Source organism: Saccopteryx bilineata, chromosome 1, assembly GCF_036850765.1.
Source record: "Saccopteryx bilineata isolate mSacBil1 chromosome 1, mSacBil1_pri_phased_curated, whole genome shotgun sequence".
NCBI lineage: Eukaryota > Metazoa > Chordata > Mammalia > Chiroptera > Emballonuridae > Saccopteryx > Saccopteryx bilineata.
The window spans coordinates 109,639,569-109,711,657 of record NC_089490.1 but is presented as its reverse complement, the minus strand read 5'-3'; the positions used below and the strand labels follow the sequence as shown (position 1 = coordinate 109,711,657).

Below are 72,089 nucleotides of genomic sequence, written 5' to 3'. Positions count from 1 at the left end.
TCATGACAAATGTTCCAGTGTCGATATTGATAAATCACGGTGTTGGTTTACGAAGAATGGTGTTGGATCACGGAACTCAGCTGGAGGCTAAGAATCTGAAAGTTGTATACGAAGAAATTCAAAAGGAAAAGAAAGGTTAAATCATGTAGTTAAGCAATACTCATGATGTTCTAGAAACCACAATACAGGAAATTCTCAAGACACTGTGTAATGTGAAATCTTTGACTTGCAGAAAAGAGGTGAGAGAAAAGTATTTTTAAGATCGAATGGCCATCGTTTTTTTAAAATATTTGGAAAATAGGAAAAAAGATGGCAAACCAAGGGTAAATTTAGTTAATGTAATTTACTTAGTAAATTCTTAAATCTCCACAGGAATTGTTCTCTTTTACCAATGAGAACATTTATAATTTACCTGTGCTAAACACAGATTAAAACACTTGACATATATTAGCACATTTATTTATGGAAATAGCTTTAAAATAGAGATACATAATTATACTCATTTTTTTTTTTTTTTTTTCATTTTTCTGAAGCTGGAAACAGGGAGAGACAGTCAGACAGACTCCCGCATGCGCCCGACCGGGATCCACCCGGCACGCCCACCAGGGGCGACGCTCTGCCCACCAGGGGGCGATGCTCTGCCCATCCTGGGCGTCGCCATGTTGCGACCAGAGCCACTCTAGCGCCTGAGGCAGAGGCCACAGAGCCATCCCCAGCGCCCGGGCCATCTTTGCTCCAATGGAGCCTTGGCTGCAGGAGGGGAAGAGAGAGACAGAGAGGAAAGCGCAGCGGAGGGGTGGAGAAGCAAATGGGCGCTTCTCCTGTGTGCCCTGGCCGGGAATCGAACCCGGGTCCTCCGCACGCTAGGCCGACGCTCTACCGCTGAGCCAACCGGCCAGGGCAGTATACTCATTTCACTAATGAGAAAACCAGGGCAAGCTAAATACTTGACCAAGGTCACTAAGTTTGAAACACAGGCTGTCTTTCTCCAGAGTACACATGCAATATATTTCAAATCAAACTATCCTTCTATGTCTAATGTTTTGTAATTTTGATCTTTTTTCTTTAGCACAGAGTGGTTGGTATCTCCAGCTCTCATTGTGTGTTCTGATACCTGCCTCATTAACCAAGTTATGGAAGGCAAAGTTCAAAAAGTAGAACCAGAGTGATTTCCCATTACTGTTCCATGTACACACACACACACACACACAATCTGTGCTTTACAACTGCCTCAGTCAGTCTAGGTCTACCCTTCAGTGCCTCATTCAGGTGAGACTTAAAACTTCTTTCAATACTTGACTCTCCATTGTTCAGTTTCCTTTAAGTTCTTTGAACTGCAACTGCTCTGTACCCTTATTTATACTAATATTTTAAGTATTATATTTTTACTGTTATCTCATTAAGATATACTGAGAGTTCAATTTATAAGGTTTTGTCTTTGAGGAATAACCTTATTAGTGGGAAATTCAAATATGGGACAGATGGGCAACTAAGAATCTTGAGAGTACACATCTTGATGTATAATTAAGTATCTGGAAATACCATCTACCGCTCACCCTAAATGAAGCAGACTCCCAAGTAAGTCTTCTGGTGTTTATAATATTTATTTTTGAGCATAATAATATTACCACACTGGAACTCTTTGTAAGAGACGGGCTATTCAACAACAACAAAAAAAGACAACAACAAAAAACAAGGAATGGGAAATTATTTTTCAGTTTCCATGAAGGTAAGCTTTCCATCTATTTAATCTGGATTGTGTGCATAGAGCTGCTTTCACTGAACCACAGAGACTGCTAAAACTTAAATTCTTGCATGAGATCGTAAACATGAAAATTCTCACCTACATTTTATGCAAATCCAAGTTGATAGAGCTAATTTATAAATAATCCTTTGTCTACTTAAAGTTTATTCATTTTTATTTAATTTGTTTTTTATTTAAATTAATGGGAGTAACATTGTTTAATAAAATTATGTAGGTTAAGAGTACAATTCTATGATACAGCATCTGTATATTGCATTGTGTTCTTACCACCCAAAGTCAAGTCTCCTTCTGTCACCATATATTTGACCCCCTTAGAAGTTTCCCACCCTCTTTCCCTCTGGTAGCCACCATGCTATTGTTTGTGTATATGAGTTTTTGTTTTTTTCATTTGTTGCTCTCAGTTTCATATCTCACATATAAATGATATCATATGGTTCTTGACTTTTTCCATCTGACTTATTTTACTTAACATGATAATCTCAAAATCAATCCATGTTGTCATAAATGGCAGTACTTCATCTTTTTGTGGTTGAATAGTATTCCATTGTGTGTGTGTGTGTGTACATCTTCTCTATCCAATCACTTATTGAGGGACAACTCAGTTGTTTCCATGTGTTGGCCACGTGAATAATGCTACAATAAACATAGGGTTGCACATATCTTTGTGAATAAATGTTTTCAAATTTTTTGGATTGATATTTGCAAGAGGGGTTGTTGGGTCATATGATAACTCTATTCTTATTTATTTTGAGGAATCCCAGACTGTTTACCTATTGGCTCTACCAGTTTACATTTCCACCAGCAGTGAACAAGAGTTCATTTTCCTCTACAACTCCCCAGCACTTGTTTTACCTGTCTTATTAGTAATAGTCATTCTAACAGCTATGAGGTGATATCTAGTTGTAGGTTTTATTGATATTTCCCTAATATATTAGTTGAAAGCCATTTTTTATGTCTTTTTGGAGGAAGTGTCAGTTCAGGTTCTCTGCCCATTTAATTGGATTGTTAGTTTATTTTTTGTTGTTGAGTTGTATGAGTTCTTTATATATTTTAGATATTAACCCTTTTTCAGAACTATTGTTTGCAAATATCTTATCTTATTCAGAAGCTTTTTAGTTTGATGCAGTCCCATTCATTTATTTTTACTTTTACTTCCATTGCCTTTGGGGTCATATTCATATTTTTAGTTTAAATGATGGACAAAGCTGCACTAGCAAAAATGACCTATTTTTGCTCATTTTTTGCCTCATGTAAATAAAATTACTGCAACTACATAGAAGTATAAGATTTTGCTTTCAGCTTTAGTTCTGAGATGATACAAACTTGTGACAGAAAATGTAGTAGGTAATTACTATTATTACACTTCCTACATCAGGACCACCTTCATTTGGAAGTTATTATAAATTTTCAGAAACATATTTGGTGAAAATTACATCAATCTTTTTTTTTCATCTTATTTCATTGCCACAGAAGTAAAATCCATGAGACATGTTTAATTCAAGAACTCTAGGCTCAAGTCCAAGAGATGATCACCTTGTAGCTCCAATCAAGTAAAGAAATATTAAGTGTTGGTAAAGATACTGATTTTCTTTTTTATTATTATTGATTTTAATGGGGTGACATTGATAAATCAGGGTACATATGTTCAGAGAAAACATCTCCAGGTTATTTTGACATTTGATTATGTTGCATACCCATCACCCAAAGCCAAATTGTCTTCTGTCACCTTCTATCTGGTTTTCTTTGTGCCCCTCCCCTCATCCCCTCCCTCTCCTCCCTCCCCCCTTCCTCGGTAACCACCACACTCTTGTCCATGTCCATGAGTCTCATTTTTATGTCCCACCTATGTATGGAATTATATAGTTCTTAGTTTTTTCTGATTTACTTATTTCACTCAGTATAATGTTATCAAGGTCCATCCATGTTGTTGTAAATGATCCGATGTCTTCATTTCTTATGCCTGAGTAGTATTCTATGGTATATATGTACCACATCTTCTTTATTCAGTCATCTATTGAAGGGTTTTTGGTTGTTTCCATGTCTTGGCCACTATGAACAATGCTGCACTCATAAAACTCAACAACAAACAAACAATCCAGTAAAAAAAAGAGGAAGAGAACATGAACACACACTTCTCCCAGGAAGAAATACAAATGGCCAACAGATATATGAAAAGATGCTCATCTTCATTAGCTATCAGAGAAATGCAAATCGAAACTACAATGAGATACTACCTCACACCTGTTAGATTAGCTATTATCAACAAGACAGGTAATAACAAATGTTGGAGAGGCTGTGGAGAAAAAGGAACCCTCATCCACTGTTGGTGGGAATGAAAAGTAGTACAATCATTATGGAAGGAAGTATGGTGGTTCCTCAAAAAATTAAAAATAGAGCTACCATATGAACTACCAATCCCTCTACTGGGTATATACCCCCAAGACTCAAAAACACTGGTACATAAAACACATGCAGCCCTATATTCATTGCAGCATTGTTCACAGTGGCCAAGACATGGATACTGATTTTCAATTCTTATTCAGCACATTGTTTTATTTGATCTCTGATATGTTACTCAATATCTTTGCAATTAAATTATGGGAGTTGGATACCGCATTGTTGGTGTTACAAGCATGGGAGAAGTTCACAGTTACAATTTTAACTGCCAGTTACAACAAATTCACTCATGGATCTTGACTAGAGACATTACACAAGAACATTTTCCTTTTTTCATGAAAAGTACCAAGAGAACTACTTCCCATCAAAATAAATAAATAAATAAAAGCAAAGTAGCAAGCAATTCTAACTCTGGCTTAGGAACAGCTTAATCAGACTCAAATGAAAGAAACAAAATAATGTGAAAGTTTTTAATGTATTTAGATCTTTCTTGGCACTTGACTTTGCCTAATTTTATTTTATAAAATGACACAGCTACACCGAAAAAAATTATTTGAATAATGGTGATCTAATTGGCAACACACATTTTGAAAAAAAATTTGACATTCTCAGATTGTTTAAGACGGCCATTTTCAAACTTTTCATGCCATGGCACACATAAACTAATTGCTAACATTCTGTGACACATCAAAAAATATATCTTCTTCCAAGCTGACAAAAAATAGGTATAACTTTGATTCATTTGCACCAGATGGCTATTTTTGTGCTGGCTGTTGTCATTTCTTTATTTGATAATCTAAGGAGAAAGCGATCGGTACCACTACCTAAATAGTGATGTTTTGCATTTTAAAAAATTGTTGTGGCACACCAGAGTGCATCTTACTAAACATGGGTGAAAATCACTGCTTAAGTGTAAAGAGAGTTTTATAAAACCAGATGGAGAAACCATACAATCTGTTTCAAAATTTCTTAATTTTATCCCTTAATGCTCATCCCCTAATTAATAAATCAGTCCCATCCTGTGAGGCTTAATCAACTAAAGTGTAAAAGCCTCACTTAAAAGTGTCAAAAAGTTTGTTGGTGGCAGCTGTGACTTGTCAGCCCCCATGTAACTGGAAACAGTTTCTCTGTGGTGAGCTATTAGGTGGGCTGTTAGGTTCTCATTCTTAAATAACACACCAAATGTGACAAATTGGTCATTTCTTGAACTATAAAGCTCTAGTATTTTTACTAAGTATCATTGAAATGGCACGGAGCCTCTTTCTCAGCCTTTATGCAAACATATCTACACTGTAAAGCTCAAAGGTCAGTATGTGTTAAAGAAACCTGGGCATAAAAAAAAAGACAAGGGAAGGAGAAGGATTCTGCAGGAAGAATAAGTGGCATAGTACTCAAACGAGATTATTCAGACCAGTAAAAATCCATCTGTCTAAAGAATTCACTTTTTAAGTTTTGTGCTAACTTATCCAGTGAGGATCAATCAATTTGCACATTTCCAAGATCCAGTATCCTGAAATAAATCTGAAAAAAAAAGTTATATAAAGATTATTGTTTAAATTTTATGTTTTGTAAAGGATTATTGTTCAAATGTTATGTTTGATAAAGAATTTTTTATCAAATTTTACATTTTCTAATTCTTTAGTAGAAATGTGGTCTACAATTTGTTATATTTAATCAGTTTAAAAAGTGAGACCATTTTGGAGGTTTACTATATGCCAGTTTTGTGTTAGATATTTTGTATGTTATTTAATTTTTATAAATTCTGTTATTAATACTATTTTTCTTTAAATTTTATAGTTGAGGGCACATAAGATTTTTTTTACTTTATTCATTTGAGAGAGAGAGAGAGAGAGAGAGAGAGAGAGAGAGAGAAAGGAGAGAGGAACAGGAAGCATCAACTCCCATATGTGTCCTGACCAGCAAGCCCAGGGTTACAAACTGGTTACCTCACCATTCCAGGTCGACGCTTTATGCACTGCACCACCACAGGTCAGGCATATAGAGGAAATATACTCAAAATTAAGTAGTTAACAATGGCTGAGCTGAGCCTCACTAAGCTTTGTTTACCTCTAATAGAACAAAAGGTAGAAAGAGATGTTTTGCATGATTATAAGGAAATATATCATTTGCTTCAGTTATGTTGGTAATTTTTAATATTCGTTTGATTTTATATATAAGTAATCACACATGTATTGGATATACATTTATTATACAATAATTACATATATTTGCATGTGTGTATACCTACGTAAATGCATACACACTTACTAGGTACTGCTTGATTGTTCCTGTGCAGGTAAAACACAGATTTAGCCTAGCCAGGTGGTGGTGCAGTGGATAGAGCATTGAACTGAGATGTGGAAGACCCAGGTTTGAAACCCTGAAGTCATCGGTTTAAGCATGGGCTTATCTGGCTTGAGTGCAGGCTCACCAGCTTGAGCACAGGGTCACTGGCTTGAACCCAAAGGTCGCTGACTTGAAGCCCAAGGTCACTGGCTTGAACCCAAGGTTGCTGGCTTGAGCAAGTGGTTACTCATTCTGCTGTAGCCCCCCAGTCAAGGCACATATGAGAAAGCAATCAATGAACAACTAAGGTGCTGCAACAAAGAATTGATGCTTCTCATCTCTCTTCCTTTCTGTCTATCCCTGTCTGACCCTTTCTCTGACTCTCTCTCTCTGGCTTTATTAAAAAAAAAAAAAGCACAGATTTAGATAACTGAATCAAGTTGTCACCATAATTCTGTATAACCTAAGTGTCATTTTTTTTAACATCTTAGTATGCTTTTGTATGTGAAAGGCAGAAACCTCAGGCCAAACCAAAACATAAGGCTAGTGTTCCAGCAGAAAATTTTATTTTAAAAGTGCCTGGGTACAAGCCAGCTGAAACCAACAAAGGGTGTCAGCTTCAACGGAGGTATAGGGCAGGGGTTATATAGTATAATCAAAGGACCTGGAGCAAAAAGCAGCTAAAATTGCTGCATCTGCTGGTGTAAGACAGTTTCTTGTGTTTGTGGATTGGAGTGGCATCATAGTTCTTCAACATTTGCTTGTACCTTGACTCAGTGGCTACAAAGGGACATTTGGGCCAGGTTACTAAACAAACCAGTTCTTCCTCCTCCAGTCCTGCATTGTTCTCAAGATGGCAGCTGAGTAGCCATTTTATCTATCAATATGTTTTATTTCCTGGTTTCTCTGTTTTCATGTCTTCTGTCTTTGAAAAAGCATACTTTAGTTTTTTAAATATCTGTTTATATACACTAATATCTATTTGTAATTCTTATGATGTTTTCATCTATAAAATAATTGACGTGAAGAAGATATTGTCAGTGGGGGATTGTTCGTAATCAGGGTTTCATGAAAAGGAGCCGCAAAGGAATGATTAGGCAGCAACAATACTGCAAGTGAAGGACCTCAGTCTCTTCAGGATTGAGGTGACTTGGAGAGATCAGCTATGCAATTTATTAAGCAGAAACATGACATCATGCGTGAGAAACTAACAAGCAGAATATAGTGTCCAATTTTATTATTTAGTTTTGCAAAACTGATTAGATTGCTCTTGCCCTTTCTGAGACATAACACCACACCATCTGCTGTCTGATTCCTGACCTGCAGAAAGCTCCTGCAGGACCAACCAAGCATTGCGCCCTTGAGCCTTGTCTGGGCGCAACAGCCTACAGTCATGTATGCTTGGTCTGGACCTTCACTTCCTCAGGATGGGAACAGAAAGTCACTTGGTGCTTTAGCTTTCCTCCAACAGTGGATGGTGCTTTTTAGAATTTTTTTGGATTTGTTTTCAATTAAATTTGATGAGGGAGCAGATTATACCTTGCTCTCTCCTATTCTTTGTGTGTTTATATGTGTGTGAGTGTGTAGATGATATGAGTGGTGGGCGAGGTGAGAAACCTTTGACTAGAGAGATGTAAATGCAAAGTAAGACTTATAATTTAGCTATAGTAATAAAGAATTTTTACTATTCACTATAAGTGAGCATTATTGTGAGATAGGACAAGAGTCTCAAAGTCTGGGTAATTCTTACTAAAGTGCCATTCTTGCTTAATGTTAAAATGTAGCATAGTATTTTTCAGAGACAGCTGTAAACAGAATGAACTTGAGAAGAACTGAAGGAAATAAATGTAGCCAACTGCAAAGAAGAAGTCAACATGTAATTGACTAATGGTATATATAAGCAATGACTAAGCCTATCTACTGGGATACACAGCTTTGTATGTGAACCCCCTGACTCCTTACTTACTGCAGTAAATAGAACATCCTGAGACAACCATTTGGGACAATATAAGTACAGAAGTATGCTGAGACAACCACTTCTGACATTCTTGAACACCTCAAGCAGCAAATCCCTTGAGTTTAGTAACGTTATGTTTACAATGTTCCTGGCAGACATTAAGGGGTAGAATGATGTGAATAAATGTTATCTCTTATTTTGAGATTTATGTCTAGAGAAAAGGGTAGAAAAGTATAGCACAATTTATTAATAACATTGGCATATAAAATGTGCTCTGAGATGGTAGAGTTGGATAGAGTAATTCTACTTCATGATAAGAAATAGAAAATATAAATTATACCTTGAATAAGAAAAACTTTGTCAATGCTAAGAAATTTTATTTTATCCTGCTACCTTCAAATAATTAAACATTTTAATATAAATATTAAGTTTGTAACTTACTAATTTAATATGAATTTTTTCTCGTTAGACCCCTTCTGAGGGTTGGAAATTGACAAAGGATCAAAAATGGCTTGTATTTTGTTTACTTTTTCCCAGGTCTTTAGATGTTGTTGATTTTCATAGTCTTCCCAGTGATTGACATGAGAAGAGAGTGATTGTTATTGTTCTGGAAGACTGTTTATCAACAGGTGGAAGGATCCAAAAGAACACTATTTATCATTGTTATTTACTGGTTGTGACTTTAAAATGATATCCTAAATGTTTTGAAACTGCCGTTCATTAATCTGAATGATTTTTATTCTTCCTCTTAAACACTAGAGAATAGAATCATATTACATTAACATTACAAAAGTCTTATGGACACAAAGTAGAAACAGCTTTAATACAAATGTGAAGCTGATATCTGAATGTGTTCAATATTTTAGGAATAAGTCACTATAGTAAAAATATTTGTAATTAAATTATTAAGATTACTCCACTATTATCATAACAAGCATCAGTACTTGTTTTGAAAATCAGACTAAAGTTGATTCACTTAAGAGATGATGTTTGGTGGTGGGTGCACAATGCAATCAACAGTTCAAATGCTATAGAGATGTTTACCTGAAACCTATGTATTCTTATTAATGTCAACTTACTAAATTACATTTCTAATAAAAAGAAACGATTGTTAGTTACCTACTAAGTGCCAGACACACAAAAGAAACAAAATCCTTATTTGTGATAGTTTAACTCTATCACCATAGTCCAACAATAAGACCACGCTTGTATAAAATAGTTTATCCAAAGGAAAAATAATTTTTTTTAAAAGGAGGATTTGAAAAACTGGGAGGGGCATGATGTATGATCAAATTTCAAATCAGATAGTGAAGGAAAGCCTCACTGTGAAAAAAGAACTGAGCAGACATGAAAGAGCCACTGGGCAGCTGGGGAGAAGCACCAAGGGCTCTGTGGCTTCCACAGCTGAGGCGCAGGATAGGTCTGGCTCCTTCCCTGAAACAGACCTCAGACTGTTACTAGGAATTGTATAGGCCCATCCTAGACATGCTTCCTTATACTAACTCTAACTACACCAAGAATGAACCGCCAAAATTCAATTAAGAAACTAGAAAATTTTTATTTTTATTAGAGTTTGTAAACTGTTGGGCAAATGAGTTTGTAAAATTTGTGTTTTTTGAGTTTGCTCACTTTTATTGTTAAAAATGGTGCTGGTCTGTGAAATTGCTAATTACCTTCCTGCTTGAAAAGGGCCATTGTTATGCTAATGTTGCTGGAGGAGAGGTTTTGAGGCCAAAAGAGTTTTAAAAGGAGAGAAAGAGGAAAGAAGCAAGCCATTTTTGCAGAGTGAGAGCAGAGAGAGAAGGCAGAGTGCTGGAGAGTGAGAAGCCATGATGGCAGAGAGATGAGGGGCTTTTGTGAGCTTCACTGAGACTGGTGGGGCCTTTGATTCTAGAAAAAACTGGAGAAGATTCTCCTGGTTGTGGAACTGGAGAATGTGTGAGTGGCTTTGAGAGCAGTGTGTGTTTATTTTCTCACCGGCCAGTGAAAGTCTTGAATAAAGGAATGACCCACCATTTTTTAGCTCCACTGTTTCTTTACCATCTGCCCAAATCTAATGGGAATCTGCATGTGAATGGCCACAACAGCGATGGCTGAGACTACTGGCCATATATAAAGCAAATCTTTAGTTTGTTCCCAAAACAGATGAATCTATGATTAATGAGAAGTATCTTTACCTCTTGTTAGGTTTGGGTCCAGTTCTTTTTAAACTCAGACTCCCCTCACCCAACCTCCAGCTGAGGCAACTTCTTCATTAAATGATCTGCCTCCTTTAAGCCCCTTCTCTTCCAGCAAGTCCCTTCACCCTAGAGAATCTGGGAAGTGTCCTTGTGGCAAGGCATTCAGGAGGAGCCTGAGGGTTAGAAAAACAGATACAGTCTGTGACCAAGGCCACAAAACAGGATAGGCTTATCTGAGCATGCCCAGATGCACCAACCTCCATGTCAACAGTTGCCTGCAGTAGTCCATATATCAGACACTCCATTCCTGCAGCTGTCCACTAATACCACTAGGGTCTCAGCCCATTTGTCTTGCAGATGCATAAATACGCCTCTTATAAAACTCATCAAGCCTTGTACATCCTTCCTTTGGCTGAACTAATGAGGAGCCACTGAGCCATTTCACCCGCAGGTGTTGTAAAGTACCAAAGGCTACAGAATTAATATTTTAGGAGGCTTGGAGAACATTTTATTAATTTGGGTTAAGGTGTGCAGAGAAATTGTGAGAATAGTCTCTGTACTGTGTGATTGGCATAACCAGGATGGCTCTTGCCATTGTATTGTAAATGAAAAGGGAAGGAAAGCATAGATTCCCTGACATTCCACCACACCTGTGGGGAAAGGAGTGAATGGCTAGACAGGTGCAGGAAGGGAAAAGCCAAAATAAACCTTTTCTTATAACTATGAGCCATTTGCGGGCATTTGTCCCCACGGAAACTACCTCTCTTATGTAAATGCATGTGGTTAATACCTCTGACTCTGGACAGAGAGATGGCAGATGAACACTAGAAAATATAGGAAGGCCTTTTAATATGTAAAAAGATATCTTTCTACCATTGTGTTGACTTGTAAATTTTGTTTTCTCCAAAATGATGTATGGTTTGCAAATTGAATGTGGTCCTATCATGTTAAAGGACATATGACTATAACCAATAGCAGTAAGGGGCTCCTAATTGCAATTTTTGCTTCTGTACTTCCCACTTACAAAACTATAAAAACTAAGTAAAACAAAGGGCCGGCGCGCTCTCTGTCAGATTTCTGTCGGAGTTCCTGCCGCTTGGCCAAGCTAGACAATAAAGCTTTAATGTGTAAACGACGGACCTTGCTCCTGTCTTCCATAATTCGGGTCCCTCCGAATTTAGATTAACACCTAACACCTCTGTGTTCAAGCTTTTTGACAGCAAATATATCCAAGAACTTTCTGATGCTTTCCTAGTGACCAAGTTATCAGTTACAAAAAATAAAAAGGAATGATTGTGGGAAGAGGTGAACTACAATTAACATATTTCTAAACTTTTGTCACTATTTGCTTCACATTAAGCCAAACAGACGAATATCCTTAAAACAACAAAAATAAGTTGCCACAAAGATGGTAAGTTTTGACTCAGGAGTATTGCCTACAAAAGTAGTAAAGGCTGGATTAGGGCAGCCTATCTATACCTGAAATAAAAGAGAAAAGTTTATTTACATGTTAACCCCCTTTGTGCTCCCCAGGATTAGAGACTTCCTCGTACTGCTGATGGAGACTTGGCATGCCTCACGGAAAGCCCAGGCCGTCCATCCTCCGCCCTGATTGAAGATCTCCATAAGAACGTAGGAGCTGCCATCCCAGCACTAAAGGAAATTCCAGATGTAGGAGAGGCTGCACATGAGTAAGAGCTGGGCCAGTGTTCTCTTAATTTCAGGGCTGGAATACAATGAAAACATAAACAAACATTAGCAAAAGTAAGGAATAAGTGGCCTTTCTGATATGAACACCCCATGCCATCTGGAAGCATAAAAGTATTTCCAAATTAATGTCCATACTTTGTGTGCAACATCCATCCATCTGGGTGAGCTTGGGAAGTATACTGTGAAATGCAAGCAATGTCTTTAGTGACTGCCACTACTGAATATGTCCACATGCTAGCAGGGACAGCAGTGCCCTGGGTTCAGATTATAGTGGCCAGCAGAACTGGAGCTCTGTGGCCCCCTGCTCATTAAGGACATGGCATCTTCAGTCAAGCACCAAGTAGAATCCTGAAATAAATCTTCAAAGTCTCCTTTGTCCAATTTCTTCCCTGAAGGCTTATCAATTTAGAAGAACTAATCTTTCCCTTTGTGGACATGATATTAATTCTTCCAACTGTTTCAATAGCTGAGATTTCAAATATGTTTCTTATCTCAAATTTCTATTTTTTCAGAGATCCTTTGGTCCATGATTCTGTAGTCCCAAGAATAACTCCCTTGGTTTTGGAATGGGATTGACCATTCCATTCTTCTGAGTACCCCCTCAAGGGAAATGCCTCTCACCTCCAAACAGGATGCAAAAAACACGTTTCAATCAAAAGGCCATATTGCAGGAAAGAGTAGTTTCTGTCCCATGTTGGGTGATAACTGTTCAGTAAGGAAACAGGGCAAACACTACAAATAGCACACAGAACAACTCAAGGAAGCTCAGGGATATAAGATGCACATATTCCTCAGACTCTGGACATCCTATAGAAAGACATGCTTGACTGGGCACAGCTAAAGCCATTGGAGATAGTGCTGCAGGAATGCGATCCTTATGCATGTTTTTATAGGGAATTTGAGGATATCAAGAAACATCTAACCTGGACTACATCCACCAGCCCAGACAATGGTTATCACTCAAAAAAGTAATAACTAAAAAGAGCCAACAAAGAAAATAACCAAAAAATTTTGTCTCAGATACAAAAAATATGCATTACAAAATATTAGAAAAACACACTAATGGGTCACATTAAAACTTTTACGATGATAAATTAGAGTTTATTATAAATTTCTTCTAACATATTAATTTACATCATTTTGAATATTTTTCAGCTCCAAATGTAACCTTTGACATACCAAAATACTGATTTGGTCCTTGGAAACTCCTAAGGTATGAAAGAAATAATTCACTAATAAATTATTTATACATTAAAATATTTGTTGTTAGAATAAAAATAGTTATAAAAATAGTTTCATCTTCTTCCTCCTCCTCCTTTTTCTGTTCCTCCTCCTACTTCTTCTTCTTTTTATTTTCCAAGTGAGAGGAGAGGAGATAGAGAGATAGACTCCTGCATGTGCCCTGACCGAGATCCACCCAGTGACTCCCATCTGGAGCCGATGCTCTGCCCATCTTAAGCCATGCTCACAACCAAGCTATTTTTAGAGCCTGAGGTGGAAGCTCCACAGAGCCAATCTCAGCACCCAGGCTGATGCTCTTGAACCAATTGAGCCTTGACTGTGAGAGGGGAAAGTGGGGGGGAGGGATGGAGATTACTTGGTCACCTCTTCTGTGTGTCCTGACCATGAATCGAACCTGGGACATCCACACACCAGACCAACACTCTACCACTGAGCCAACTGGCCAGGGTTGAAAATAGTTTAATGTATAAACATATAAGGTATTTAATACCTAATAAGTTTGCAGGAAGTTTATGATATATAGATATATATAGATATATAGATAATATGTGTATATATATAATATGTGCATATATAATGTATGTATATATACATATCTATGACATATATACACATCTATACACACACGATACATATGAGCTCACAGGCCAGAGGCCATTAATTACAGTACATTGAAGATTAAACTTTACTGGAAATGATGTCTGGGTTCTGATATGGCCGTGGCTCTTTAATTATACTTCCTCATCATCAGTTCAATGCACTCTGGGTGGATAAAAGGACTGCAAAGTACAAAATATTTCCAACCACAAACTTATTGCTGCTTCAAATAACATTTAACACCTACACCACCAGCCTTGATATGACCATCTGATTTTGCGGAGGAGGTGAATGGCTTTTGGGCAAGAAAACAGTATGTTTGATAGAAAGAACAGAAGCTATAGCAAAGCAGATTACCTGGTCAAGATGAAGCTTAAAAAGGAGAAAGACCAAAAGTGAGAATGTACACCCTGGCTGTGGGTGATCGTTATCTCTTTAACCATCATTATCTGTGTCATTATCACTCGGACAAACATGACCACAGGAAATGACACTAAATTCAAAATCATGACAGCTTTTACCCACTAAGAGTGAGATAAAAAAGAGAGAAAAACTAGTCAAACACAAAGGAAAACAACAGGAGGTTCTGAGAGCACTGACTAAACTGTAATAAGGGAGCTGCCTTTACATGAGGGTCTTTTTTTACCTGCAATTTCCCTCAGACATGCTCTGCAGCCTGACATCTCACAGCCTTGGCCTCATTTGTACAGGTTCTCCCCACCTCAAATAATTGAGAGGCGGGTTTCTTCATTTCATTCAGGACTTACTCAAATGTCACCCCCCCACTACTTTTCTGATTACACTTTCTCAATGTGTACCTACATCATTCCATATGATCTACAATATTCCTGAAAACAGATTAAAAAAAAGTCAAAGTTCCTCTATGAGACTGACAACTAAAATTCAAAATCTAAAATGACAAGTATTTCAAGTGTATTGCTAATTGTGAACATCATATTGTGCATTCTTATTTGTTATTTGTAGCTTTATGGTGAATGAATTGTTTACTATATAATGCTGAGATTTACCAGGATAATAGACAATGTTAATCAGATAATTAGATTTTAATAAGTATAATGAACAGAATAGTGACATATAATCATCAGAGGGCTTGATTCTCATATCAACAAGAATACTCGATAACTAAAAAGATTAAAACTAGAAGAGATTATAAGTTATTGATATTGCGGGGAGAATTCTGGTAAAAGAATCTTATTTGTCTGGTAATCATTGTTACTCAAGATTCCAAAATCTTATTTATATAATCAAAACAATTCAAATATTTCAGATGCTGTCCATATCAGTTTAGCATCAAAGTTTCTCTGGTTTTCCCTTTAAACCTGAAAATGGTTTTGTCCTTTACCTGCTTTTTTAGCATGTACAGTAATGTACATAATTCTCAGATAATTCAGTTTTTTAGTCACATTCAAGTCACAAAAATGTGACATTTCAGCAACTCAAATTTCCAATTATTAAATATTATGAAAATTTACTATTTTTCTCTTTGCTGCTTCAACTAAGCTCAGACTAGGGAAAGAGCACAGATTAAAGGGTGTGTTTAACTTCTCTCTTTTTCTCAGGATAGAGTCTCAGGAAGTTTTTGAAGAAAACCCCTTGAACCCTGTACGTGCACCTCCTATGACTGGAGCAACTAACCTCCCTGCTCTGTTGTCTAGTTTTGATTCTTCCCTGGAACCGAAGCACTGTGCAACTAGTAGAGAGTAGAAGGCAGGAAAGATAAGAGTGACAGCACGGATTTAGCAGGGCAGAATCTGCTCCTTGCCTCAGCCAGTGTCCCACATCTCCAAACATTCCTAGTCTTGTGCCCACATCACTTTAATTTCTGCTCCATGATTACACGCCTTCTTCTCCTTTGGACTCTCATCTCCCTCAGCCTCTTTTTTATACAAATACTTGTGACTACATTTCAAGCCCATCTGGAAAATCCAACCTACTCTCCTTATTTCAAGATTCTTACTTTTGTCACTTCAGCAAAATTCTTTTTGCCATAGGAGATACTATTTCTAGTTTCTAGTTATTGTGACCTGGATATTTTGGGGGCCATTATTCAGCTGACTACAGATGCTGCCAGGTTGCTCCCTGCCCTCTGGGAACCCCTTTTAGCCCACAAGAAGCACTCAGTTAATGGCAGTATTTCACATATGCGGTGTGTTCTTAGTGCAGCTTTTCTTCCTCTGTTCCCATAGGTGCAGTGGGCATGGTCCTGGTACTTTTTATTCCTAACAACTCCCACAACCATCCTCCAGCCTTCGTTGCTATATTCTGTGGTCCTAGAAGCTCAATTCTAATAACTGCATCCCTCAGGCTTCCTTGCCCTCTGGCTTCTGGCTGGTGTCAGCCATTGGAAGAGATCAGAAGGTGAGAGGAGAAAGCAGACTGTTGAATCCTCCACGACTGGCAGTGACAAGAATCTTTATGAGTTTTTGGCATCTTCTGACACTCAACAATGGATCACACTGTGATCATCATCCTGATGTCCTACACAATGTTGCCTAGGGTACATGCAGCTTAAAAATGTATTTGATTTATTTTATTTATTAGTAAAAAAGAAATGAGTTCTAATAAAGTTTTCTGTGGTATCTTTTTAGACTATTGGCTGCTAAAAAATATTTTTTCTGCATAATTACAAAATAAATTTAAAAAAACCAACTCTGTTTTGATATGGTTCATGTTACATTTTTTTTTCAGAAAGAATACTAGAATGTTTTCTACATTTAATCCGGTGGTTATTTTTAGTTTAAGGGTCACGCATTTGGTCAACACCCTAGGTAAGCAAAGGTGTTGCTGACATATTCATTCACTGTACACTCCTCCACACAGTATATTTCTAACTACAGTGTTGCCAGCACATGAAATGGCATTTAGCACCTAAGCCACTGTTGATATTGTTGCAATAATTCTTGGGAACTTAAGGGTGGGGGGTGTTATGAGAAAGAGGAATTAAATTTCTGATGAAAAAATAAGATCTTACTGCAGAACATACTAGAAGCTGTATAACTGGTCAAGAAGCAATAGGCTTAGCTTAAAGGAAGAGAGTTAAATAAAAACAGACAAACTTAGATAGGGGAGCACTACCACTTTAACTGTCACATTAGTGTCATTTATTGGTCATCACAATTAACAGAAACACATAACAATGTGAAATAACATGAGGCTAGAGAAATCTTGATGTAATGAGAATGAGAAATAAGATGAAGATAAAAAAATAATTACCAATGCAAGTCATTCATATGACTATGTAAATTTCATAGTCCTAAATATGTTATTTCTTGGAGATTTTTTTCTCAGTCAGGTGCTTTTCTTTCTTATTCTACTTTTCCAACTGAGTGAAAGAGAGACAGAGAGACAGACTCCCGCATGCCCCCCAACTGGAAATCCACCCAGCAACCCCTGTCTGGGGCTGATGTTCTGCCTATCTTGGGCCATGCTCACAACTGAGCTATTTTTAGTGCCTGAGAGGAAGATGCCTCAGTGTGCAGAGAATGTGCAGGGCTGATGCACTCTAACTAGTTGAGCCATAGCTGCAGGAAGGGTAGAGAGAGAGAGAAAGAAGTGGGAGGGAGAGGGGTGGAGAAGTCGATGGTCGCTTCTACTGTGTGCCCTGACTAGGAATCAACCCAGGACATCTACACGTCAGCTGACCCTCTACCACTGAGCAAACCAGCCAGGACTCTCAGTCAGGTGCTTTTAAGCACATATTTTAAATACAGAAACAGCGAGTAAATAAATGCATATATGAACCCCTGTTACACTGCCAAGATATACAAAACAAAATATTTTTTACTAATAAACTTCTTTAAAAATATATAATAGGAAAAAAATCTTCAGAAAACATATTCAGGCACTCATATTAGAGACACAGATAAAAAAAATTTTAAAATAAAATTAAAAAAAATTTAAAAAGAGACACAGAAAGCTAGACCATAGTGAAAATAATTCCTGAAATAATAAGTAAATACACCATGATTTGCAAACCTGTTGAAAAAAGCAATTCATTCTTATCATTTCATAGCAAAAACTCTATACTTAAGCAGCCATTTTAGGAAAAAATATAATTTAAAACTAATGAATTATTTTACAAATAATACTAAGGGTTTTTTAAATCTATGGTTATCATAAAGCACAGCCTGTGTGTGATATACAAGAGAAGCAACTGTGTCAGGAAATAAAGAGACATCAAGACAGCACTGGTTTGGGGATTGCCCATATGTATAGTATGGACCAAGAGGACACCTGTCAGAGAAAGACAAATACTATATGATTGAACTTACTTGTGGAATCTAATGAAAAAAATAAATAAACAAAATAGAAACACACTCATAGATACAGAAAACAGACTGGCAGAGGTGGGTTGTTGGGGATCCGGGTGGAAAAGGATTAAAAGAAATCTTATAGACACAGGCAACAGTATGATGATTACCAGAGGGAAAGGGGGTGAGGGAGGTAGAAAACAGTGCATGGAATATAAATAGTGATGCAAGGAGACATGTCTTTGGGTGATGAACACACAGTATACAGAAGATGTATTATAGAATTGTACCCCTGGAACCTATATAATTCTATTAACCAATGTCACTCCAATAAATTCGATAAAAAATTAAATAAATTAATAAAAGAAAAAGTGAGCGAGGTAGAATAAGACATTTCTTTTGTGGTTCTTTGAAGATACCATACCAAAGCTCAACAATACCAATACTTACGGATTGTATGGAACATGGAGATCCATCAAATACCTCAAATGCTAGCCATTTTTAGTGGTTTTACAGTAAAATGTGCTCCATTGTCAGACTGCAGATGGTCAGCAAAGATGATATAGGTAAATGTTATGGGTCAAAATGGTTTATCCAGGGTTGGGTAATTATATTTTAATAATAACACTATTGCTTAAAAAAAAGTGTTGACAGCAATGAGCCACCCACTGATAACTCCAAAAGGAGGTCAAATGTCCATTGTAGTTAGTCTGCCAGGAATGGGTGGGACAGTGCCATGTGCACTGTGGTCTCCTCCACCAGAAAGGAAAACAACAGGATTGACTCAGAAAGAGGTCACCAGTCTGTCATGCAGTGTAGTCTCTAAATCAGAGAGAATCTTATATGTTGTGTCAACTGATGATGGCACTATACTGTCACATTCAATATGATGCTGGATTCGGGTCACAATGGTAGCAAGCAGACAGTGCAAACTAAATCAACAACTCAATCTTGATCATTCTACTCAGAGAATGTGGACATCTACATGAGAGACACAGACAGTTAAATTAGTAGCTATAAATTTTTTCTAGTTTTTGGCCCAGAGGAGGAGTATCTTACATCTGCCAAAGTAGGTCTCCAAATCTACACATAGGTAGGACACTGGCAACAATGTAAAAGTCAACAATAAACATATATTTATATATTTATCCAGAAGAATATTGGCTAAAGCTACAAGAATGGCTTTGAGTTCTGCCGACTAAATGTAGTGACTATGTGAATTTTTGGTTCTCAATACCTTGCAGTCACCAAAGCAGTCAGAGCTGCATTAGATTTCAAATAGCCAAGTTGTAATTGAACCAGATCTAAGTATTCGGAGGACCTCTGTGACTCAAGAGACCTACTGAACCTCTCACTTTTCTTCAGGTGATGGAGTTAAGGATAAAATTTCTGCAAAAGAGTCTGACTGGTGGTGGCGCAGTGGATAGAGCACTGACCTGGGACACTGTGGTGTCAGGTACAAAACTCAAGGTCGCCACCTTGAGTGCAGGGTCATCAGTTTGAACACTATGTCGCTGGCTTGAGCCCAAGCTAACTGGCTCAGCTGGAGCTCCCTGGTCAAAGCACATATGAGAAACAATCAATGAACAACTAAAGTATAGCAACTACGGGTTGATGCTTCTCATCTCTCTTCCTTCCTGTTTCTATCTCACACTTAAAAAACAATTCTGCAAAAGAGACAAGTGCCACTTTTTCAGGTAAAGACAAGACACTGCTAGAAACAAGCCATCTCTGCTCTTGAATGTAACTATTCCATTTGACCAAGAAAGCTTGTTGTGTCTTTCTCACAGTTATTGTTGATTCCAAGTTGTATCACCCCAAAATGAAAATGCCAGGCAAAGGAGTCCCAAAGGCCCCATTATTCATGTTCTGTTTTGACAAGAAAACTTGATTAAAGTCAATTAGCAGCTGTTTTTCAAAAGAATCGTAAAAGGTAATCATGTTAAGAGGACTAATTTATAGCCATAAGGGACACCTTCAAATGGAGGTTTTCTTCCTTTGGTAAAAGACTCGTTCAGTAAAATCATCAGTTGTAGAAAGTTGTATTCTCGAGGGATATTAGGGTCATGTGGCCACAAAGGTAGAAAACATGCTACAGCTTGCCAGACTATTACCAAAAAACACTCTAAGTACTCTGATTTATAGGTTAACTGATCAAATAGAGTGCCCAATATTTTCTCCAACACCCGGTAAGATTCTAAGCTTCCTTGTTGGAGGTGGGAGTAAAGGTGAAAAGACAACAGTGCTTCTTTGACTTATGGAGAAATTAAGTGTTGTGAATTGGCCCATGTAAGTCCCAAGAAACTTTACTTGGAGAGCAAATTCCTGAAATCTGTAAGTGTTAATCACTGCCCCTCCCCTCCTTGCTAGCTGAGGTATATCATTCTTGTTAGCCAGGCCTGATGAAACCAAGGCTTCTGACTTTGCAACGAACAGAGCATTATCTATATAGAGAATGCTTTGGACATTACTAGATAGAGACATTTTCTATAAATCTTGACATCCCCCCCACACACACACACACACGCACACACACTAGTGGCCGATGTCATAGAGTTTGTCCATCTAGCACTGCCGCTCATGGGTCTCTTTTGATCCCAGAAATCCTCTGGCACAGATGGGATGGAGAAATCCAAGTGTGTAATACCTCAATTCCTACTATACATTCAAATGTAGAAGCAACATTAGTGCATTGAATTGGCCCATAGGTCTCCACTTACACGATTGTGTAAACTTTACTTTTCTACTATGAAGACTGCCAAACTCCATCAGTTAAATCTGGGATGTTCTCACAAACTGGGCATATCAGGACAACATTCTAACCAACTAAGCTACCTGGCTAGGACTGATGTTTTTTTATACATGCAGCAGTCTACAATGAGTAAGTGTTTACTGTAGTTATGCTGAGATATATAAACTTTGTGTTATATTTGTATTCTTTCTATTTTTTATTTTTATCTGGTTTTGGTTGTAGTATGGATAGAAAACAATTTGCTTATGTTAATATTGAAAATTTGGCAGAAAATGCTTCCAATTGGCATTATTCAACAAAAACAAAAAAAAAGAAATGGAAGAGTGGACATAAAAATCAGTTAAAAATCTAAAGGCATAATGTTAAATGTTTCTGTAGAGCATATTTTAGTAAGTCAAACTACATTTCTGTCAAAGCTAAGGGACCTGAGATATGGCTGAGGAGTGGTTGGCAGAATTCTGGTACTCTGGATTTGATGTACCATTAGCAGAGCTAATGTGGTGGTTAGAGATACACTCTTGAGCACAAAAATATTTTAATTAGTGTGAACTAAGTAAAACCAAAAAATCGTGTGTCAAAAAAATCATCAAAAGAGTAAGGATGAAGTTTAACCATTCTATATGAAACTTTGGACAATCCCCTTCTCTCTATCCCTAGCTTTCTTGAGGAGTGATCAGTAAAACACCTATCTGGCTATCGCCTACCGCACTGGCTTATGAAACAGATTGCTCTCCCTCACCTCTGACTTATTGACTCACAGCTTCTGTGTTGGGGCATCTGAATTTTGGGTAGGCACCACAGGGAATTCTGAAGAGCAATTAAGATTGAGAAGCTGCCTGACCAGGAGGTGGCACAGTGGATAGAGCATCGGACTGGGATGCGGAGGACCCAGGTTCAAGACCCCAAGGTCCCCGGCTTGAGTGCGGACTCATCTGGTTTGGGCAAAGCTCACCAGCTTGGACCCAAGGTCGCTGGCTTGAGCAAGGGGTTACTCGGTCTACTGAAGGCCCACGGTCAAGGCACATATGAGAAAGCAATCCATGAACAACTAAGGTGTCACAACGAAAAACTAATGATTGATGCTTCTCATCTCTCTCTGTTCCTGTCTGTCTGTCCCTATCTATTCCTCTCTCTGACTCTCAGTAAAAAAAAAAAAGATTGAGAAGCACTCTTCTACTTCTATAAACTTTCACCTGTGTTCAATTAATTTTGACATCATTTTTTAACATAAGACCATTTAGTTGACACAGATGAAGTACCTTCTTATTTTCAAAGAGACATTTATTTTTATAAATCTGGAAACCCTAATTACTGTATTAAAAGAAGGGCAAACTTAAATGAAATCAGCTTCCCTCCAATTACCAAAAGGAAAATGTTCTTCCTGAAATACTTTCCCTAAAGCCAGGCTTCATGTGAATTTTCACGCTCTATTAACACAACCTCTCTGGAAAAAAAGATCACCAGGTCAATATATATATATATTTTGTATTTGGGGTTTTTTCCACTTTATTGAATTATAATTGATATATAACATTGTGTAAATTTAAGTATAAAACATAATTTAATACTATATGTATAGATTGCAAAATGATCACCACAAATAAATGAACATCCATCACCACACACCAATACAAATTATGTTCCTTATGATGAGGACTTTTAAGACCTACTCTTTTTTTTTTTTTTTTTTTTTGCATTTTTCCAAAGCTGGAAACGGGGAGATAGTCAGACAGACTCCCGCATGTGCCTGATCGAGATCCACCCGGCATGCCCACCAGGGGGCGATGCTCTGCCCCTCTGGGGCGTCACTCTATTGCATCCAGAGCCATCCTAGCGCCTGAGGCAGAGGCCACAGAGCCATCCTCAGCGCCCGGGCCATCTTTACTCCAATGGAGCCTTGGCTGCGGAAGGGGAAGAGAGAGACAGAGAGGAAGGAGAGGGGGAGGGGTGGAGAAGCAGATGGGCGCTTCTTCTGTGTGCCCTGGCCAGAGATCAAACCCAGGACTCCTGCACGCCAGGCCGACGCTCTACCACTGAGCCAACCGTCCAGGGCAAGACCTACTCTTTTAGCAACTTTCTATTATATAATACAGTATTGTTTACTAGATTCATTATGTTGTACATTACATCCCCAGAATTTATCTTATAACTGAATATTTGTACCTTTTGACCACCTTCACCCGCTTCCTCACCACCACACCCTACTTCTGGCAACAAATCTGGTCTCTGTTTCTATAAGGTTTTTGTTTTGTTTTTTAAGATTCCACATATACGTGAGTTTATACAGTATTTGTCTTACTCTGTCTGATTTACACCACTGAGCATAATGTCCTCAAGTTTTATCCATGTCATCCCAATTCACAGGGTTTTCTTTTTCTTTAAGGCTAATATTACATTGTATACATAGTGAGCACCTTTGTCCTGTTCCTGATCTTAAAAGAAAAGCTTTCACACTTTCACTATTAAACATGATATTAGATGTGGGCTTGCTATATACAAACTTTATTATAGTTGAAATTTGTTCCTTCTATACTTAATCTATAAAAAACTTTTATCATGAACCAATGCCGAATTTTGTTCAGTGCCTTTTCTGCATCCATTGAGATGATCAGAGGATTTTTTCTTTAATTCTATTAATGTAATGTTTCGCATTTTTTGTGGTCAGAATGTAAGCATTCCTCTTACCCTTCTCAAGTAGTATTTCTTGTCCTCTATAGTCCAAGAAGGTGCTTCATCTTTACACATGTTATAAGATTTTCACAGTGGTGTCTTGCCTATGAATAGTTGCTAGTTCGTCTTCGTTGAGGTGAACTAAAGTCAGGAATGACCTATGTTTCCATATTGATGACACCACTCTTCCAAGATTTTATTTTAAAAGTGTCTAAATTTTAGTCATGCTTCTTTGCCAGCTATCAGAAGAAGATGTAAATATTCTCTAGAACAACTCATTTCATCCCAGACTCAATAAATTTTCATAAATAAGTTAGTGAGGAAAATAGGAAGCTCAGAGCCAGAAACAAACACACTAAAAAAACCCACAGGTAAACAAGTAATTTGAGAAAGAACCAGTAGGAACAAAAATGACATAATACACATTCACATGACTACTTTACTGCTATAATCAGACACATTATATATAAATTAACTATATTAATTATATTTAAATGAATATGACAAATTTGGAAATGTGTTTAAAAAACAAGAAACTTTTTAAAGTGATCAAGTATATTTGAAATCATATTAAATAGAATTTCTTACAATATATACATATAGCCCCGACCAGGTGATGGCGCAGTGGATAGAGCGTTGTACTGGGATGCGGAGGACCCAGGTTTGAGACCCTGAAATCTCCAGGGTCGTAGGCTCATCTGGTTTGAGCAAAGCTCACCAACTTGGACCCAAGGTTGCTGGCTTGAGCAAGGGGTTACTTGGTCTGCTGTAGGCCACGGTCAAGACACATATGAGAAAGCAATCAATGAACAACTAAGGTGGCGCAATGAAAAACTAATGATTGATGCTTCTTATCTCCCTCCATTCCTGTCTGTCTGTCCCTATCTATCCCGCTCTTTGACTCTCTCTCTCTGTCTCTGGGGGGAAAAAAAAAATACACACACACACACACACACACACACACACACACATTTCATAAGGCAGGGGTCAGGAACCTATGGCTCGCGAGCCAGATGTGGCTCTTTTGATAGCTGCATCTGGCTTGCAGACAAATCTTTAATTAAAAAAATAATGTTAAAAATATAAAACATTCTCATGTATTACAATCCATTCATTTCCTACCACTCATGTTCATAGTTGCGGGTGGCTGAAACCAATCACAGCTGTCCTTCAGGACAACCCCAAATTTTTATTGGATGATGCGTAATTTACACAGGTTGTTGTATGGCTGTCACGAAATTACATTTTAAAATATGTGGCGTTCATGGCTCTCTCAGCCAAAAAGGTTCCCGACCCCTGTCATAAGGTATCTGGTTTTCCTTGACTGGCTTATTTCACTTAGCATAATCCTCTCCAGATCCATCTATGCTGTCACAAAAGGTAAGATTTCCTTCTTTTTTACAGCCAAGTAGTATTCTAGTCAATATATGTACACAACTTTTTTATCAATCCATCTACTGATGGGTACTTGAGCTGCTTCCACACCTTAGCTATTGTAAATAATGCTGCAGTGAACATAGGAGTGCGCATATTCTTTTGAATTGTGTTTTGGGTTTCTTTAGATATATCCCAGAAGTGGAATCGCTGGATCATAAGACAGTTCAAACAGATTTATAGATACAGGGAATAGACTGACAGCTATTAGAGGAGAAAGGATAGGGGACCTGGGTGAAAAAGGTGAAGAGATGAAGAAAAAAACAAAAAATAATAGAACAGACAATAGTATAGAGATTATGAAAGGAAAATGGGGTTGGGAAGAGGTAGGAGACAGTGTAGTGGGGAGAAATGGTGATGGAAAGGGTGGTAAACATACAATACACTATACAGATGATGTATTATAAAATTGTACACCTGAAACCTTTATAATTTTATTAACCAATGTCACCTCAATAAATTCAATTAAAAATTAAATATTAAATATATTCACATCTATTTAGACAGAGATAGAGAATTAATTAATTGGAAGACATTTTTTAATCTTCTCTTTAAAACACAGTACATAAAGACAGAAAGAAATTGTTTTAAAAAATTAAACTCAAAGCAACGTATATAAATATCTAAAGGCAGCATTTCACATTTTAGAAAGAGTGAAGACATAAATGTGTATATGTGTTCTCTGTATAATTCATTATAAAGACTTTCTAGTTTAGTGATAATGAAACATCTACCTACAGATCTGTGAAGTCTAATTAATTAATTAAGATTTAAAAAAAGCATACATTATTGTAAAAAAACAAAGAGCACCAAGAACATACTAAATAAATGGTAATTACTGTTAGTAAATATCTATTTTTTTGGTCTGGTTGATGTATCAGAGCTTTGTTAAAATTTCTCCAAATGACTGAGTTTTGTTTATTGCTCATTCTGCATATATGCTATCTATCCTCACTATATATTAACATTATACTAAATAATTATATTAATATTTTATTACATTATTATTGAATTGAAACTTTTATTATTATTAATAAACCTACCTTAAATACCACATTTTATATTAACCCATATTTTATCAGATATTAAGACCTATGATTGTTTTAATTTCATATATTTGCATTATACTACATATTTTAATTTTTTATTTCCACCATTTCATACCCTTGTCTATTAGATATCACTTTGGTAAATAACATATAACATTTAAATTAAAAAAAGAAACTTGCATGATAATTTTTATCTTTTTTACTGGAGCATTTAGAAGGTTCACATTTACTGTTGATATATTTTATTTTTAGTCAGTATAATAAGTTTGTACTTTTTATTTGTATCACCTATTCTTGGATTCTCCTCCCTCCTTTCTTGATTCTTTTGGATTTATTTATTTTGTTCAACTTATGTTTTTCTGTAAAATTTATGCAGTTTTACTGTCTACCCTTTAGCATTTACTCTAGGATTTAATGCATGTGTATTAAAATTATTAGTGTCTTAAATTGATCAATATCACTTCCCTCTTTAAAAATAATGAGACCCAAGAACACTCTATGATCTCCCAGTCAAATTACATACTTTTGGCCTGACCAGGCGGTAACGCAGTGGACAGAGCGTTGAACTAGGATGAAGAGGACCCAGGTTCGAAACCCCGAGGTCACCGGCTTGACCGCGGGTACATCTGGTTTGGGCAAGGCTCACCAGCTTGAGCCCAAGGTCGCTGGCTTGAGCAAGGGGTCACTCGGTCTGTTGTTGCCCCCTGGTCAAGGCACATATGAGAAGGCAATGATGAACAGCTAAGGTGCTGCACTGAGGAATTGGTGCTTCTCGTCTCTCTCCCTTCTTATCTGTCTGTCCCTGTCTATCCGTCTTTCTGTCTCTGTCACAAAAAGAAAAAAAAATTACATACTTTTGTTTTGAAGTTTATTTCTATTGATCAAAGGTGAAGGCAGGGACTTTTGTGGTCACTGTAGTGTATATATATCTCAGAGCCCAGAGTAGAGGGAAGATAAAATTGCACATATGCATATTTTCATCCCTAATGATAATAAATTACTTTCATCAAAAATAGTAATGTAAAAATAGAAAACCACATATGTAAAGTAAAATTTACTGTTATTACTTAAATGTTATTACATTAGAATCATAAAATATTAAGTTAGACACATATTAGACTACAAGTACATGCATAACAAGTTTTTTCCCTATGAAATATTATATATAAAATTATATTATGCAATAACTTGTACCTGTCTCCTACTTAATACATTATGAAAAATTATACTGAAACTTGCAGAACTCTCTCATCTATATTTAATGATTATATAAGTTTTATTTTAAGAATCTATTATAATTTTTTCATCTAATTTATTGATAATTAAATGTCATCTTAATTATTGATAATTTTACTTTTCTAAAGAAAACATTGATTGGTCATTTGAACAATTAGGAAAAGGTATAAATAATTATGTTAACAGTGGTTATATTAAGGGAACAGGGTTGTATGTCATTTTTATTTTCAATAGGATATGTTCTAATATTGCTTTAATTATTTAAAATGGGCATGGATAATTTAAACCACAAAAATATACCTAAGAATTACTATTTGTTACAATCTTATTTAAAAGTATCATTTATTTACATTAAAATGTTTCGGTCTTCATTATTTATTGTTTTAAAAAAAACAAGATAGAGAAGAAATAATGGTTAATATAATTTTAAAGTATAACTTTGGAAATAAAAAAGTGTTTCATTATACATAGAAGACTAACATATTTAATCCATAGGTAATAAGTTAGATTGCCTTTTATTTTCTTAAGTGGAAAAAGTAGATTACATATTAAACTCAGAGTTAACATCCTGTCTGATGTTGTAATATTAAGAGATCTGCTTCCTTGATCCTGTCTCATTCTGGCCCTCTGTTCACTACCTGATCCATGCAATCAAGTTTAAACTATGGAACCAAAGACGCCCGCACTGTCCAGCTCCCATCTCTACCTTCATCCTTTGCCAGAGGAACTTCATGAACTAAACACAGGTAAAATCAGATACTGCTATTATTACTAAGTAATCCCTTTATTTGATGAGAAAATAATATTATAAATGACAATGTTCATGGCCAGATGCTTTTAGGAGCTGAAAATATTTTATTTTTATGAACAAATTAAAGATTTCCATTCATAAATTAAAGAAGATTTAAACTTCAGACAATCATCTTTTGGTGTGCAAATACTTACAATGGGCTTAGATTTAACATTTTTTGAAAAAATGTCATTGACATGGTGGCTGTGACTTCTGCTTCACTTTCACTGGAAGAGTACATGCACTAAATTGCCATGAGAATTTTCTACCTAATGAGAATTAGATTATTTTTTGTATGCTCCTTTAATTAAGATTAAATTCAACTATGCAAGAAGTGAAAATGGGCATTTAAAATAATTTTTCTTGCTTCTGCAACCAATGTTACATCTGATGCTACTGGCCATTGTATTTTGACAATGACTATTTCACTCTGCTATTATTAGTACAACAGAAACAACTTATTGATGGTTATTGTTTCAAACACCATGCTATTGACTTTACATACGTTAACTTAAACTTCACAGTATATCTAACGAATGAATGTGATTGTTATTCCTATTTTATAAATGAAGAAATAAGAATTTTTTTTAAATTGCTACATTTTATAAAGCAGCTACATGATTGACCCAATTTTAAAGTTTTCTTATATGTATAAAACAGGACAATTTTTGTTTATTTCTAGCATAGTTTTAATAGTATATTTGTGTATCTTGTATATATATAAATATTAATTATAGCTATTGCATACATTTATCTAATATATTTTCTAGAGTTTAGTGAGGAAAGTATAACATATTCAGAAGTCAGAATACAATGTTCTTCAGACATTCAGAAGAAAAGAATAACTAGGATTTTGAAGATAAAAGGTAAAAACCATTTAAAACTCTGTATTTCATTTTTTGTTTTTTGCTTAAATATTTTAATCATAACAACAAATACTTCTGGACTAATCTCTGAATCAAAATCCACCTCTTATAGCAATACTATTTATTGATAACTGGTCATACTGACCTAAAGTATAAGAACAAATAAGAATGAACAATGAACCACTGATGGACACAGTGGCTTAGCATGATATGTCATATAGCCATATAACAAAGACTGTTTCCATATAATTTCCCTAGTTTGATATTTTAATCTTACAAAAGATGTTTCTTTAATACCTTCATATTTCTAAAAACAACATGGAGCTTGTGAGATATTGCATGGTAAATTGACTTTTATCAACAGTATCACAGAATATTTGTCTGAGCCAATAACTACGGTATTTCCCCATGTATAAGACGCACCTTAATTTGGGGACCCGAAATTTGGAAAAAAAAATGTGTTGCATGTATTGCATAAAGTTATTGAACTCAAGTTTTATTCATCATAAAATTCATACAACTCCTCATCACTCTCAAAACTCCCATCCATTAGCTTGTCCTCATCTGTGTCTGCTAATGAATCACTGTCTTCAACAATGAGTGCAAAAACAAGCATGAAAGAGAGGGAAATGCAAGTAAAAAATCTACACGCACCCAGTTTTTAAACCCTAAATTTTTTGAAAAAAAAAGTGCGTCTTATACATAAGGAAATATGGTAATATAGGAGCTTTATTTTTACATAATTCTGCAACAGGATGGAAGAAATCATTTTTTAAAAATTTGTGTAGGGTGATAAATTCTTAGTAAGATTTCTGAGGTGCTCTTGTGTAGTATTTAAAAGATTTCTTTATAGAACCACTTGTTAGTTCACAAGCAACCCATTCAAATATAAAAATATTTATATCTTCCTTGATTGTAGCCAGATCTGCAAAATAATTGTCAGCGTTCCCCTCACAGGCTAGGATAAAGTGTTTTCCCACAATGTGTTGCTCCCATAAGCTTAGATTTCGGTCCAATTCAAGTGGGTTGAATATTCCTGACCAAAATTTTTTCTTATTCTAACTCCTGAATTTTGTTTCCACTGACTGTTTTTAATAGTCCATTTTTCTCTCTTTGTGGACAGAGTCTCCATGGTGTCTTGCTGCAGTGATATTTGCCCTCCTTTATTTAATTTTTCTGGCTGTAGCTGCATTTATGATAGCTAAGGGTAAGTATTTTTTATAGTTATGTAATTAATTTGTTCTAAATTACTAGAATATAGTTTTTAAAAGCATTCCAAATTTATCTAAGGATTTCCTCAAGCTATTTTATTCTCATTTGTTATTTAAATTATATAAGAATAATTTTACGCCTGACCTGTGGTGGCGCAGTGGATAAAGCGTCGACCTGGAAATGCTGAGGTCGCTGGTTTGAAACCCTGGGCTTGCCTGGTCAAGGGACATATGGGAGTTGATGCTTCCAGCTCCTCCCCCCTGTCTCTCTCTCCTCTCTCTCTTTCTCTCTCCCTCTCTCTCCTCTCTAAAATGAATAAATAAAAATAAAAAATAAAAAAATAAAAATAAATTAAAAAAGAATTTTACCAATTACATTTAAAATTTTTCAATAATAGTATTGGCCCATATGATCTTATCAAAGAAATCAGTGGATGGCTGGATGTTTTGATTTAAAAAAAGAAAAAAAATTATAGCAACATTCTATATTTTATCATATTTGTTATTGACATTAGATACACCAACTCTGAGATGTAAATAAAACATGAAAATATTTATAGAATGTATTGGTGGGACAATTAAAAATTAACTGTTAGGATACCAAATTAAATGATTTTAAAGAGAGAATTTAATCAAGGAAAGAAAAACTAGAAAGATTAGTGGGCATGTATTCATCAAAAATGAAACAAAGTGATCAAGATATAAGACTGAGTCTATACAACTGAACTCAGTATGTCTTATTATTATTTAAAAATAATAAATCCATTATTTTAAAAGAATAAGTCCATTAAATACTTAATACTAGGCAAACCAGAAGTGGAAGAAAATGTCTTCAAATATAGAAAGTAAGATAAATAAGATTTTTTTTTAATTTATTCATTTTAGAGACGAGAAGAGGGAAAGGGGAGAAGAGCAGGAAGCATCAACTTCTATAGGTGCCTTGACCAGGAAAGCCTAGGGTTTCAAACCAGTGACCTCAGCATTTCAGGTCAACACTTTATCTTCTGCGCCACCACAGATCAGGCAATAATTAAGATTTATAAGGCAGAGAAAACAAGTACTCAAAACACAGAATATAAATTTATACAAAAGACCTAAGTCTAAAGCAATTTTAATCTAAAGTGAATTATTTTAGAATATTGAATTTTTAATAAACAAAATAACCTGTTTAAATTTATGATTTTCTGCAAAGACACATAGGATGATAGAGACTCAAAACAATGTAGAGAAATTGAATAAAATAACTATATTCTGTAGAAAAATAAACTAATCAAAAATGTACATTCAAGTAGATATTTGACATAATTTTTAAGGGTGAACTTTAAAATATTTTAATAACAAAAATTGACCCACTAGATAAACTGATTAGTAGCTAGCAAAAGATGGAAGATTCTCACCTAAATCAATAAGATGACCATAGCATTATTCCAAATTATCTACATTCTCAGGAAAACATTTTAAGTCAATATCCCTAACAATCATAGAAGCAGAAATCCTTCATAAAAAAGGTAACATAATATACTACTGTACAAAAAGAATACTACATGATGACCAAATTCTGGTTAAAATCAGGCATGGGTTTGGACATTTATCAAGAGATTTGTCAATATAGAACAAAAAATAACTAAAACTAAAAGAAAACATGTATTAACTTGATTAAGAGTATTTATGAGAAACTTCAGGAAATATATTTCGCAGTGAAAAATTAGAATCATTTTCAACAGAATCAGGAAGACAAGGGTGATTAATGTAACTCTTATTATTCGACATTTCTTTGGATGTCTTAGCTAAAGAAAAACAATAATGCAAGAAAATCTATTAAGGGACATAGCATAAATATTAAAAGCTAAACACTGAAATAATCCACAGATGGTATGCTTTTTATCCAGACATTACAAGAAAATACACTGGAAAAAAAAAAAACTTTAAGGAAGCCGGATACAAAGTTAAGAGAGTTTTATAATATTCCAGTGAGTTCTGTGTGAACAAGCAATATCTAGGTCAATATTTTAAGCCTCTTATTGACTTTTCTTCTTAGAGTGCTTAAAAAAATGCCTAGCACACATTTCCAAACAAACCATAACTTCTCAACCCTGATCCTTCTAACATCAAGAAAAAAAAAATCAAATACTTTAATATTATTGTCTTTCTTGGCCCTTGATGTCTAGTGAAATAAACCTCGGAGTCATCTGTGACCTCAACTTAGTGAATTACTACACTTTTCTATATTTGCTTTACAACCCATCTAAAACAAGACAATAAACAAACCCGTTCTCTCTTTTGCTATTTCTCTTTCTCTTTCTCTAGAGTCTACTCTAGAAGCCTAAAAGTGATCTAATTATATTCATCTTTGACCTCTTCAAATCAATTTTTAGAGTAACCTCTTCAAAATATAAAATTTATAAACTCACCCATTCTTTTACTGTTAGCTTCTTAATACTCTAAATTTGATATATTTAAAATTTCTTAGCATGGTTTATAAGGTCTTTCCTTACTTGGTCCATGGCTCTCTACCTTAGCTAGTACTACATAACTTTCTCATTCTCTATGCCTATCACAGTTGTTGTCTTTTAGTTCATGGAATGACTGACTGACTCATGGTTATAGTCACCATATAACAGCATATAAATGGATAATTTTAAGAATGAGAGAAGCTGGTATTAATAATTATTCTGGGACAACAAGCACAAATCTGGACTTTTTGGACAGATTAGTATAAACTGTAACTTCGTTTCTGATTTTTTCCTGTTACACAGCATAAGTGTAGACTATTTCTTTTTCCTGAGGCATCCTTCCCTCTACTTTTGTAGGTAACTATATGCTAGAGTAATCAGTAAATACAGAGTAATTAATATTATCTTGTGATTAGACCAAATTTCTCTATTACAATATCTTATGTACTATTCATTTATAGCATCTTTCAGTCTCATCTGCATAATGACTTGTGTGGTTATTTACTCAATATTGTCTCTTCCACTAGGTTATTGGCTTCATTAGAACAGATCTCTGTTCTGTATTTGCTCTACATTTTAACCTTTCCTTTTGAACATTATATTAACACATTATAGATCCTTACTCAATATTTTTGATTAAACAAGTATATACACCTAATAATATTTATGGCTTTTATGAAAGAGATTATAATACTTTATTAAAAGGCAACAAAGAGCAATAATGAATTGAGTATATATTAAATGTGCCTTTGTGGGAAGAACAATATTGTGAATATGATACTACTCTAAATTCACGTAAGGTTTACTTGATACCAACATAAGTGTATTTTATAAGTAAGTTTATTATAAAGTATACATAAAAGTAAAAATTTATAAGATTTACAAAATATATATGAAAATACATTAGCAAGAGAGGTAGATATCTAGCCTTTCCAGGTCTCAAAATAGTCTATAAGGCTACAAATAACTTTATATTATAGTACTAGTATAATAGCAATAAAAATAAGATAAATCAGCCTAGTAATAAAAATTATAAGCATGTGTGTACCTATGGTGTATATATTTAGTATATAATATAGTAGTCTCCTTAAAATGACAGATAAATAACAAAAAGTTTGGATTAAAATGTGAGAAATAGGTACTCATATACCTTTGATGTATGAAATTATTAAACTTATTTCTTAAAATACATATATATACACATACAAGTAAATTTACACAAATAAATAAAAAATACATACAATAATCTGCTCATGTGGAAACAAATATTTATATGAAAGCAAGCAATAATCTGTTACTATGGAAGATAGTAGAAATAAAGAGAATTTACACACAAGCACATAATAATTTGAAAACAACCAAAAAGTGAAGTGATTAACAGTAATTTTCTTTGCTGAAAGAAGTGATAGTAGAAGGACCATGACTGGGAGTTTTTTTCACCATATATATACATGTATATGCATATATTTGTATTTATGTTTTTGCTAGAAGAAACAAATAAATTTATGTATTAGTTGTTTAAAAAAGAAAATAATTAAAAGAGGAAAGAATTATAGTCAAGAAATAAAGTGGCACAGTGGATAGAGCGTTGGACTGGGATGCGGAAGGACCCAGGTTGGAGACCCCGAGATCGTCAGATTAAGCGCGGGCTTATCTGGTTTGAGCAAAGCTCACCAGCTTGTACCTAAGGTCGCTGGCTCAAGCAAAGGGTTACTCAGTCTGCTATAGCCCCACGGTCAAGGCACATATGAGAAAGCAATCAATGAACAACGAAGGTGTCACAACGAAAAACTAATGATTGATGCTTCTCATCTCTCTCTGTTTCTGTCTGTCTGTCCCTATTTATCCCTCTCTCTGACTCTCTTTCTCTGTCTCTGTAAAAAAATATAAAGAAAGAAAGAAAGAAAGAAAGAAAGAAAGAAAGAAAGAAAGAAAGAGAGAGAGAGAGAGAGAGAGAGAGAGAGAAAGAAAGAAAGAAAGAAAGAAAGAAAGAAAGAAAGAAAGAAAGAAAGAAAGAAAGAAAGAAAGAAAGAAAGAAATTGACCAATGACGGCATGAATTAGTGGAACAGCAAATTGATGTTTATCTCTCTGTGTGTGTCTTTCTTCCTCTTTCTTCCTGTCTCTAAAAATCAATGAATAGGGAAACCAATTAAAAAAAGAAGAAAAAAGAAATAAAGAAGCTATATTTGAATATGACAGACATAGGCAGTAATATCAAAATAGAATATAGGCCCTGGCTAGTTGGCTCAGTAGTAGAGCATCAGCCCAGCATGTGGATGTTCTGAGTTCAGTTCCTGGTCAGGGCACACAGGAGAAGTGACCATCACTTCTCCACTCTTCCCTCTTTCCCTCTCTATCTCTTTCTTCCCCTCCTGCAGCCAAGGCTCCACTGTGCAAGTTGGCCCAGGCTCCATGGCCTCTACCTCAGGTGCTAAAATAGCTCCGGTCACAACAGAGAAATGGCCCCAAATGGGCAAAGCATATGTCTCTCTGCCTCCCTGCTTCTCACTTAAGAAAAAATAATAATAATAAATAAAATATAGCTTAGGATTCTAATGGATACTCCTCTATAATGTTGTGCAGTTACAGCCGATTTTAAAATTATTGTTAAATAAATAGACTTTTATTTTGAGGACCAAGTTGTTCTGTAGTGACTGCACATATTATTTTGATTAACACATCTTGATAAAGTCATCAAAACACACTAATATAATTTAAGTGTAGAATACTCACTTATGAATAAAATAAACTGGTGAAATATCCCAATATACTATTAGCAAATTTTATCTTAATAAAAAAGAGAGAACAGAGAAGTAGTTGAGTTAAACCAACAGAAGTATTTCCCTGTGTCAAATAAGCAAATCTTATCTGTGCATTATCAATTAGAGGAGAGCTCTTCCTGGATATTATAGCCATAGCACAAATGAACCAGGGGTGAATAAACAAGTGACAGAAAAAAAAGGGGAAGTTCTGTAAACAAACAAGAACATTTTGAGGTAATAGTTTTAGTCAAGCATGGCTTACTTATTTAATGATACCTTAGGACTTAGATCGATTATCTGGCTTCTCATTTTATTTTTTTTTTATTTTTTTTATAATTTTATTTTTTTAATGGGGCGACATCAATAAATCAGGTTACATATATTCAAAGATCAACAAGTCCAGGTTATCTTGTCTTTCAATTATGTTGTATACCCATCACCCAAAGTCAGATTGTCCTCTGTCACCTTCTATCTAGTTTTCATTGTGCCCCTCCCCCTCCCCCTTTCCCTCTCCCTTTCCTCCCTCCCCCCATAACCACCACACTCTTATCAATGTCTCTTAGTTTCACTTTTATGTCCCACCTACGTATGGAATAATGCAGTTCCTGTTTTTTTCTGATTTACTTATTTCACTTCGTATAATGTTTGGCTTCTCATTTTAAGGACAGGACACTCTGGACATCATAGGGTTGCCAAGAGTAGGAATCAACTCAATGGCTGTGACACACACATTTTCCATGAAATAGAAAAGTAGTAAGTTCATATTAAACTAACATCAAATCAGTGACTGGCAGCATCCACTGTAGAATAATATGTTTAAAATATGGAATAACTCAGTTTATAGAACAAATATGGAAGACTGCAAGTTTGAGGGGATAGAAAGTTAGTGATAACACTTTCTTTTGGTTTCATTGAATTATCATAAGAAAAATACTCAACTTTTGTATTTTAAGTGAGGGAGTGATGCAGCAATATTTATTTTATTCCCATGAGTCCAGTAACACATTTAGGACTCAAGTGAGAGTAATATGGTCCAGAGAACTTAAAGTCGTGGTGAGAGGTTTCTGCACTTAACCAAATTGAAATCCTTTGTTCAACAACTAATTACATGACTTTGTAATTAACTGGACTGGGATCAAATCTTGATAAAGCAGGCAGGCAGACAAATTTTCTCTACAATTTGTGTGAAGTTTCCAAAATACCTTAGAAGTAACCGTAGACCATTTAGATGAAAATAAATTCAAGCTAAGAACATTCCATTCACTCTTTATCTGAAAATTCAGGTTATGCCGTCTGGAGTGCCAGATTCTTCCAAATAAAACAGAGCACATCCATGTGAAATGGTGTGGGTTAAAGGTTTCATATTTGAAGATAGTTAGAAATAGAACTGTTAAGAAAATTTGTATAATTTTGCAATGTTTTCATTTTAATGAGTTTGAATTTTAGCATATAAACTATTGATAGTTGCTGAAGATGGTTGAAAGGGTAGCATTATTCAAGCTGTGCATTGAAGCTGTTAACTCGAGTCATTTAGAGGAGAATGTTGACAAGTAAAAACTAGAGATAAAAAGTTTATAGATTATAATAGCTCAATACAAAAATAATAAAAACTGGCCCTGGCCGGTTGGCTCAGTGGTAGAGCATTGGCCTGGTGTGCAGGAGTCCAGGGTTTGATTCCTGGCCAGGGCACACAGGAGAAGCGCCCATCTGCTTCTCCACCCCTCCTTCTCCCCTTCCTCTCTGTCTCTCTCTTCCCCTCCCACAGCCAAGGCTCCATTGGAGCAAAGATGGCCCGGGCACTGAGGATGGCTCTGTGGCCTCTGCCTCAGGAGCTAGGATGGCTCTGGTTGCAACAGAGCGACACCCCAGATGGGCAGATCATTGCCCCCTGGTGGGCATGCCAGGTGGATCCTGGTCGGGCACATGTGGGAGTCTGTCTGACTGCCTCCCCGTTTACAACTTCAGAAAAATACAAATAATAATAATAATAATAATAATAAAAACCTGAATAGGAGGAAAGTTATAGTATTGTGAAGAAGAAAACAGATATAAGCATCATAGTTATAAAATAAACACTTTGTAATTGATTGGATGTGTGCTATTTCAAAGGTATTTGTGTCAAAGGTAACTTAGGTCATTATTTTCTGACTTTCCAGATTTACTAATTGCTTAGAATGCCATCAGTCAGATGTGAAAACTTAAAATTATTAAAGCACTAGTTATGAATTCAGGCTGTGGAATAATAGAGTGTTGAACTGAGATGCAGAGTACCCAGGTTCAAAACCCCAAGGTCACTGGCTTGAACATGGGATCATAGACATTCCCTCATGGTCATTGGCTTGAGCCCAAAGGTCACTGGCTTTAAGCCCAAGGTCGTTGGCTTGAGCCCAAGGTCTCTGGCTTGAGCAACATGTCCCTGGCTTGGCTATAGCCCCTGGTCAAGGCACATATGAGAAAGCAATCAACAAACAACTAAAGTGCCACAATGAAGAATTGATGCTTCTCATCTCTCTCTCTTTCTGTCTGTTTATCTTTATCTGTCCCTCTCTCTCACACACACACACACATACACACAAAATGAAATAAAATATCTATAATCAGTAAAAGTTAAATACTTTAAGATGTTACAAGCAAATGAAAATTTATAATTCATTTCTCAATTAATACAAAGGAATGAATAAATTGCATTTAAGGAATTTTATATATTTTAGATATTAACCCCTTATCAAAACTGTTGTTTCAAATATCATCCACCATTTAGTTGGCTGCCTGTCCATTTTGTTGTCAGTTTCTTTGCTGTGCATAAGCTTTTTAGTTTGATATAGTCCCATTCATTTATGTTTGCCATTACTTTCCTTGCCTTTGGGGTCAAATTCACAAATTGTTCTCTATGGCCAAGGTCCATGAGCTTAGTACCGGTTTTCTTCTATGTAATTTATTGTTTCATGTCTTGTATTTAAGCCTTTGATTTATTTTGAATTAATTTTTGTACAGGGGGATAAACTGTAGTCAGGTTTCATTCTTTTGTAATTCCACTTTTCCCAGCACCATTTATTGAAGAGGCTTTCTTTTCTCCATTGTATGTTTTGGGCTCCTTTGCCCATATATATGTGGTTTTATTTCTGGGCTCTTGATTCTGTTCCATGATGAATGTCTGTTTTTCTGCCAATACCATGCTGTTTTGATTATCATGGTTCTGTAGTATAATTTGAAGTCAGGCAGTGTGATACTTCTGGCTTCATTCTTTTTCCTCAGGCTTGCTTTGGCAACTCAGAGTTTTTTATGGTTCCATATAAACCTGGTAATTTTTTGTTCTATTTCTTTAAAAAATGACATTGGGGTTTTGATAAGGATTGCATTTAATTTGTATATTGCTTTGTGTAATATGGCCTTTTAACTACATGGATTCTTTCAATCCATCACTTTATATTTGTTCTTCCTTGCACCCTTCTCCCCTCCCCATCCCACTCCCCCACATCGCCTTCTCTCTAGTAGCCACTATACTTTTATTTATATTCATGAGTTTCAGTTTTATATCCAACCTGTATGTGAAATCATACAGTTCTTAGCTTTTTCTGATTTACTTATTTCACTCAGTGTAATGTTCTCAATGTCCATCCATGTTGTCATAAATGTCACTATGTCATCATTTCTTATGGCTGAGTAGTATTCCATTGTATATATGTACCACATCTTCTTTATCCAATTCTCTATTGAGGAACACTTTGGTTGTTTTCATGTCTTGGCCACTATGAATAAAGCTGCAATGAACATAGGGGTGCATATGTCTTTACATGTTAAGGTTTGTTTTTTGTTGTTGTTGTTTTTTTTACTTTGGGTGATCGGTATACAACATAATCAACAGTTCAAATGCTACAGAAATTTTTACCTGAACACTATGTACTCTTATTGATCAATGTCACCATGTTAAAGTTAATTTTATAAATTAATTTTTTTTACAAAAAGAATTTTAGCTTGAGCAGGTGGTGGTGCAGTGGCTAGATCATCAGCTTGGGACACAGAGGAGCCAGGTTCCAAACCCCAAGGTCACCAATTTGAGAATGGGCTCATCTGTCTTGAGCACAGGCTCATCAGCTTGAGCGCAGGGTCACTGGCTTGAGCATGGGATCATAGACATGACCCCATTGTTGCTGGCTTGAGTTCAAGGACACTGGCTTGAGCAAGGTGTCACTTGCTCTGCTGTAGCCCCCCATTCAAGGCACATATGAGAAATCAACCAATGAACAACTAAGATGCCACAATGAAGAATTGATGCTTCTCATCTCTCTCCCTTCCTATCTGTCTGTCCCTCTCTCTGTCCCCCTCTCTGTTTCTCTGTCTCTGTCACACAAAAAATGAAATGTTAGATTTTTATTTTATTGGCAGTCCCAAATGTTTGAAAGAGTTAATAGTCTTAAATATATTTTCTTCTACAAATTTTATGACTTTCAGTTCAGTATCTAGAAGAGACTCTGAAGGTACAAGAAAGCAGTAAGCAAAACGACACTGTGTTGAATACTGCTATAGCAAAACAGAGGTATGTATTGAATTGAAATGGAAATCTTATGTCACCTGTATGCTGTTTAAACGTATATATATATATATATATACATATATGAATAGACATGAGATCACTGCTAGATAACTATGGTGTAATCATCAGAAAAATTCTTATGTATCAGAACTTCTCTTGAAGTTATGGACAATTATTGAAAACAATAACATAAAAATTATAATATACTGAATAATCATGGGTGATAGGTTATCTTTATGCATGTATTCTTCAAAACATTATTTTAATTAAAGTATAGTTCACATGCAATATTATATAAGTTTCCAGCGTACAACATAGTGATTCCACATTTATATACCTTATGATGTGATCACTGTAATTTCTGTAACCATCGGTCACCATACAAAGTCATTTATAATATTATTGACTACATTCCAGTGCTGCACATTACATCCCCACGGCTTATTTATTTTATCACTGGAAGTTTGTACCTCTTATTCCTCTTCTTTTTTTTCGCCCATTCCTCACACACAAAACCATTCGTTTGTTTTTATCTATGTCTCTTTCTGTTTTCTTTTGTGTTTGTTTAGGATTTTTTTTAGATTCTACATGTAAGTTAAATTATGTAGTCTTTTGTTTGTCATGGTTACTGGTCCTTCTTTGAAGAAAATTGATATATTATTTCAGCTGAAAATGAAATCTTGGCAGCAAGAAAATTCTTCTGAAAGACTGAGCTCCAGTTTTTGCTATTTATCAAGACAAATAGCAAAAGAGAATTAGAAGCACATGGCACAGTATTTATTCTGGTATTTTCTTACACAGAAGGTAATTATAAATAGAAATTTTTAACATCTTGTGTTCATTCAATCATGTAAAGCTCAACACATTATAATTAGAGATCTCTTAATCAAATGTAAAATATCAAACTATGGATTTAAAATGATTGTCTAATTTTTAAATTGTAAATATATTATACTTACATATTGATGTAAATACTAATATGTAAAATTTTCAGACCTTGGTAAATAAATGAGGGGGAAAATCACATAGGACATACAAACTTAAAAGAATCTGGTCACAACTAGTACCTAAGATAGTTAATGTTTATTGATTGCTTCTAATATTCCTAGCACCAATACTCCAGTTATCACATATATTAAGGCATGTGCTGCCCCAATATCTTATGAGACAGTACTATCATCATTGCTATTATAAATAATAAAGAAACTAAGCCCCAAAAAGGCTGAGAAATTTTTCTAAGGTTGTATATAGATAGTAAGAATTAGAACCAAGATTTAAGCCAAGATAGTCTTTACCTAGAAACCATGAGCATAAGCATTATGCTACGCTGACCCCAGAACAATAAATTTTATCAAACCCAGTTGTAAGAATATTGCTTCTTTGGAAACAGTCAGCACTGCTTATCCAACCAGATTTATATTTTTTTCCACCTCAATGTATTTTTCAGGGAACAAATAATGAGAAAATACTCTCAAAAATCAAATTTCATAATATCTCTTCATAAGGAGTGACTATTTTTATACTAATTGTTCTTTGGAATATGTATTGTAGAAAAGAGATTAATAGAATTGATGCTTTCTCCCTACTAATAGACTCTAGCAAGCATAAAGAATACAAGTTTTCTTAATTGTTTAGTTCTCCTCTAGTTTGAGGTTGTTGCCTCTATATTGTTTCTCTTTTTTCATTGCATCCAAGTTCTGTTGTTTCCTTCAATAAAGATTTCAAACTGTATCAGTGATGGTAAGTTTATGGCATATGCAGACCATTTTCATGTAGTGCTGTCTCAGAAGCCACTCCTCAGAATCACAACATTCTTCCCTACTGAGGCTGGACTCCACTTTGAATCGTTTCAACAAAGCACATCTGAAGGTCTTCCCCAGTTGCATTGCTTTCTATATACTTGTATTATGCTTCAAATTGAACCTACATATAAAATCAGCAGTGAACACTTTCAGAAAGAGCAAGTAAAAATATAAAATATGCTAAAATATAAAGTTAAAAATAAGATATACTCACACTATTTGTTTAAAGAAATAGAACTAAAAATGAGTACCAAATACCTGCCATATATATATATATATATATATATATATCTCATATATATTTTTTTTTCTTTTTTTTTTCTTTTTTTTTTTTACAGAGACAGAGAGAGTCAGAGAGACGGACAGATAGGAACAGATAGACAGGAAGGGAGAGAGATGAGAAGCATCAGTTCTTTATTGCGACATCTTAGTTGTTCGTTGATTGTTTGTTTATTGAATGCTTTCTCATATGTGCCTTGACAGCAGGCTACAGCAGAGTGAGTGACCCCTTGCTCAAGCCAGCAACCTTGGGCTTCAAGCCAGCAACCTTTGGGGTCAAACCAGTGACCATGGGGTCATGTCTATGATTCCAGCCTCAAGTCAGTGACCCTCTGCTCAAGCTAGTGAGCCCGCACTCAAGCCAGCGACCTCAGGGTTTCAAACCTGGGTCTTCTGCGCCCCAGTCTATCACTCCATCCACTGCACCACCGCCTAGTCAGGCCTGCTATATATTCTTTTTAACTTAAATTTATTGGGGTAACATTGGTTAATAATATTATAATAATTTACTTTTCTAGTAACCCAGTATTCTATAAAAGGGTAGTTGGCCACCTTTCCTTCGTGTGTGTTTAGAAAAGATCTTATATGCTAAATGTATGTTCCCTGAAATAAGGAAAAGATGTTGGCTTCTCAGGAATAAAGCAGTTAGCTATGACAAAAATAAAGTATCTGTTTCTCTTCAGAGTCTGTTGACAACAGAGCTCCTGAATCTTATAACACTTGGGATAGTCAGAATAGTCTTTATCCCCAAAATAACTTTCACCATTAATTGACAAACTTGCATGCTTATGTTAACATTGTAAGCAACTTCCTTTAAAAAAATTTCATGGGGCTGTATACCAAAGTAAAAAGCTAAACTCTGAAAAGTCGTTGCTTTTTTGTTTAGAATAACAATCTAGAAAGGAAACTATTTAGAGAAGAAAAATAAAATAAAAATAAAATGAAATAAAATAAAAAGTATAGTAGGGTTGAAAGAGCCCAAATAGCAGGTTAATTGTTCTGTCACTTTTATGTCATTTCTGCAGTAGTAAAACATAATGTTTTACTCTTTGTATATAGTTTTAGACCAAGTTTTAGGGAATGAAAAAAAAAAAATGGTGCTTACTGCACCAGAATGTGTAAACACCATTTTTTTTTTTTTTTTTTTTTTTAGTGAGAGGAGGGGAGGCAGAGACAGACTCCTGTATGCATCAGGACTGGAATCTACCTGGCAAACCCACTAGGGGACAATGCTCTGCCCATCTGGGGCCCTTGCTCCATTGCAACAGGAGACATATTTTAGAGCCTGAGGTGGAGGCCATGGAGCCATCTTCAGTGCTGGGGGCCAACTCGCTCCAATCAAGCCATGGCTACAGGAGGGGAGGAAAAGAGAGAGAGTGAGAGAGAGAAAAGTGAGAGGGGGAGGGATTGATACGCAGATGGGCACTTCTCCTGTGTGCTCTGACCAAGAATCGAACCCAGGACATCCACATGTCTGCCAACGCTCTAATACTGAGCCAACTGGCCAGGGCCTGTAGATGGCATTGAAGCTTATAAAACTATGAGAAAAACTCCAGCTTGTCATTAGTGCTATTTTAGTAATTCTAAAGCTTTTGCCTTAGCTGGGCAGCTCAGTTGGTTAGAGCATTATCCTCATACACAAAGGCTGTGAGGTTTGATCCCTGGTCAGGGCACATACAAGAATCAACCAACAAATGCATAAATAAGTAAAACAACAAACTGATGTCTCTCTCTCTCTAAAATCAATAACTAAAAATAATAATTCTAAAGCCTTTGATACAGTTAAACTAACATAATTTCTAATTATCTTTCATCTTTAAAAGATACTATGTAAGAAAACAACTTAAAGAAAGGAAAAGTCAACAACTGAGATTTTAAAGCAAAGTTTTTTGGACCACATTTGCACCTGTGAATCTAAGTCATTGTCTCAGAGTCACCACAGTATAGAATTAGTTGGATTTTTTAAAATAGTAATCAGGTTGAAAATTGATTTTCAAAACTTTATGGAACAATCTGATGTCTTGTGTAGTCGCAGATGGCCTCATCACGTTGACCAGCCTTCCCTTAATGCTTTCCAGTACTTTTTCACTAGCTCACCCCAACTCTTAAAAACTCTTCCATCTTGCCCTGGCCGGTTGGCTCAGCGGTAGAGCGTCGGCCTAGCGTGCGGAGGACCCGGGTTCGATTCCCGGCCAGGGCACACAGGAGAAGCGCCCATTTGCTTCTCCACCCCTCCGCCGCGCCTTCCTCTCTGTCTCTCTCTTCCCCTCCCGCAGCCAAGGCTCCATTGGAGCAAAAATGGCCCGGGCGCTGGGGATGGCTCTGTGGCCTCTGCCTCAGGCGCTAGAGTGGCTCTGGTCGCAACATGGCGACGCCCAGGATGGGCAGAGCATCGCCCCCTGGTGGGCAGAGCGTCGCCCCATGGTGGGCGTGCCGGGTGAATCCCCGTCGGGCGCATGCGAAGTCTGTCTGTCTCTCCCTGTTTCCAGCTTCAGAAAAGAAAAAAAAAAACTCTTCCATCTTGTTTTTCCAAAGCTGAATTCAGTATCTCTCCCTTATTCCAATCATTTTGAATAAAGTGTTCTTGGCCTATTCTATTTAATTCCATCCAGTTAACATTTGAGAGAACTGGGTCAAGACTATCCACTCATTCTTTGCACCATTCTTGCAACTTTTTCTATAAATTTGAAATTATTTTTTATTTTGTTTTTAAAAAGTACAAACCCCTCCTCTACTGAATTTACTCATTAGTTTAAAAACTAATAAAGAATTAAATATTTCTCCAGCAAACTGCTTCCTGTATTTTCTGTGTAAACTACGGCATAGATTAACCTAATAATTGATGAGGCAAAGTTAACTGCTTATAGAATTATTTCACAAATAAATGAAAAGAGAATGCTCAAATTAAAATATCACTATTTTGCCCTGTGTAATGAGTTGATGGATGTCGTTAATGATCTCCAATTTCTGTTAAAATTATAAAAATGAAGTGCTACATATTAAATATCTTTGAACACAAATATACAACCCTTATTATGAAAGAATAGGGTTTTATTGCTCCTAAGTAAATCCAATCTGTATTTTATCAAGCAGCCATTTTACTATCAATATATAAGAAATAATAAAACAAAGAACATGTCCAACAACAACACAGCAGTGCCACCAGCAAAGCCAGCACCTGCAGAACAACACCCTACAAACCAACAACAGGGTTCCCTCAGCAACATAAACAGCAATCACAACAAAGGGATGTGTCAACTAGTCCAGTGGTCCCCAATCCCCAGGCTGTGGATCAGTACCGGTCCGTGGGCCATTTGATACCGGTCCGCAGAGAAAGAATAAATAACTTACATTATTTCCATTTTATTTATATTTAAGTCTGAACGATGTTTTATTTTTTAAAAATGACCAGATTCCCTCTGTTACATCTGTCTAAGACTCACTCCTAATGCTTGTCTCAGTCACGTGATACATTTATCCGTCCCACCCTAAAGGCCGGTCTGTGAAAATATTTTCTGACATTAAATCAGTCCATGGCCCAAAAAAGGTTAGGGACCACTGAATTAGTCCCATTAGTGATCCTTATTTAATCTGCTTAAGGAATATAAAACAATCAGGGAAATGTGAACACTGGCAAAATAACATACTATTAAGAAATTATTTTGACATAGAGATTGTTATAAAAATGCATTTTCCTTTCCGTGAACACTGGGAAGTTTACAGAAGAAATCATACGATATCTGGGATTTCAAAATCATCTGGATTGGAGAAATGATATTTGTTAAATCTGGGTGATGGGTACAGGGCAATTCATTAAACTATTGTTTCTACACTACATACTGTTTAAAAAATTTCTATAACATAATGTTAAAGAATATAAAAACACTTTTCTCTCCATGATTCACTAGATATGGAGAACATGATTAAAGAGCTGTCCTATTGAGCTAGTTGTGGTAAGAAATAAGATCATGTCATGAAACTAAACAATAAATGTAGGAGAGAAAAAAAGACATTTGTGTATAAGAAAAAAAAATTAGAAAATAGAAACAAACATCCCAGAGCATGTTGACGGTCCACTGGTGGTAATGTTCTCCTAAAGCAGATTACTACGGTGAAGACAAGCAAATAATTTATCCTTAGGCAGAACATTTTAAGGAAAAAAAGAGGTAACAAAGAGATCCAACTGAAAGTGAAATATATAAAATACAAAGTAATATTTAATGAATATTTTCCAAGTGTCCAGCATTTTTCATGTGTTAATATATTTAATCCCTATGATGTTATCCCCATTTGTCAGGTGGACCCCCTAAACTGCAGACAGCATACAAATTTTGCCCAAAATTGAACAGCTAGTAATGGGAGGACCTAGGATTTGAACATAGGCAGCCTGGTTTTGGAACCAACACACACAAACTCAGCTATGCCAGTCAGTGGCCCTCACTGAAGAGGTTGGGCCCAGCTGTCAGATCCTTCAGGATTAAACACTTTTCTTTGACCCAGTGTGATTACTATGCCAGAGCCATGGATCAGGGTGTCTAATTACATGTACATGCTCTATGTTAAGTCACAGAGCACTCAATGGTCTTTTATTTTTCTTTTTTTTTAATATATAGACAGAGAGTCAGAGAGAGAGCCAGACAGGGACAGACAGACAGGAACGGAGAGATGAGAAGCATCAATCATTAGTTTTTCGTTGCGCATTGTGACACCTTAGTTGTTGATTGATTGCTTTCTCACATGTGCCTTGACCACGGGCCTTCAGCAGACCGAGTAACCCCTTGCTTGAGCCAGCAACTTTGGGTCCAAGCTGGTGAGCTTTTTGCTCAAACCAGATGAGCCTACACTCAAGCTGGCGACCTCGGGGTCTCAAACCTGGGTCCTTCCACATCCCAGTCTGAGGCTCTATCCACTGCGCCACCACCTGGTCAGACAATGGTCATTTTCTAAAATGGATAGATGATGCATAAGAAACACATACAGTATTCCATTTACATATCTGGTTTCATAATTTTAGTGGAAACAAATTAATTCATTTAAAATTACAATAATTCCAGAAGGGAAGACAGATGGTAGGTCAACCATCAACATCAGAACCCACAGTCACACAACCAAACAGACATGTGGTAGAATTGAATTGGTCTCAACCTCAGGAAGCAGATCATAATTTAGAGTCGTTCACCTGAACAAAGCAATTCTGTCATCTGCATAGTGGTGGGGCTTCTTAGAACTCATATTCCTGGAGAGAAATTATATAGGTCACTATTTTTAGTTCCAAGATTGCCTGTCATAGAATAAATGTTCTCACTTTGAATTATTATCTGTCTCTTATTCCCTTTCTATGTTTGTTTGTTTATTGGCCCAGTAGAAGTTTACTCTAGTCCCATGATACTGAATCAATATTTGGATCTTTCTTGTTAAATCATGCGAAAATACTTAAGTGCCTAGCTATAACAAAAACAAGAATAACAGGAAAAACTTGGGATGATGGCTAGTCCTTCTAATCAGGCCTTTTAGAATTTTCCTGAGCTTCTTGAATAAATTAGCAATAAGTAGGTGAGTGCCAAAGACTCATTTTCAAAATTTTGAAGGCTTGAGTAGGTGGATGAACTGAAAAAGATTTCAGGGCCCAAAGACCACAAATGCAATCTTCAACCCACCCATTGTTATCCTTCATCAGATCAGATTTACACAATTCAAATGTAAGGAAAGGATACTATAATCAAATATTAAAGTAGTAAAACCCTCTTAATTTAGACCCCCAATGGGCTGACTTTTCATCAAATTTCAACTCATTATTATGTTAAACTGATGTTGTATGCTAGATTATTTTGGTTCTATGCTAGGATGTTTGTAGTTCTGTGATATGTGTTCCACATATATAAATTATTAGGTCAGTAAATGTTCTTATTTTTCACATATATTGTAAAGCCAGTAGCCATGGCCACCATCACAGCCAACTGGCCATGCAGGTTCACATTGGATTCAGACAGTCAGTAAGGAAACCACAGAGTCAAAAACTGGTGGGCCATCATCTTTAATCCTAGCTTGCACCCGGCAGGCAAGTAAAAACACACACTGGATTCCAAAACCCACTCATTCAGTGCTCACAAAGCTACTGACTTATCCGAGTTTCCTAGAATCAAAGGTTTCTAGCTCACCAGACTTATTCATCTCTGTTCCCCATCTCCTTCCTTCTCCCTGCACAAACTCTGCACAAACTGGCCTCTCACTCAGCACTCCACCATCTTGGCTGCTTCTCCTGGTCTCCTCCACGTGGCCTTTTTCTGCTCTCCTCTCTAATGTTAATCTCAGGAACCGAGAGAGAAAGCTCCTGGTCTGCCCCACTTTATAGTGTAGAAATCAAAACCTTTAATCCAATATACAAAATAGGGAAGTCTCTAATACAAAGTCACTTATCTGAGGCATGATGGGATTGCACCACCCCACATCAAAAAGGGTGGAAAAGGCTTAGTCCTAAAACCAAGCCCCACACTACAAGGATTCTGCCTGCCCACAGCCAACCCCCAACAAACATTAATATCACTTGGGCGATGGCTTCCACGTGGGCAGCGCCATCTTTAACAAAGAGAGCATAATATATTTTATCTGCCCAACATATATGTTTGTACTTAATAGTCTTATCAATCAAATTTCTTTTTCATTGAGATTTAAATGAAATTACTTACTTTGGATAAATTCAAGAGTGTGAATTTCTATTATTTGCTTCTTAGTTTATATATGGAAAATTGTTAAAGGAGAGATTCCTTCTAAAAAGATATCTATTTATTTAACAAATATTTATTGTGTGCCAAAATGCAAATACCTGACACATAGTAGGAACAAATTAAAGATTCAAGTGACACAATTATTGACTGAATAAGAAATAGGCATGGCTCTTGGCTTCACTATATTCTTTCTAATAAAAGAAATTACAAAATCTAAGTAAAAAGGCAACTAAAACATAAAAGTTCTAATTCACGTTATAAATGAAACAAAAACAGTTTAAGATTCAGAGCAATTTTTAACTGGGTGATCAGAGATTGCACTATTTAAGCTAAGACTAAGTAGAAGAATGAGTTGGACATAAAACCTAAAGTAGGAACAATTCTGCCGAACACACCAGCATGTACAGTTCCCAAACAGAAAATTGCTTAGTGAAGTTCCAGAAACAGATACAGGACCAGTGTGGGTCCAAACGAGCTGGTGAGAGGGCAGCCGACAGGTTTGCACAGGTTGGAGAGATAAGGAGAGGACTACTGTATATATGTCATCTCTTTAATAGACCTGGCATTATAAACATTACCTATGTATGGTTTTTAAAACCTGGACACTGATGCTTTATGGATTGCAGTGATAGTCCATCCACAAAACTTCATCTCTTATGGAAGCAAACACTCTCAGGTATGTAAAAACTGAAATAAAACATAAAGCATTTTGCTTTTCCCTTTTTATAAATTTTTATTTGGTCTTTCTGCCCCTCCCCGCTTTTCTTTTTTTTTTTTTTTCATCTTAGGTAACTCAAAACAAATGAGAAATCAGATCTATGTTTTATTATTTTCTTTTCATTATGCTTCTCTTTTTTTCTTGGAAATGCATCACTGTTAATTTTTTGAACAAAAGGATTTCCACATGTCTGAGATAAACATGTTAGCATTTTATATAGATTCTGAGACACTACTAGAAAGTCAAAAACCAATTAAAAATATGTAATGCATCTCCCCCCTTTACAAGATAAAAATAAGTTGGCAATCGATGAAGATGATCTCTCATATTTCCAACTAATTGTAAAATTCTGTTGTCTTTGTTTACAGAAAGGTGACACACTCCCTATTAGCTATAAATGAGAACATGGTCATTGCAACTCATTACAAAGCTGCATTGAGTTATTAAATAGATCTGGCCTGCCACCTTTTGGCCAGCAGTGTAATGAACATACTTGTTTAAAAAACCTCTATGCGATAGAGTGGAGAGAAGAGTCCATTCTGGGGGCTGCCTTGAAAATTAGCTCATCAAAAGCTTCCAGGGAGATCAAAATAGCATCAGAGTTATTGTGAACAAAAGACAGGTAGCTGTTTTCTTAAATAGGTGCAAGAAGCTAGGCTAGCAGAAATCTGATGCACAGACTGGGATTGTCTTAGATTCCACAGCACTGCAAAAATTGATGAAGAAGGAACTATGGATGTGGTAAGAATTATTCCAGGTCTGTACTTAGTATGGAAAAGGAAACAAATTCAGAAGGGAAGTTCCTGTTTCCAGAATGGGGACCAATGAGCATTCAGTTGAGTTCTTCACAACCCTGGCTACAAAAATCATTTGAAGGTATTGTAAAAAGTGAAGATGCTCAGACCTGCCCCCAAGTCCTACCCAGGAGTGATGGTGAAGTGGGGGCCTTGTCTCAGTGGTTTTTAAAAGCAGGCCACTGGTGCTCGCTTCGGCAGCACATATACTAAAAGCAGGCCACTGATGCTAATGTGCAGCCAGTATTAGAGATAGCACACAGCTTACCACCACTCAGTAGGATAGATGGTGACTTTAAGTGGATGTAGTTATAAAGACCCAGGTTATCTTGTTCAAGAATAAACAAATAGCCTGACCAGGAGGTGGTGCAATGAATAGAGCATAGGACTGGGACGCGGAGGACCCAGGTTCAAAACCCTAAGGTCACTGGCTTGAGCGTGGGCTCATACCGCTTGAACAGAGGCTTACCAGCTTGAGTGAGTGGTCACTGGCTTGAGCATGGGATCATAGATGTTACCATATGGTGGCTGGTTTGGCCCAAAGGTCGCCAGCTTGAAGCTCAAAGCCACTGGCTTGAAGCCTAAAGTTGCTTGCTTAAACCCAAGGTCTCTGGCTTGAGTAAGAGGTCACTCACTCTGCTGTAATCCCCTGATCAAGGCACATGTGAGAAAGCAATCAATGAACAACTAAGGTGCTGCAATGAAGAACTCATGCTTCTCATCTCTCTTCCTTCTTGTCTATCTGCCCTTATCTGTCCCTCTCTCTGACTCTGTCTCTGTCAAGAATAAATAAATAAATAAACAAAAAAACCGGCCTGGCCTGTGATGGTGCAGTGGATAAAACACTGTCCTGGAATGTTGAGGTCATCAGTTTAAAACCCTGGGCTTGTCTGGTCAAGGCACACAACATACAACAAGCAATCGATGAACAACTAAAGTGAAGCAACTATTACTTGATACTTCTTGTTCTCCCTCTTTCTCTCACTGTAAAATCAATAAATAAAATCTTTTATAAAAAATACTTTTTTTAAAAAAAGATAAACAAAATCGCCTACGTTACAACAGTCATATGCAGATTACAACACACCAATATCATCCAAGTTTAAAAAGAACAATTTGAAGATTAAAAGAAACCCAAGATCACTTAAAATTTTTTCCTTGGATAAGCCCCAATAAATCTGCTCTCCAAAAGAATATCTGAACTGAGTCTCCTCGTTTTCATTCCTCATTAGGCCTAAATACATTGTACTGTAGACCTATTGTTACACTTATTGTGAATTTCATTGCTTGGCAAGTATAATACTTTACCTAGTGGCTCTCAAGATTCCATCTGCAGCCTGACCTGTGGTGGTGCAGTGGATAAAGCATTGACCTGGAAATGCTGAGGTCGCCGGTTCGAAACCCTGAGCTTGCCTGGTCAAGGCACATATGGGAGTTGATGCTTCCAGCTCCTCCCCCACTTCTCTCTCTCTCTGTCTCTCCCACTCCTCTCTAAAATAAATAAATAAATAAGTAAATAAATAAATAAATAGATTCCATCTGCATACATAAACTTTGTTTGGAATGCTGTTTTCTGTATTTACCCTCAAAAATTCACATTAACTTTGGAGTGGTGAGTAGGATGAGAACCACACCCACCTGCTGGGGAACAGAGGGTAGAGGTAGCCTGGGCCTCAGGAGAGAGCCATTATATCAAACCCGAATGGAATAAATATGTTGTTCAAGCTACTGTTATTTTACAGTTACTTGTTCTTATACCTAATTCTCAGACAAGTGCTATTCCTGGAGAGAGCTCAGTGGGCAGATTAGCCAGGGCAGGGCATTACAAACAAAGCAATGTAAAGAGGGGGCCTGAGGTGTAACATTGCCGAGTGTATTTGTAACTAGCAAGCAGAAATAATTCAGTTATACGACAGGGGACGATTATAAAATGAAACTGAATTATTTTACAGCTTCAGTCTTCTATCTGATCAAAGCTTCACGTGGAACTCCTAAAGGCCCTACTCTGTTTTGACCACAGTGAAGTTTGCAGTTAGATCAGGGCTTGAATCTAACTATACATAGCTCAGTATTAGCTAGTTCATCTTGGAAAAATTAACCTTACTTCTAGGGAACCTTACTTTTGGCAGCCAAATTAAATCAAAATATTCACCCTAGAGATTATTTTTCAGGATTCAGTGAGACATCAAAAATCTTGCACAGTAATTTATACATAATTGGCCGATAAAGCTTTGTTCTTTTTCCCGCCTTTTAATTCACCTTCTTGCTCACTTGAGGATTAGAAGCGTGGCTTCTTAAGGGATCTTTTGTGTGGGAGTTGGAAAGTTGACTAAAAGGCAAAGAGAAAAAACGCCTAATATGCCACCAGAACTAGTCACCCCGCACTGTGCTGCTCTCAGGAGGAAAAAGCGCTCCAGCGGCAGAGCAGTTGGGCTACAGACATCTGAGCCCAGGGCGTCCCAGCAACTCTTTCTCACCTCTAGGTTTCACCTGCCAGTGTGGAAAAGGAGACCAGCGGTACCCCCGTTGACGATAAGTAACATCTACTGCCATCAAGAAAATGAATCTTCAGCCCTGGCCGGTTGGCTCAACGGTAGAGCGTCGGCCTGGCTTGCGGGGGACCCGGGTTCGATTCCCGGCCAGGGCACATAGGAGAAGCGCCCATTTGCTTCTCCACTCCCCCCCTTCCTCTCTGTCTCTCTCTTCCCCTCCCGCAGCCAAGGCTCCATTGGAGCAAAGATGGCCCGGGCACTGAGGATGGCTCCTAGGCCTCTGCCCCAGGCGCTAGAGTGGCTCTGGTCGTGGCAGAGCGACGCCCCGAGGGGCAGAGCATCACCCCCTGGTGGGCAGAGCATCGCCCCTGGTGGGCGTGCTGGGTGGATCCCGGTCGGGCGCATGCGGGAGTCTGTCTGACTGTCTCTCCCCGTTACCGGCTTCAGAAAAATGCAAAAAAAAAAAAAAAAATCTTCAGAGTTTAATGGCGGGAAGGCGCCCCCTGGGCTGTGTTCCCCTCCATTTTGTCTGCGAGCTGTCCTTAGAGACACCCAGCTCAGCGTGTTCTACTCCATTTTCCCTGAGTCTTGCTATTTTCTGCACTTGCTAGTTAATATCCTGCCGTGTTCCCATGACCTAAAAATAAAAACATGGATTCTTCCTGCCAGCCAGCCTGATTGCCACTTTAGTTTTAAATAAAATGTACAAATATTGATCGACTTACAACCTATGCAACTTATGACCATTAGACTTTACGACCACACTCGCTAGCCATGACTGCTCAGCGTCTGGCAGCGCAAGCGTTGCCCAGCTGGGTGTTCAACAGTGTGGACCAGCTCCCGGCAGCACTACCATCTCCTTGTACACCATTTCAACTGTTATCCCAGACTCAGTATAGCAATTTGTGTTTTGTGTTTGATTTTTCATCAAACCCCTCCCAAGATGTCTACCAAGAGGAAATTGTCTTTGCAAATATTAAACCAGTTGTACTGGTAATGCAGTGTTTTACTTAAACCTGACAAATGTAAAAATAAGAAACAAAATGGTGTAGAGATGATACAAATGGCATAAAATGAACAAAGAAAATTATGATATATAACAATAATGAAAGAAAATTGATAAAATATGACTTAAAGATTTTTATAACATCATTTCACAGTACTGTACATATAGCCTACTCAACTTACAACCAAATTGTGTTACGACCAGCCTGTTGGAACCAATCGTGGTCATAAGTCAAGCACTAGCTGTATTCCTAATATGCAATAAATTAGTGGTTTGCAAAGGATTTATTTAACAGTCGCATCAGCCTATGTCACAATTATTATATCTGCCAAAAAAGAGAACTCAGGATTACATTTATACAAAAAAATAAACTGGCCTATGTCACAGCTAGATAAGATGCAGAGCTGGGATTTGAACCGTTTCGTGCTTCCAGATCCTCTCTGGCATGCCCCAACGGCTTCCCAAAGTTCCTCTAATGGCCCTTTCATGAGTTGTGCTTCCATGGAAAACTTATAGTTCTTAACTGAATTAACTAGTCCTTGCACTGAGATTTTTGGTCCTATCATAAGCTACTGTTCTTTAACTATATTTTAAGCATCATTTATATGTCAGGCACTGTTCTGACTAGGTTGTGTAAATCAGTGAACACCACAAAGTTTCTGTCTTTGGGGAGCTTATAAATCCAGAGAGAAGATGAACAAGCTTTAATGTTATAAGGTGACCAGTGCTAATCAAAAAAAGACAAAAGCAGAGCAAGGTAGGAACGAGTGGGGAAGCTGCGAGGGAGGAAGATGCTGAAATATTAAATAGAGTGCTCAGGGTGGGCTGGAGATGGCAACTGAGCCACGACGTAAAGGAGGCCAGACGCTAGCCAATGTTAGCACCTGAATTCTGACTTATTTTTTGGATACCAAGCATAAGCAATCATCATGCTTTTTTGAAATATGTGAGCAGTGTCACAGCCTACTAGAAGTGTAAAAATACACAATGTTTCAACAATCCATCCAAGAGCTAAGAGTCACTTTATGCAAGTCTTAAGTACTGAACAGCTCTAATCAAAGGTCACGGGATTTTGAATAAACACACTGCTGTTGAAAATAGAACTGTCAGAACAGATGGTCCACAATGTTGAATACACACCAGGAAAACGACTTAAGTCTTCTGTTCCTCAGAGCTGAAATACACACACACCTGCCCAATAGCATGTCGAAATGTCTTTGACTACTTCCTGCTTTTGAACTTTCACAATAATCTGTTTGTATGGATTTACAAAGTACCAAAGTGGCCATCCATAACTGCAAGAATAAAAGAAAAAAAAATTTTTTTTTTTTTTTTGAAACAGTCCTATAGTTCAAAGGGGAATTAGACTGGGGTTACCACGGTTTCTCACAGCTTTTAATACAGAGACTCTGCTAAGTGTTTGGGGGTTATTTTTAAGCCTATATCAAAATAGCCGAGAAAAACAAGCTCTGTAGCCCTGAGTCATTCATGAGACAATACACCACCAGCTGAGTTGACCATATTGCACACCCAGCACTGTAACAGCCAGGTAAACAAAGTGGTGGGGGGGGGGGGGGGGCGCAGACAAGAGCTCCCCAGGCTGCACTGAAGTGACCACATGGACTAAGAGCCGCTCAAGGATAAAATAGGCCAGTTCCTAAAAATAATTGGTTTCATGCAGCAAAAATGAAACAAAACAAAAATGAAGGTGAAGGCTTGGAGCTCGTTCAGATCTGAGTAAAATTATATCTGAAAGAAAACAGCTAGAAATAGTTCATTACAGTCTTACATAAAAACTGGCTGAAACCAATTTGTCAACGAGTTGATTTTCTGGAAATGATGCATTTGTTTATTGTAACAGCTGACTTGGTGCTGTATCCATGGATCAGTGTGCAATATGCCCCAGTCCCCACACAAAACCTCAAAATTATGCCATTCCTATTATATATTTGGTGGTTAATAACACAAATACAACAGAGAATTATATGCTTACTAAGTGTAACATTTTCACAACTGACAATATTGTAACCAAAGACGCACTACAATGGCCAGAGGCTTATTTACATGCTGGGGAGCACTGTTTGCACTGGCTTGAAGCCCCCCCCAGAGTTGTGCCAGGCAGTACAGCCGTCTGCCTAGTTACCACCACTCCTTAGTTAACCACCACGTTTTGTTTCATTGCAATCTTAACCCAATTTCACAATGTAATCTATAAACTTTTTTTTTTTAGATTTTATTTATTGATGTGGGGAAAGTGAGGAGAGGAGCAAGAAGCATCAACTCATAGTTGCTTCTTGTATGTGCCTTGACTGAGCAAGCCCAAGGTTTTAAAATGGCGACCTCAGCATTCCAGGTCGACACTTTTTTCTGCTCAGCCACCCTAGGTCAGACAAGTCTATAAACTTTTTAAATGTTTAAAATGCACTAAGCTTTATAGGAAGAAAACAATTTTGCACTGGGGGTAAATGGCAAAGTCTGCCATTGAAGTGGCATTCTTTTCCTGCTTTCCATCCCCACAGGGTTAGCAGCCGTACTGGGCAGGCTGTATCTGGATGGCACGGCTCCCTTTCTCCCTCAATGGTGGGAAAAAGCTTCCAGTTTATACTAAGTACAAGGAGAGTGACTACATATTTTTGCCCACTGGGGAACTAGTAATAGTGAAATAAGCATAAATAAACCAATCAGGACAATAGGCGTAAATGAAGATGCTTCTTGGCAAAACTCGATGTATACTTACCCTACAAATAGATCTACCAAAAGATATGGTAAAAGCTAAGGACTCCCTCATCTCCAACAGTGATGCCATACTGGATTCCAAGAAGAAAACAGGATCCTGACACGTCATCCAAGTTTGAGTCCCAGAAAAACTGATTCCCAGAAAAACATATCATGGTTCCAGTCAAGCTTCCATGCAACATGGGGCCCAGATCAGTGAAGTCACTTCCTAAACTGCCTTTACTCAGACTTGACTCATAATGGTCAAAGGGTTCCAATAAGCTTTAAAGTTTGAAGAGCAGGAAACACAAGAGTGGCTCTGAGATCCTGATGCTCAGGAAAGAGCATCATGTTCAAATCAAGGCTCTGAGTATCTAGCTATCTTTACCTCTGAACTTAGCTAAGACATTTGAACTTTATGGATTTAAAAAACCAGAGGGTGGTCTGATATGGTATGCAATGTCCCACCCAAGGACAAACTTTTTCCTACAGAAAAGTCTATAGATAGGTCAGACTCATACGCAAAGGCCTCCTAGGGAGACAGTATCTAAATTTGTACCACTCTAGTTTAGTGATGACCCCAGTCCCTTGCACTATGGGGACTGCTCCTCGTGTACAGAGGACTATCTGCCTTTTACTTAAAACATCCGTCTATCTCATTTCTAGGCAGTGTCTACTAGCTTCAAAATATAATTCACATCTTAATTCAAATATCAGCTTTAGCAGAAAGATCTATTTTTTGTCCGTGTCCATTTTCAGTACTTTGATGTCAATAGCAAAATCCCTTAGAGCTTTTTCCGTGTGGTGCTTGTTGGGATTGGGCATCTTCCTCCCCTCAATCCTGATGGAACTTTCTCAGTCAGTACACTAGGCATGGTTTAGTGGTGGGTGGGATCCTGTCATGGACCCTTTATTATAACTTTCTTTATGGTGACTCTAATACCTGTCATGGACCCTTTATAATAACCTACTTCCTTTATGGTGACTAATATATTCCATAAAACTATGAAGGTAGACACCACTTGGGGATACGGATGCAAGAAATTATTAGAGGGTCAAAGACTGGTTTTAGTTCTAAAAGCAGTTTCTACTGTCTTTCATTGTCTACTAACTTCCACCACCCACATATTGGTCCCTGACTGAAGAACTCACATGGTCAGAAGACATCCCGCTTGTGTGACCTCAGGGCTTACCTAGGTGCCTCTTCTGCTTTGGCCTCAAACTGACCAAGATGTGGAGAGAATATATTCGGTTGGGCCTTGGGAGTAAAAACAGCTGTACACAGGGAAATGCTTCTCCAACTTCGGTGTGCAGCAGAATCATGAGATGAGCCATGCAGGCGCCTACACTGATTCTCTGATTCTGAGTGGGCGAAATCTGGGACAAGGCTTAGGTATCTGCAGTTTTAATAAGCACATCCTCAATTCCACCCCCTATAGTCTGCTGTGGGCGGTCTCCTCCCTCAGCTTTGAAAATCACATAAAGCAGTGACAAAGCATTTCTCTTCAGGGAAGAAAATTACACACATACCATCAACGCACTTGACACACTACCCCTCCACATTCACCTTTGGACGGTAACTCCTGGTCAGTAAACATGTATACATGTGACCACATGTGAGCAAACACTGCGAACAGCCACCCCACTCAGCACTGTCTGCTCAGAGGTTCCATCTGCCATCCACTCTAACACATACTAAATGAAGGCAGCAGTTCTGAACTCGTGGCGGGTTTTTAAGATTGCAATTCCTTTATTTCCATGGCCTGACGCCATAAATTTCATTACACATTACACAAGAACCTGCAGCTTGACAAGATCGAGAGGTTCCCCCCCACAGGAAGGACCCTTTCCATTAGCAGAGATGAACTGAAATGTCATGTCTGAGTGCAAGTCCTGCTCCCCACCCCACCCAGAACCCCTAAAGTGAAAATAATCAGAATCAACAGAATCCCCAAATTACTAAAAGTCATCCCTTCAAACTTTTCTAACTAGCAGCTGCAGTAAATGAAAACCCAAGGAGGGAAGCAGCTGGCCGTCAGTTAGCATATCTGTGCGTGTGAGACTGCAGGGACAGTGGGAGGGAGGACACCCCGAGTCTGTAACTGGAAACGGCTGAGGCTCACTGAAGTCCAAGGTAGGTGTGGGATGAGGGGCACCAGAGAGCAGGTTAGGCAGAGATGTGCAATACTTCATCAGTTCCAGTTAATTCGATCAAAACTACCTTTATAACCACAACATCCTTCACAGTTGGCCTATTTTCCAAAAGAGCTCCATCTAAATGTTCTGTCCGGTGTCTACCATCACCACTGGGGTGGCACTGTGATGTGTATGTGTGACATTATGACCAGGGTGAGGGGAGGAGGTGTGAAGAGGAGGAGGAGAGGTGTGATGATAGGAGAGATGGGCACAATGTTTTAATTACAATATGTCTCTTTTGGTCCCCAGTAATGGTCCACTGCCATTAGTCCTAAAACATTCCGACCCCCTTCCCCTATCTGTGCAAATGTCAAAGAGGGAATCTCTGCCCAGAGAGGAAAGCAGGAAGTAGATGCTGGTCCGCAATCAGCTCTGGCCCCAACGTGCCTGCTTCCTGACTCTTCCATTAAAAACAAGACAAAACACACACAAATTAATTCACAGCAATGCTGTGAAATTCTATCATCTCCATCCTCGAGCAAAGCTAATCCAACAGCTCTGTCCTGATATGCTTTCTCCCTGGGCTGAGGAAGCAACAAAAAGTATCAATTGAGCAGGTGAAAATATGATGACGATGTGTATGGTGAAGTGTTTCCAGATGTCTTCACTTTCTGTCTCCTCCATGGTGGGAGCCCCCCTTCTCTTCCCCAAGTCTGACACACGCCCCTCCCCCTACCCCCTAGTCCAGGTGCTCCCATCTGCTGGGCTCCACCACTCACTTCCCATACACACTCTCATCACTGTAGGCCACATACAGAAAATAGTCTTCCTCATGGTTGTCCTAGGGAAAGAGATAAGAGAACAGATTAGAAAACACAATCTTATCGCCAGGACTCAGCCTCACCTAACCTTGTGAAGTAGACATGGAAGTTAGCATAGACCCCATTAAAAGAAGGAACAAAGAACATGCAGAATTGGCTGGAATTCAACTCTGAGTTCACAGAAAACCTACCTGGAAAATATCACGCAAATACTACCAGAGATGCAAATATGCCTAGGGCTCTGGTCGGCAAACTGCAGCTCTTTGGCCCCTTGAGTGTGGCTCTGCCACATAATACCACGTGCGGGCGCTACCTTGATAAGGAATGTACCTACCTATATAGTTTAAAAAACTTGGCTCTCAAAAGAAATTTCAATCATTGTACTGTTGATATTTGGCTCTGCTGACTAATGAGTTTGCCGACCACTGGCCTAGGGCATAGTCCTTACCTTTAAAGCTCACTCTAGCAACCCAACTTGCCCACCTAAAGATAGATACAACACAACATACATATTGAAATATACACTAATAAGTAATAAATGCTATGGGATAAAAATTAGTTTAGAAGCTTATTTAACTCACAAATGGAGTACAAGGAGACAGCCTCTTGTGTGAAATCCTTTAAGGACTAACAGTCACACTCTTAGATGACATAGCATGATAAGGTCCTTTACTATAGTTTTCTCAGATTAGGTTCTGACAGTTTACCAATGAAACCAAATAAAGTCACATTAATTATTCTCTCCAGCTGAGTTTATCTGTTAGGACAATTTAAAGATTTTGCCTCAATTTTAAATTTCAGTTTATTTGAAATTTTCACAATCAGAAACTACTTCCTGCTGTTTCAATAAAGACAATTCCCTGTTAAAATCCTCTAGCAAGGCAGGACTAAAAAGAGAATTCAAAAAGACTGACTCTAGAAGCTAGCTGCTCCACCCCCGGAGGACAAGAGGGATCTAATCTCCCAGAGCCTCACACTGCAGTGGGTAAGAGGATCCTGACAGACAACACCTCCTGCTCCACTTCCCAGGTGTGTTATCAAACTGCACTGGAACAAAAGCTGGAGAACACCAGACCTGTCGGCATTGTTGTGACCAGGACCATTACCTCATACAGCTGGCCCATGGTTGCGCTAGTGGGAGGGATAGTGTTGTTGACAAAGAAGAATAAGGCGTCCTCTGGTCTCAGGTGGATCCTCTTCCGGATTAAGAAGTAGAACTGGCCAACTGGATAAAGGAAGGTTATAAAAAAGAAAGACAAGAGGGTAGAACACAAGGGTTTAGGTGAAGGGTAAGACCCAGAAAAAAATTCTGCTACGCCAGTTCCCTGTCCGGTACCACGTTTGCCATCTGAGCAGACTCCAGTGCTGTTCTACACTGGAGTAGAAATAAAGTGCAACTCAAAGAAGTCTCATATTCCCTGACATGCCAGTTTTATTCTTCAGAAAATAGGAACTTCCTATACTTTATTCAATTTCAGACTAAATGTTGGCATATCCACTGAAAGCCTGAGGATGACTTTGAGGAAACACCACGTATATCCATACTGAAACATTCACTATTGTCTAAGTCTAATTTCAAAACACTTCTGTCCTAAGACAAAGTAGTCATGGGAAGAAGTATTCAGGACTCCAGTAATCTCAGCACCATCACTAATCCCAATGTTGGGACAATTAGTGGAGGTCAATGCTTTCCCTTTTACAGAGCACACTGAAAAAGTTCTACAAGGCTAATATTTAAACCTAATAACTCTGGAGCAAACACATCTACAAAATCTTTCCAGTGTCTTCTGGATGCAATGACTATTCCACAAAGGATCAAGGTGAAGAATGAATATACCCTCAATGCAATTCCAAACAGCATCTATAAAACATATTAACAGCCTGACCAGGCGGTGGCGCAGTGAATAGAGCGTCAGATTGGCATGCCGAGGACCCAGGTTCGAGACCTCAAGGTCACCAGCTTGAGCGCGGGCTCATCTGGCTTGAGCAAAAAGCTCACCAGCTTGGACTCAAGGTCGCTGGCTCGAGCAAGGGGTTACTCAGTCTGCTGAAGGCCCGTGGTCAAGGCACATATGAGAAAGCAATCAATGAACTAAGGTGTCTCAACAAAAAACTGATGATTGATGCTTCTCATCTCTCTCTGTTCCTGTCTGTCCCTATCTATCCCTCTCTCTCTCTCTGTCCCTGTAATAAATAAATAAATAAACATATTAACAACAACAACAACAAAAATGTCGCTTGAGGAGACAAGGTATTCATTTGAGAATCTCTAAAATGTGATCCTTGCAAGAAACTCGTCTGATTCTCCTTTGGTAATAAATTGACATCCCAGGAACAAAGCTGATACTAAGTGGTTCAAATAATGGACATCTGATCTTCTCTTTCAGTGTTTTGCCCTTTGCTGTGTCTAAATCACACGAGGCACTAGGATGAGAAATACTTAAAGAAACTGGTGGTGAGGACATATATACAGTATCACCATTTTTTAATCACCTAACTCCCTGGAGAATCCCACTCACTTTCTTCAACCCTACTTTCTCAGCCCCACAGTCTCATGCGTGCAGGAAGAACTGGGAATGCTTTGCCGTGGAAGGAAGGGTCAAGGGAAGGAAGAGCATTACCAGTGAGGTCAGAGGGCACTAGGTACTTCCTCTTGTCCAGATCAGGCACCCTGGCCTTAGGAGCCTTCTCCACGATCACCTAGAAGGAGAAGCAGAGAGTGGGAAATGAAAACTACAGAAACCAATCTAGTATTTTCCACTCTACGTCCTACAGTTCCTCCATCTAAAGTGAGTTTGACGAGTCCCACCAACATTTTTGAAATTTCTTAGTCTCTCTTATAAATGTATAGAGAAATGAACTTCCTTAGTAAAGCTGCAATAAAAAGGGGATGGAGAGGACATGTGACGGAAAGTAAAAAGAACCTTGATGTTAAGCAATTACAAGTTACCTGTAAGTATATTATAGAATATATGCTTTCTAGTATTGACTTAAAGCATTAAGATTGCCTGGCTTTCTCACATTGTCCAGAGAAACTACTAGTTTTCTTTATTATGAATGCCATTTATTAAAGCTATAAATATTTTTTGAGAATGACCACAAAAAGAAATTCAAGACATTATTATATTAAGTAAAAAAAGTAAGTAGTAAAATAGTTCTTAGAGTATAATATTCTGTAACATACCAATATAATAACCCACTTATCAATATTGATTATGTTAGAATTTCAAGAGACTTTCAATGTCTATATTTGTAATACTTGAAGGTTTAAAAAGATATTTGATTTCTGTAATAAAAAAAGAAAATGTAAAAATTAAACACTTTATGCATTTAAATGTATAAAATTAATTTATATATTTAAAATTTAATATTGAAATAACATTTAAATTTAAATTATATAAATTTTTTTTAATTTTTTTTAAATTTATTCATTTTAGAGAGGAGAGAGAGAGAGAAGAGAGAGAGAGACAGAGAGAGATAAGGGGGGGAGAAGCTGGAAGCATCAACTCCCATATGTGCCTTGACTAGGCAAGCCCAGGGTTTCGAACCAGCGACCTCAGCATTTCCAGGTCAACGCTTTATCCACTGCGCCACCACAGGTCAGGCTAAATTATATAAATTTTATAGAAATATATTTAGTATCTATAAATTTAAAAATTATGTTTATTATATTATATATACATTTTAAATATTTAGAATCTATTATAAAACCATGAGCTTTAGATTTTTTTAGTTGAGAAAATTTCATCATCCTAGATAGAGGATCCAGGAAATATAAGAAAGTTAAAGCAGAAATAAACACTGGACAAGTATCCCTAGCAGCTGTGTGATCTTGAACACATTACTTAACCTCTCTAAGCTTCAGCATGCAATGAGTAAAAGGAAGGTAGTAACTTTCCAGCACCTCCTTTATAAAGTTATGATATTGATACAGTGAACTTGGGTAATCCATAAAACTTTATGTGAAAATGCTTTGTAAATTATACAGTAGTATTTAAATATAAAGATTGGCTTGGAGGAGTCTGAAGCTTTTGAATTTAAAGAGACCGATTAAAATAGTGAAAAACTCCCTGACTAGGTGGTGGCTCAGTGGATAGTGTCACACTGGGATGCGGAGGACCCAGGCTCAGAAACCTTGAGGTCGCCAGCTTGAGCGCAGGCTCATCTGGTTTGAGCAAGGCTCACCACCTTGAGCCCAAGGTCGCTGGCTTGAGCAAGGGGTCATTCGGTCTGCTGTAGCCCCCTAGTCAAGGCACATATGAGAAAGCAATCAATGAACAACTAACTAAGGAGCCGTGTCAAAAAATTGATGCTTCTCACCTCTCTCCCTTCCTGTCTGTCTGTCCCTCTCTCTATCTCTGTCACAAACAAAGTGAAAAACCTAGTTTTTTTTCTGATTTACTTATTTCACTTAGCATAAGTAAACCAGAAGAGGTTAAGTGCTTCACCCCAGTAAATTTAATTTCTAATTTAAAAAAAAATAGTGAAAAATTTATCGCATGTACACAAGGAAAAAGAATCCTGTACCATTAAGACCAGAGAAACATGATAACACTTAAAATTAAAATAAAAACTAGAGTCGTGATTATGTGAATCAGAAATTAAAAAAGAAAATGTAGGAAGAGCTTCAGGGAGAGATCAATGAAGGCTCAACAATGAGGAGGGACAGGAGACAGCATGTTAATAAAATCCAAACAGAAACAGGACACAGAGCTCTGAAACCTGGCAGCTCCAGCTCTGATCAGTAAGAGAAGGAAATCACAAGGGAGCAGGAAAAGAGCAATAAAGCCAACTGCAAAGAAGACATCAGCATGGAAGTTAAGGGTTGGCAGAGGAAAAGGAAGGGGAGGGGTCAAGTTTCGGTTTAACAGAATACATTCAAGTTTCCAGGAATCCAACTCTATACTACTCGCTGACAGTGAGCCCTGAGCCCAGAGGCAGATTAAGGTTGGATGAGGCCCCGGGCGCGCAGAGAAAATATTGGGCCCCTTAAAAAGAGAGACAGGAAAAATAAAAATACTGTTAACCATATTTAAATAAATAAAAAATATTATGTACAATACTATTGATGTTAAAATTGCACATAATAAACCAAACTTGGTGTCATTAGAATAAAAGTGTCAAGTTGGAGTTTTGCAGGGCCTTCAGAAGTCAGGGCCCAGGGCATGCACCCCATGCCCCTGCCGTTATATCCTCGTGTCTGCCTGGGCCAGAGGCTTTTCCTGTTTGGTTCTGTTTTTCTCATCTGTGAAATGAAATGTGGCTAAATATTCCTTGGCGCTGTTTGTCAATTTAAAAGAATAGACAACCTGTGCCTAACAGTTTCCTGCAATGTTGCAGGTTTTCATATACACTGTAGCTATGATGATCATTTTAAGAAGTCTTGAAACTCTCCTCTCTGGAGGTAAAGCTTACCTCCTCAGGTGTGGCAGCTCTAGAATTAATGTTGGGGATAAGTTTGAGGTATGTGAGCAGTCTGGGTACAGTACTGCTTTAACACTAATGGTCCAGCTGTTACAGACTTTGGAAATCATTTACTCTAACCCCTTTCTTTTGCGAACAGAACATTTAAGTGAAGTAAGAAAAAGGATTCTGCCCCAAACTGGAACCATATCTCAGAACTCAGCAGAGCTCTTTTTCCTGCGTCACAAATAGAATGTCACAGGCTGAGTACCTGAGGAGCAGCTGAGAAGCTTCTCATCAGTTAAACATAACTGGAGGTATCATGAGATCTGAGTGATGGTCCTAATGGCTTATAAATTATACAATTTTGTAAAACATTTAACACCAGACTACAAACAGGAAAATAAGGAGACTTAGCTAAAATATTCTAGGTGAATACATGTAAATTATTGAAATGGAAAGGGCCTGGTTTTAAGGAAACATGGGAATTTGAACTATACTGCTCACAAAAATTAGGGGATATTTCAAAATGAATATGAAGTGATAATAAAAGCATTTGATTTTTTTATTAAACAAGAACATCAGAGAAGCAAACAATAAGTCAAAGAAAGTTGTTTGATTATGCAAATGAGATGCAAAACCAACTTTTATTTCATTGGTGAAAATGCACTATACAAAAGGCTGAAAATATTGGAGTGTCTGCACTTTCCCTGATCCCCTAATTTTTGTGAACAGTGTAGATTTAGGTACGTTTTAGAGTTTGTAACTTACATAGTGCTTCTGGAACAGAGCTTCGTACTACTCTGAACTCTTGAGGGAAGTAACAGTTCATTTCTCTTCCTATTTCCAGCACCTCACAGTGTGAGGTACACAATACACACTTAATTCTAATAGAACTGTATTAGAAATTGAGAAACATTACAGCCTGAAGGGCTGGACAGCAGAACTGCAATCCCCACTCAGCCACAAACTATCCACGTGAAAGAAACCTTTAGGGAGTTACTTCATTCCCTGTGCTCCATAACTTTCATCTGTAGAAAAGGAATAATGGTGTAAGGGTGACTATAAATAGAGTGAAAGACTCTAGACAGAACACTGGTAATATGCTCAAGTACAAGGTAAACTATCAATAAAAGTTAACTGTCACTTTTAAATGTTATTATAAGAGAGTAGAAGATCTCTAGAATTGGGAGAAACTTTCAAAGCAGTCATCTAAGGCCCAGATACCAACCAAGTTATTAATGAAGGATCCTTTTTGTGTGCAATTCCCAGAAAATGAACAGCCCTCGTGTCTCCTCCTCCTAAAGGAAAAGAACTCCTCAAAGCCCCTGGCCTAAGGCCCAGATTACTCTGGTAGCTGTGAGACCATGACAGATAAGGATGAGAGAGAAGGCCCAAGAGTGTCACAGGGTCAAGAAAGCACGTCAGATCACCTCTATTTCTTTACCTGTAAATTATATGAAACATTATTTTAATGTCCCTGCCTGAAGATAAACAGTACAATCTAAAGTCTGCTCCTTCATCTCCAAATTCCAATGGTCGTTGTTCCTTCTAACTCAGACTTTTAAGTCTTCTGCGTTCCAATCAGTTGTGCAGCCTACAGAAGAAAAGCCAGGAAAGTGGTGGGGGAGGGGTGATGGGAAAAACGCCCGGATGCAGGCCTGACCTGTGGTGGCGCAGTGGATAGAGCGTCGACCTGAAAATGCTGAGGTTGCTGGTTCGAAACCCTGGGCTTGCCTGGTCAGGGCACATATGGGAGTTGATGCTTCCTGCTCCTCCCCCCTTCTCTTTCTTCTCTCTCTCTCTCCCCCTCTCTCTCTCCTTTCTAAAATGAATAAATAAAAAAAATAAATAAAATAAAAAAAAATAAAAAAAAAAAAACGCCCGGATGCAGAAAGATACCCTCCGTTCCTCCTCAATGACTGTACGAGTTTCATTACATTACCCACGGTCCAAATACCGAGAAAAAAACGCCTCAGACCTTACTGATTGTGTCCAATTACAATCTGATCAGAACAAGTAGCGGAAGAAGGCTGGCTGTCCCCACACATGCCAGGGAGCCAACAATGAGGCAACTTGGCTGTTGCGCAGAGAACGTGACCTTGTTTTCTGGGCCAGATCTGTCTTGTGGCACCTCCCCCCAACCCCAACCACCACCTCCAAGCTTCACGGAAAGAAAAAAAAGAAAAGATTCACTGGCTTCCCAACCTTCGCCTCCCAAACCCAAAGCAATGAGGACCAAAGTCAACTTGATTAAGGGAGAACCAGCTAAGGTAGAAATCTATGGGAGCAAATCACAGATTCCCAAACCATTTCCCTGCGATCTTAAAGGAAGCAAATGTAAGCTCCCAACTTAATCATTCTTGCACAAAAGGGCCACTTAACTATTCTAAGCGCCTGCCAACCTACACAGCCTCTGAATACTGCTGAGTCATTCAAACGTAGGCTCCTCTCTAAGGATGCGGTCAGCTCCAAAGATGGGGACGGGCCCTGGGGACATGGGTTTTTAAGATCCGCAGTCTGAAGGGCCATTCCACTGGCTCCTCTCGCAGTGATGGGCGTTCAGGGTTAAGTCATTTGAGGGACCAGCTTTCCTCGGCGCCTTAGCGCAGCCATCACGACTCCCACGTCTTCCCATATACCCCTTCCCCTCCCGCTTTCCGCTCCCCTTAAACTCACAGGGACCCTGTCCGGATATTTCTTCCGGATCTTTTCTCCTTCCTTTTTCCGATACTCAAAGGGATGGTCCTCCTTGTACTGGAACTTCATGATGGATCGCAGGGTGTCTAAGATCCCCAGACGGGGCCTGCCTCCCTCGCTGACGATTGCGTTTCTCTGGTCCCGTTTTCCTCCGCCAAATTTCAAGGTGTATCCGAGTTCCTTGGGAAATGGCAGCTCCCGTCGCAACGCTGCGTGGCTGAGCTTTCGGAAGGGATCTCGAGTCTTCTCCTCTGCAGGTTGGAGATGGCCAGGTAAAGAATTCCCAGTGGCTTTTCCCGAGAGCTGGGGACACAAAAACAACACGGTGGCGCGTTGGTATTGTGACGCCACGGAGCCCCGCCTCCAGCCCCGCCCCCAGCGTTGGGGACCGCGCGGGGCAGGGGTGAACCAACACACTGTGGATTCTAGTGTGCCCTCAGCCTATCTAACCTTTTCCTGAGTAGTGTTCAGTACGAACGGAAACAGTGTTTACGTATTATTTTATGGAGAATCTGACGTTAAAGATGGTTTTAAAAACAAACCAAAAAACAATATTCTAAAGCTATTTTCTTCCCTCTCCCTCGCTGTTTCTTGGTTGGGCCCAAAAACAAACACACAAGGGAGAAAATCCAGCTTTTTCTAGCTGGTTGGGATCTGGAATCTGAGGAAAGAGGAGATGAGGGTGCAGGGATTTCTTTGGCCAGTGCAGAAATGGCCTGTGTGCTTGCAGTTTGCCTTTTGCTCCTTCAGTTGCACCCGCCCAGAACTTCTGTGACTAGGTTGGCTTCCTTCGACCGTGACCCCTCCTTCACCACGTTGGCGTCATTTTGTTTGGGTCTGTGCCGCAATTTGCTCCTAGAGCAGGAACATAAACAAACCGTGACTCAGGAATTCCAAGGGACATATTAGGTGAAGGTCATCAGGTGTAATCAGGGTTCAGAGAAGTGGTGTCAATGATGACTACTAAGGGCTTCATGCATGTTCAAATATAGAAATGATTCACTTTCTCCTATTAACTCACAAGTTGGGCCTGCCTTGTGGAAAAGAAAATATGAAGAGATTTCAGTGATTAACTCTCACTAAGTAGTTCTTCTCAAACGTTCTTTTTTCTTGTGCAAAAATTTATCTGAAGGGATAGTACTACTGGCTAAGTGTCCCCAAGCTGAATAGAAAGAGCCACCGGAAAGGGTGGTGGGCTAGATGCCAATGTCATCTCCCTTGGCTCTTCCCTCGCCTTTCAAACCACCATCAATGGCAGTGGTTCCAGGGACCTATTGGGGAAGGGCATCGGAAACTGAGTAGGATAAAGAAGGGTGAGGAAGGGCTACTTTGCCCAGAAAAAGTTCCCAGAGTTCTGAAAATGGTACGTGACAAAGGGCAGCCCCTGACACTTAACCTTTAATCAAAGTCTCAGTGTTTCTGATTTAAAAAAAAAAAAAAAAAAGACACAAAATATCATAAAAGAAACAGTTTCATTACTGAAACAGAAAATGAATTGCATAAGGGTACTTCTTGATGTTAATTATGTTTCTCCATGGCATTTTCCAATCCTTTTTATGTGTGAAAAATCTAACAATTGGCCTGACCTGTGGTGGTGCATTGGATAAAGCATCAACCTGGAATGCTGAGGTTGCTGGTTCAAAACCCCTGACTTGCCTGGTCAAGGCACATATGGGAGTTGATGCTTCCTGCTCCCCCCCACCTTTCTCTCTCTCTCTCTCTCTCTCTATCTCTCTCTCTCTCCTCTCTCCAAAAGTGAATAAATAAAAATCTAACAATTACTTTATTACATTATATGTTTGTAATTTTTAGTCTTCATTTTTAAATTTTCAAATTTAGCTCATTTTAGCTTTGACTCAGTATAAGTCAAATAAGTTTGTAAATATGATGTACATGTTTGCTCACTTATAATAGTTTGTATTAGGTGTGGGGGACAGGCTGTAAGCAGGCAGAGTTGTTATAGCCTAAGGCTTAGTTTTAAGACTAAGCCTTTCCCTCCCTTCTAATACTAAGATCTTCTAAAAACTAAGCTTTTCCCCAAACCCTTGACTGTTGCATGATGTAGGTTGGTGCACTCTTATGAGGAATCCCATTATGCCTCAAATAAGTGGCTTTGTATCAGAGACTTCCTTATTTCTATATTGGCTTAAAGGCTTTAAGTTCTACACTATTAAATAAGGGAGACCGCGGACTCTCACTAGCAGTTCTCTAGCATTGCAGAGGAGAGGCAGCCAAGATGTTGGAGTGCTGAAGGAGAAGCTAGTTTGTGCAAAGAGAAGGAGATAGGAAACAGAAGTGAATAAGACTGGTGGGGCCTTTGATTCTAGGAATACTTGGATGAGTCAGTGACTTTGAGAGCCCTAAATGGAAAGGGAAGTGTTTTCCCGCTGTGTGTATTTCTCGTCCGCCGGGTGCGAGTTAGATTAAAGGTAATGGCCCACCAATTCTTGGCTCCATTGCTTCATTACCGTCTGTCCGAATCAAATGCGAACCTACACAAGCCAGGCGACTGTGATGGCAGCCGCAGCTACTAGTTCTATACTCAGTTATAGCTAAATCTCTCAAAGGAGTACTTTACAACCAGTTGAAAAAAGTCATTATAACAGAGGTCAATATTTTAAGACTGTTTTCTGATCAAGTCTACTGTAAAATGCTGATTTTTTTAATTGATTCATTTTTAGAGAGAGAAAAGGGGAGGTAGAGGAGCAAGAAGCATCAGTTCCCATAGTGCTTTGACAAGGCAAGCCCAGGGTTTCGAACTGGCGACCTCAGCATTCCAGGTGGACTCTTTATCCACTGCGCCAGCATAGGTCAGACTAAAATGCTGATTTTTAACTTTTAATTTAAAAATACCTAAGCACAGTGCAATTTATCTGTGAATAATTATTTGGAGATCAAATTTCAGTTAATCTTTCTGCTTCAACAGTTTTCAAAAATGCTAATTTATTATCTTAGAATACTCAATCTCTCAACTTGCAAAGTTTGTTCTGTACCATTTTTCTCAGCATAACATTTAAAATATTATATACAGAGAGTAACTTTATAAATTAACACATTCAGTCAGTCTCAAAATTCCTTTTATAACCAAAGAGAAAAATACTATATTAAAAAGCTCACATTTCAGGAACTCTCATTCATTCCTTATGAAAATGGAAAATGGTACAGCCACTTTAGAAGACAGTTTGGTATATTCTTAGTAAACTAAACATATTCTTATAACACAAGTTAGCAATCATCCTCCTTAGTGATAGATATGTGTATTCCAAACTGCCCTTTTGATGTTCCGTTTATCTGTCAGACCTCACCCTTACTGGACTATCGCCCCTGAGACAGAGGAATTCCAAAAAGCTGACAAGCTGCCCCAAGGAGGGGCTCCGGACATACCAAGACTTTTGATTCAACACGCACATGCTCAAAGCCCCCTAAAGAGGAGCATTCTGGACATACCAGGACTTTTGCCTCAGTATCCCCTCAGGCTCTCCCAAACACTATATAACTCGCCCCTAGTCTGTAACCCGGTGCACTTCTCCTGGAGGAGTGGCCCAGCAGGTCTTTCTCCTCTAATAAAGCCTGCACATCTGGTGATGGAGTGCCGTCTCATTCTTCTTTTTTTTTTTTTTTTTCTGTATTTTTCTGAAGCCGGAAACAGGGAGAGTCTCCCACATGCGCCCGACTGGGATCCACCCGACACGCCCACCAGGGGGCGACGCTCTGCCCACCAGGGGGCGATGTTCTGCCCCTCCGGGGCATCGCTCTGTTGTGACCAGAGCCACTCTAGCACCTGGAGCAGAGGCTGAGGAGCCATCCCCAGCGCCCGGGTCATCTTTGCTCCAATGGAGCCTCAGCTGCGGGAGGGGAAGAGAGAGTCAGAGAGGAAGGAGAGGGGGAGGGGTGGAGAAGCAGATGGGCACTTCTCCTGTGTGCCCTGGCTGGGAATCGAACCCGGGACTTCTGCACGCCAGGCCAACGCTCTACCACTGAGCCAACCGGCCAGGGCCTCATTCTTACACCTAGTATTTAGCCAAAGAATTTGAACATGCTTGTCCACACAAAACCTGCATATGGATGTTTATAGCAGCTTTATTTATCATTGTCAAACAAGGAATCAATCAAGATGTCCTTCAGGAGATGAGTGGTCCCTGGCCCCTGCCTACCAAATGGAGGGAATGCTAAAGAATTTGTGGACATATTTTAAAATGACCACTATTACTCAAACCCAATTCTTAATAGGTATTTAATTTTGTCTTCATTATTTCTAGGAAGGGAGAAAGAGAGAGAGAGATCACCAAAGCCAGAATAAATATAATAAAATAATTTTCATTGTATCATTTCTC

General features: G+C 37.9%; 3 protein-coding genes across 5 annotated transcripts in view; 1 reads left to right on the top strand and 2 right to left on the bottom strand.

Annotated features, from left to right (window-relative positions):
• LOC136320012 (natural killer cells antigen CD94-like) overlaps positions 1 to 120 on the bottom strand; it is a 14,856-nt gene extending 14,736 nt beyond the window's left edge. For both annotated transcript variants that reach the window (XM_066253163.1, XM_066253162.1), the window contains exon 1: positions 1 to 120. This exon is cut by the window's left edge and continues 3 nt beyond it. In XM_066253163.1, the coding sequence (XP_066109260.1) occupies positions 1 to 4 (4 nt within the window). In that variant the 5' untranslated portion in view covers positions 5 to 120.
• A 24,997-nt stretch (positions 121 to 25,117) lies between these two features.
• Positions 25,118 to 40,958, top strand: LOC136320011 (uncharacterized). 2 transcript variants are annotated; one of them, XM_066253161.1, is made up of 6 exons: positions 25,118 to 25,207; positions 28,203 to 28,292; positions 29,107 to 29,202; positions 30,326 to 30,409; positions 40,083 to 40,167; positions 40,831 to 40,958. In XM_066253161.1, the coding sequence occupies exons 2-6, from the start codon at positions 28,211 to 28,213 to the stop codon at positions 40,832 to 40,834; spliced, it is 351 nt and encodes a 116-aa protein (XP_066109258.1). In that variant the 5' UTR covers positions 25,118 to 25,207; positions 28,203 to 28,210; the 3' UTR covers positions 40,835 to 40,958. The 2 variants fall into 2 exon arrangements, with proteins under 2 accessions (XP_066109258.1, XP_066109257.1); XM_066253160.1 differs by lacking the exon at positions 25,118 to 25,207 and having other exon boundaries at positions 28,181 to 28,292.
• Positions 40,959 to 58,422: 17,464 nt separating this feature from the next.
• On the bottom strand, positions 58,423 to 68,391 carry GABARAPL1 (GABA type A receptor associated protein like 1). Its single transcript, XM_066264230.1, has 5 exons — positions 68,373 to 68,391; positions 67,735 to 68,058; positions 62,274 to 62,352; positions 60,759 to 60,877; positions 58,423 to 59,672 (listed from the first exon to the last, which is right to left on the bottom strand). Exons 2-5 carry the CDS (start codon positions 67,822 to 67,824, stop codon positions 59,607 to 59,609), a joined length of 354 nt encoding a protein of 117 aa, XP_066120327.1. The 5' UTR covers positions 67,825 to 68,058; positions 68,373 to 68,391; the 3' UTR covers positions 58,423 to 59,606.
• Positions 68,392 to 72,089: the final 3,698 nt, after the last annotated feature.

Excerpts from the sequence above, each read along its gene's own strand:
- GABARAPL1 (XM_066264230.1), bottom strand. The coding sequence starts at position 67,824 with ATGAAGTTCCAGTACAAGGAGGACCATCCCTTTGAGTATCGGAAAAAG. Across the intron at positions 60,878-62,273 it reads AGTGCCCTCTGACCTCACTG|TTGGCCAGTTCTACTTCTTA; the intron begins GTAATGCTCTTC and ends TCCTTTATCCAG. Across the intron at positions 59,673-60,758 it reads CCATGGGCCAGCTGTATGAG|GACAACCATGAGGAAGACTA; the intron begins GTAATGGTCCTG and ends CTCTTTCCCTAG.
- LOC136320011 (XM_066253161.1), top strand. The coding sequence starts at position 28,211 with ATGGAACCAAAGACGCCCGCACTGTCCAGCTCCCATCTCTACCTTCAT. Across the intron at positions 28,293-29,106 it reads ACTTCATGAACTAAACACAG|AGTTTAGTGAGGAAAGTATA; the intron begins GTAAAATCAGAT and ends TATATTTTCTAG. Across the intron at positions 30,410-40,082 it reads TGCATTTATGATAGCTAAGG|TTCAGTATCTAGAAGAGACT; the intron begins GTAAGTATTTTT and ends TATGACTTTCAG.